The following is a 52,904-nucleotide window of genomic DNA, read 5'->3' on the forward strand; positions in this document are numbered from 1 at the left end:
TAGGGTTGTAAGACACGACTATAAATTTACCGGCATGAAATCCAGGAAGATATCCAGGCAATACCGCCATCACCGCGTCAAAAAACGATTTGGATAGAATTTGCGTCGAGTCTAAATCCGCGTCGAAAGGCGCTGTGAAATCATAGTGGGAGGGACCAGATCGGCCATCGTGATAGGGGAACGACTCGAAATCCTTAGCCACATCTAAGAACTTTGCTATATCACCCTTCAGTATCTTCCCTTTCTTGCGCCAGAGGGACATGCGAGGATACCTATACTCGACGGGAACCTTCTTCACCTAACCATCAGCCTGATTAACATCTTCTTCGCGGTGAACCTCCAAGACGTGGGGATCAGGGGAGTATGGAAGAATGTGTTCCCAAGACCACACAAGCATGAAAGAGGATAAAGGTCTCGATTTTATGCGTCGACCCTACCATATGAAGATCTTGGCAGAAAAAATCCAAATGACGATATAAACTACCTAGGAACATAGGATCAAGAGGAAAGGAGACCACGCGAGACAATAACACCGCCATGGGAATCAACTCGTTCTTTATTATATCCTGGGGACTATACTCAAACACGTCACGACATAGCCAAAGAAGAATGAAGGAGGCCAACTTTGCCCGAGGATTCGGCTCCTGGCGCTCCCGGGGAAGCACCTTTCCTTTTACAAGCCGCGGAGCCTAGAACCGAAGCCAAAGAGAAAATGACACGCGTTTATGATCCTTGGGGAACCATTCAGAGTCAGTTGCAACAACCGAAGGATTGGGACCATGAATCGACTCATAAGCGCGGAAAGAGATACTAAGGAGACGCTCCCTCGAGGGAGTCGGGGTTTTCTTTCTTTTCCTATCCCCAATAAGCTTAACTTTCCCTTTAGCGACACCCTAGGACTTTGTTTTGCTGGTGCTGATGGTCTTTCTCCTCGCGGTGACGACTTTCCGCGTTTGATCTTTTGCGGCCGATGTTTTGTCCTTCCGCACTAATTCAACACGAGAAACATCCTTGCAGTCTAGCAGATAAGCCCATAATGCCCGATCATCTAGGGTCAACGCTTCATAAATGGCCACCTCGTTGTAGGAATGGGTCCCATGGAGAGGCAGACCGGTAAGTGGGACGACATCTTCCAAAATCACGGTGGCTTTACCCCAGGATGTAAGGAGGGTATGGACGGGAGGTATCCAACGGCAGAAAAGTCGCGTTGTGTCGCGCTGGCATCTCTCTATTTCCCGATGGAGAGAAGAATCTATAGCATCATAAATTCTGGCCTTACGAAGCATGGTCGCGTGGTCGGGATTATCGCGGATATAAGTCACCTAGTGTGGCCATATCGCGGGAGTTTTCGATATAGAACGGGTGTCGATATCAAGATCATAATCACCACGATGGATGGCCATACGCGGAACCCCTTTGAACGGATAAGTAACTGTGTCAGCCGGCTCGGGGTACATGAGCCACACGGTGGCGTTTGGGTAAGGCAATACCGAAGGGTTCAGGAGACGGGGGACAAGATTATCGTCCAGGAGCATCACGCGTCTTCCCCCTCGGAACTCCTTTAATTTTGACCCGCGTTTTAGCACGGGAGTCCCGGTGAACTCTGCAAGTGTATAAGACTCACCGTCGGCAGGGGGAGGCAAGTGGAGCTCTAGCTCCCCCGAGTACTCGCTCTCTTACGAGCCATTGCTCATTATTTCCTCCGACTCGTCAGAATCATTATAAGAATTATCATTAGAAGAACTACTAGACAGTGAAAAGAAAAGAGGTAAACGGTGAAATAAGTTAAAGAAACAAGTAAATTGGAGGGCTCATATATAGAGAATCTGAAGACATAAAGGCGGCAGTTGCACAAACAGACACGATAATTGATGAGGAACTGAAGAGGTCGTGCTAGGAGGAGTTCAAACGTCACCCACGAACGCCAAGATGGAAAACGCCCAGATAATGACTATAAGGTTATCTCACGATTAACCTCATAGTCAGGAGACTAATGTTGATACATGAAAAATAATTCCCCTTAACTAGGCTGGAATGCCCCAAAGAAGGGAAAAGTCATACACAAAACATGGAGACTAAGGCCCAAATCCATCAAAGAAGTATTCATAAGATAGAAGAGGCAATAAAGGAATTAACAAGAAATAAGAAGGTTATATTAGAGAAGGGATGTCATTAGCAGTAATTAAGGAGGTTTAGAACACATAGAAAGATGTAAAAAGAAGGGGCTTTTGGAAAGTCTATATAAGAAAAGACAAGGTATAATGGAAAGACAACTCTCTCTCATACTATTCTAACAAAAGTGAGGTCATCTTGATATACTAGGACAGGTAGGACCTAACGAAAATTCTGGTATTAACAGTAATCATTTTTACATAAATATGAAACCCTGTAGATTAAACATCCATATTGATATTCTTTATATTTATGATTTTGGAGTAGGCGATCGTAAAAGAACAATGAGGTAATTAACTAGGTGTCCTTTACTATGATTCCTCTACGAGTTTTTTTGGTTCTCTTCTCATGTATGAGTACTTATTGTTAACTTTTAGTTCAGATCAAAATCAAATTCAAACTTAAGCAGTAAACCCCGGAATTAAACATTAGTTCTGATTAGATATATAGCCTTAAACGATATGATTTTATTTGTGGATCAAGTACAAAAATTTTAGTGGGTGCAGTAGCCAACCGATGAATTTTTGCTTTCCATTGCCGAAAAATAGAGTGTGTGCTGACCGGAGGGTAAAGGGAATAAAAACGAGTACGTGATATAGGATTTGTATTACTAATACTACATATTTACCTGTAACTCAGGATTGTATACTTATGATATACCACAGGCCTGAAGATACATTCCCGGAAGAGAAGGACCAATCCTAATTGAATTGTTTTAGTGTTTCTGTCTAATTGCTGGTGTTCAATTAGGCATATGTGATTAGATACGTAAATACTAGCCCAATTTTAGTTGGAAAGAACGAAAGAAATACACGTGACCGTCACTATGTTTGACGGTTTAAATGTTTATTCATCGTATTTTCTAACTGGTAAGATTACTTACATCTTATCCAATCTTTTATTAGTGATCAATTTTAAATGTGAACTTATGGTTTTCTCCAGGTCTGTTGAATGGGCATGTGATCACTTGATGGGGATGTCTAATTGCTGGTTGCTGTTGTTACCATGGATATGTCAAGCTATCAAAAATTTGTTGCTTACACTTTTAAAAGTTGCGGAGATTAATGAAATAGTTACTTCTGCTATTTTTACCGACTTTCTCAAGCTACTGTTCTGGAAAATATGACAGGAGACGATCCAAACTTGGTCAAGAATGTCAGCAAGTTTTTGGTTTTCTGCATGAATCTGTTGTTGTTTTTCTGTTCATATGATTGACGATTCTCATAATGGAGATGTAGTATGCTGACTGGACATGTGTATGCATGGAATTTTATGCTTGCGCCATGCTTAATTTTACTTGCTCTTCGCTTCCTTTTTGTTGGCCAGGTTCAAAGGTTGTAGTTGGTAGACAAACAAAAAAGCAATCAGAGAAATGCGACATAAATTCTTTAGTACGATGAAATGTGTAACTTGAAAATCCAAATATGTAAAGTAGCCGGATACTCGATGTATTTTGTTGAGTCTATTCTATTTGTTCGAAGGATTTTACATGTAAGTATCCACTTTACACCGATTTAACCATGGAATTCATATATGGCATGCATGTTTCGAAGCCTGAATCAAGTTGTATATGGAGATTAGGTATAAACCATACAATTTGAAAATACCCTTTCTCTTGAGTTCCTCCATGTAGTTTTATAAATATTGATACTGTTGTAGACTGCACTACTGTAAATTGAGATAATCTTCAAAGTTGAGTATACATAGGAACCATGCTTCAATAATAGTTAATATATATGGTCCTTTTTGATGTTTGATTAAATTTTCGATCTCCATACTTGATTAGTTCATTTTCGTGAAAAAAGTTCAGATCTAGATGAATAATCACGTTTTTTGTTTATTTCGTTATGAGATTTGCCTATACTAGTTTCTTTTTGTTAGTTTTAGATTTTTTTCAGTTTGTTTTTCTTTATGAACCATCAGTACTGGTAGTTTTTGATGAAAATAGTTCAGATCATGCTTGTTTGTTGTTACAAATTGTTTGGATCAAAAATACATATATGGAATACTGATAAAAATTGCTTTAATTTTGTTATATTTATAGTTTTTTTTTTTAAAACTTTTTTTTGCTTGATCTAGAAGTACATATATGCAATACTTAGATATAACTGTTTTGATTTTGTTGTATTCGTAGATTTATAAGTTTTTTTGACATGTAGCTTATTTTTAGTTATGAATCATAGGTAGGTATATGGAATACTGAAAAGAACTTCCTTAATTTGATTATCTTTTTGTTTTTCGCTTCAAAATCATGCTTGTTTGTAGATTCAGATGTTATTATCCAGAAGTACATATGTCACATACTGATATGAAGTGCTCTTTGTTGTGTTTGATTCATTATTTTGTCACCTTTTTTAGTCTTACCTTTCAGTACGTATGTGAAATACTGTAATATGTCTTTCGATTCTCTTATTTTTCATAGATCCGTCGCCTATTCTTGTCATGCAGTTGATTTGTAGTTCATGAATCTTCAGTACGTATGTCACATACTGATAGGATGTGCTCTTTGTTGTGTTTGATTCAGAATTTTGTCACCTTTCTTAGTCTTACCCTTCAGTAGGTATGTGAAATATGTCTTTCGATTCTCTTATTTTTCATAGATCCGTCACCTATTCTTGTCATGCAGTTGATTTGTAGTTCATGAATCTTCATTACATATGTCACATACTGATAGAAAGTGCTATTTGTGGTGTTTGATTCAGTACGTATGTGAAATACCGAAATAGATGCTAGTTTTGTTGTTGTGTTTTAATATTGTCATATTCTCGTCACATTTACAGGTTCAATATGTCCAACGGATACATACTCTATATGTAAGCAGTGCGGCAGATATATACTCAGATTTGTAAGTAGTGTAGCATATATGTACTCAGATTTGTAAGCAATGTAGCAGACATGTACTCAAATTTGTAAGCAGTATGGCAGATATCAAATTTGTAAATAGTGTAGCTGATATGTACTCAAATTTGTGGTCCTTTATATGTTTTAATTAAATTTGGACCTCCAGATAAAATAAAATCCGGATTTGGTAGAAGTATGTTGTTTCACACGTATTTAAACAGTATGGTATATTAGTCATTTCCATGAAGAGTAAAATCCGGTTGGACCCTCCTAAAAATAACCTTATGGGATTAGGACCAAACAAGAAATTTCCCTTTAATTAATGGTCCCCAATCTGAGCCCGTGCAAAGCACGGGCCCACAACTAGTGTAGAGAATTTACAGTTGTATAATCCTTGATCTGTTTACATTGGAAGGATATGAATAAAATATTTGATTTGCTTGCATTAGGTATTGAGTCAATGTTCATGTTCAGGGGCGGATCTATGTTGTGACTAGGCAAAAAGAAAAAGCTTCCATTTTGTAGTGCAATTGTATTTGGTTATAAAAAACCAAGCCTAAACAACATGTTTAAACCAGCCCAAATCAAATCAATTGGTTTTCAAGCCACCCAACGTTCATTTTCTAGTCCCGCCACTGCTCATGTTGGTAATCAGAAATTTGGGTCATATGTGATTATTTGGATGAATAGATTATGCCATAAAAGTGTCCGACCAAATGTCTATTAGAATTTTTACAGTATGTACATATAGAGATAATGCAGTAGTTGAGTCAGTTTTTTACTGTACTTGTCCAAACACATTACTAACGGTAAATCTGTCAGTTTGAGCCACTAGTTCCTGTGATTTTAGTATTGTACTGCTGTTAGTTAGTTCATGTGACATTTTTGTCGACAACACCTTTGATATGAAACAAAGATTCTACTCTAGTTGTTCAAACACATTACTAACGGAAGAAGAGTTGTTCATGTCATTTGCTGTCAAATACACTAAAACTACTACTTCAAGAAGGATTTTGTTTTTTTTCTTTTGCTGGCCAAAAGCTTTAAGGGAAGTTCAACTTATGAGATCCAGGCAGTCAGGTCACCTTTTCTAGTAAAAACAGGATTGAGAAAGATCCAAATGAATCAGCTATACAAGTACTCTATGATTCAGGATTGATTGAAGATATACAATTCTATCTTGGTCGCACTCTGCATGTTGTGTAGATAAGAAGTTACATGTGTCAGCAATACATTACCACAATGCTTGGAGTTTTATATGAATTGAGAAATGAGAATATGGTCCCGTTACTTTCAATCTATATGTATGTTGTTTTCAGGTAAAACTTGATGAAATAGAGATAAAGTTCGATTGATGATGGTTACAAAATGGACATTTTGAGTTCACTACCGCAAACTTCACCATCAGTCCTACTAACATGGTGGAATATCAAGTCATCTTTCTTTTTCAATTACTAATTGCACTACATGCCTCGTCGAGTCCCCCAACCTCTATTTACAGGGGGACGGATTTGTGAAAGGCTCCAAGGGCCATAACGTTGGCACGGTCACGGACGGGGTGTGTTTAGTACGACCACCGCAGGTCACGGGTTGGACATAATTTTCAAGAAACCTTAAATTGGAAAAACAACAAAACGAGGAGTTTGAAAGGCAGCAGGACTCAGGTGGTAAGAAAAGAAAATACATAAGAATAGCGACAGTATCGCATCGGGCAAACATAGAAAACAGTGAGAAAAGTAAAAAAAAAAACTGACCACGAAACACGCGTGTAAAGGGCGAGATATTCTGACACGTGTGTCCTAACTGATTTCTGTACGTGGCCTCCCTTCACTTGAGGCATCTTTCTTTTAACTGATATCAATGAAATTGAATGAATCATCATTCATTATATTTCTCTGAAACCATGACTCTGTGATCCATCATCATCTCTATCATATCACCCACATTACTCACTTACCTTAAAAACTACCTCTCTCTGAAACAAAAAAAAAAAAACTCACCAAAATTCTTTCGTAATGGCTGGGAACCAGTGGATTAATGGGTACTTGGAAGCGATTTTAGATAGCGGAGCTGGGATTGATGATGCGAAACCAGCAGCGCCATTAGGAGGACACTTTAATCCGACTAAATATTTCGTTGAAGAAGTTGTTACTGGTGTGGATGAAACTGATCTACATAGGACTTGGATTAAAGTTGTTGCTACTCGTAATGCTCGTGAACGTAGTTCTAGGCTTGAGAATATGTGTTGGAGAATTTGGCATCTAGCCCGCAAAAAGAAACAGGTACTATATAATAATCATAATCATAATCAAAATCAATTTTTTTTCATTGATTTGAATTGATAGTAACGAAGATTGTGAATGCAAGTCCATAATTGTTTTTTGATTTATTATCGATTTAGTATTGCAGTAGTAATTGCAAAAAGCAAATTAAAAATTAGGTTGATATTGGGCAATTTTGATTCAAATTAATGATCGAGTGTTGTATGACAAAGAAGTGATCTAGGAAATCAAATATAATTGTTGGGCTATTTTAGGCTATTTTGTTAATGAATCTGGATTGACACTATGAATTTGGAATTTTTGGTTATTGTAGAGTGTTGTTTTTCTGCTTTTCGGATTCGAACGTTTATTTTGATATAATGCTGGAACATATGTAACCATCATGTATCTGCTTGGGATTTTGAAAATTCGGGTTTAAAAGTTAATGATTTGTTTTGTTTATGAATTGGATAGTTGGAGTTGGAAGATGTTCAAAGATCGACGCACAGGAGATGGGAACGGGAGCAAGGTCGGAGGGATGCGACAGAAGATATGTCTGAAGATCTGTCTGAGGGTGAAAGAGGGGATACAATTGGAGATATGGTGTCTACTCCAAGGAAGAAATTCCAGAGAAATTTATCCAATTTAGAAGTATGGTCTGATGATAATAAAGGAAAGAAACTTTATATTGTTCTTATCAGGTACTTTCTTTTACTGCAGCTTTGTTTGGTTCAACTTTTAGAAACCAAGTCTCGGACTCCTAGTTTAACTCATCATAATCTGTATGCAACTAATATCAACTTCTGCATCTTATGTTTCTGACCAGTTTGCATGGTTTGGTCCGAGGAGAACAAATGGAGCTCGGACGAGATTCTGATACTGGTGGCCAGGTAACTAAATATTCAGATAACACTTTGTGAATCTCGGGAGTCTTTTGTGTGCGCTTATGGTTTAACTTTCTTGCTTAAATGGGTGAACTTTCAGGTTAAGTATGTGGTAGAACTTGCTCGTGCTCTTGCTATGATGCCTGGTGTGTACAGGGTAGACCTGTTTACGCGTCAAATTTCCTCACCTGAGGTTGATTGGAGTTATGGAGAGCCAACAGAGATGTTAGCTTCCGGAGTGGATGATTCAGGAGATGAAGTTGGAGAAAGCAGTGGCGCATATATTGTAAGAATACCCTTTGGACCAAGGGATAAATACCTCAGCAAGGAGTTGTTGTGGCCTCATATTCAAGAGTTTGTAGATGGAGCGGTAGCTCACGTTCTTAATATGTCTAGGGTACTGGGTGAACAGATAGGTGAAGGCCAACCTATTTGGCCATATGTTATTCATGGACATTATGCAGATGCAGGGGATAGTGCAGCACTCCTTTCCGGTGCTTTGAATGTCCCCATGGTTCTAACTGGGCACTCACTTGGGAGGAACAAGTTGGAACAACTTCTTAAGCAAGGACGACAATCTAAAGAGGATATTAACTCTACATACAAAATAATGAGGCGAATAGAAGCAGAGGAATTGTCGCTTGATGCTGCTGAGCTAGTTATAACAAGTACAAAACAAGAAATTGATGAACAGTGGGGATTGTATGATGGGTTTGATGTGAAGCTTGAGAAAGTTCTGAGGGCGCGTGCAAGACGTGGAGTTAATTGCCATGGTCGATTCATGCCAAGGATGGTTGTAAGTAGCAAACTTTTATCTCATTCAGAGTTGTTTGAGTGGTAGTTTAAGGTAGAATAGTAATATAATTTACAATTCTGCTACAAAAAACCAGTTAGTTTAGTCTCTCTTCTCCTACAATTCTGCAGCTTCACCGAGTATCCTATTGTTTTTTATTTTGAGAAACAAGTATCTGATTTTTTCCAGGTTATTCCTCCTGGTATGGACTTCAGCAGCGTTGAGGTTCAAGAAGATCCTCCTGAAGCTGAAGGTGATCTGACATCGCTTATTGGGGGTGAAGGGTCTTCTCCAAGGGCTCTGCCACCCATATGGGCTGAAGTAAGCAAAAGTGTTCCCATTATATGTGTTAAATGCTGTTTCGACCAAATTAACATGTGATGCAATTGAGTAATTTGCATACTGATCTCTACTCACCTCTTTGTCCACATTAGCTTCGATGTTATTATATAGTCGGGCTATGGTATATGTAACCTACTTCATGTGTTCCATAAATCTCGTTGTTTTAATATTTTCTCTTGAAACAAAACTCGCACTGTAGGTAATGCGTTTCCTGACAAATCCTCACAAGCCGATGATCTTGGCCTTGTCAAGACCAGATCCCAAGAAGAATCTTACCACTCTGTTGAAGGCCTTTGGTGAATGTCGCCCATTGAGAGAGCTAGCTAATCTTGTAAGCATTTGAACACTTTGCCTAACAAACTACTTCGTTTACTATGAAATCCTCATAATCAGTCGATTTTTCTTGTTTTTAGACGCTTATAATGGGAAACAGAGATGATATAGAAGAAATGTCCTCGGGAAATGCAAGTGTGCTTACAACAGTATTAAAATTGATTGACAAGTACGATCTCTATGGGCTTGTCGCCTATCCAAAGCATCACAGACAATCTGATGTTCCAGATATCTATCGTCTGGCTGCAAAAACAAGGGTGGGTTTAAATTGGAAAATATCTGAATAGATTCAACTATGTTCAGTTTGTTCCTTTTGGTTTTTAAGAGGGTAAAAAACGATATTTGTCATTTCTGACCAGCAAGGTGGTTGTTTGTATGGCAGGGAGTTTTTATAAATCCAGCTCTCGTGGAGCCTTTTGGTCTTACTTTAATTGAGGTTAGTTTAAGTTAAATTATGGCCTCCATCTTCTTATTTTGTTAAACAGTAAAATCGCTAAATCTGTTGGTGCTGAACACTTTAGGCTGCAGCTCATGGGTTGCCGATGGTGGCTACTAAAAATGGTGGTCCAGTTGACATTCATCAGGTAAAACGCCATGTGCTTTTCTGTTATTAAGAACTTACATCTTACTGTTGACCAGTGGAATTATGACTCGGTGTGCAAACAACGGTTACTAACCTAAATTCCTTTTCTTCTGTAATTTTGTCTTTTCAGGCATTGAACAATGGATTACTTGTGGACCCACATGATCAACAAGCAATTGCAGATGCACTACTAAAACTAGTAGCAGAGAAGACTTTATGGCATGAATGTAGGAAGAACGGGTGGAAGAATATACATCTCTTTTCATGGCCGGAGCATTGCCGCACATACTTGACAAGAGTAGCAGCTTGTAGAATGAGGCACCCACAGTGGCAAACCGACACTCCAGTGGATGATAATGTTGCACAAGAATCTCTTGGAGACTCACTTAGGGATGTCCAAGATATGTCCCTTCGGCTCTCAGTTGACGGAGAGAAAACTTCTCTTAACGGGTCATTGGAATATGATCCAGCTGAGTTAGAGAAATTTAAAGCTCAAGGCGGTCCTGAGCTTCAAGAACAAGTGAAGAATGTTTTAAGTAAGATTCCGAAACAGGCGCCACAAGCTGATGAAGGAAAGAAACAGCCTGAGAATGTGCCGAACAAATACCCTGTACTCAGAAGACGACGCAAGTTGATAATTATCGCCCTAGATTGCTACAATAAGGACGGATCCCCTGAGAACAAGATGCTTCCAACAGTACAAGAGATATTCAAGGCCGTCCGATCAGATGCTCAAACTGGGAGGTTCTCGGGATTTGCACTCTCGACTGCCATGCCGTTGTCCGAAACACTGGATTTCTTGAAATCTGGGAAGATCCAAGTAACTGAATTTGATGTTTTGGTGTGTAGTAGTGGAAGTGAAGTCTATTATCCTGGTACTTACACTACAGATGATGGAAAGCTCTATCCAGACCCAGATTACACGTCTCATATTGATTACCGTTGGGGTTGTGATGGTCTGAAAAGGACTATCTGGAAACTTATGAACATACAGGAAGGTCGTGGTGAACATGAGAAGTCCTCTTCAAGTCCCATTGAGGAAGATAAGAAATCGAGCAACGACCACTGTGTCTCATACTTGATCAAAGATCCTACTAGGGTATGTATGAAATATACGCATTTTGTGGGCCATTTTTCAATTAGAAACCTAGAAGCATGACAATGTTTTAGAATATACATCTTGCATTTTTGTCTAAAAATAGTTGGTCTCAAACTAAATGTGGTCCAAGTTTTAGAGTAAAGTATGCTTTGATTCTTGGGTATGATAACCAACTCTTACTGTTTTAGGCAAAGAAAGTGGATGAGATGAGACAGAAGCTCCGGATGAGAGGTCTCCGATGTCATCTGATGTACTGCAGGAACTCGACAAGAATGCAAGCCATCCCTCTCCTTGCATCCCGATCACAGGCGCTCAGGTATGATACCTTTAGCACATATTCGTTGATTGGCACATGATGCTAGAATGTGATACAGAACAACACACTAATGATAAAAAGGAAAAAGATCTATGTGCATCTGAAAACCTTGAATGTTCTTCTTAATTTTATTTAGAAAACTTGTGTATGGCATATAATGGATAAATAGAATAAATACTAGGGACTTCGGTAGTTAAAACTAATAGCGAAGACAACCCAATATTTTTGTCTGGATAAATTAGTTAAAGTTCTCATATAATTTATTTTGGTGTGAAGATACCTCTTTGTTCGGTGGGGATTGAACGTTGCAAACATGTATGTGGTTCTTGGTGAGACCGGTGACACAGATTATGAAGAACTAATATCCGGGACCCATAAAACTATTATAATGAAAGGGGTGGTAGGGAAAGGATCTGAAGAGTTACTGAGAACAGTTGGAAGTTACATGAAAGATGATATTGTCCCAGGCGAAAGCCCACTTGTGGCACACACAAATGCTGAAGCAAAAGCTGATGAAATCTCAAAAGCTTTAAAGCAGGTTTCAAAAGCTGTTGGTGGTAGAATGTAAGAAAAAGATATATTCTCAGTATAGACGTCAAGGCAAGTATAGTGTAATTTTTATTCTTATTTTTCTTTTTTCACTCTGTTTTTTCATTTTCTTTTGATGAACTATTGGAGAGTCTAAATTTTGTTAGTTCTTCGAGCATTTTCTGCCAAAAATGGTAGTCAAATTCTGATTGTCTCTGTAATCCGAATGCTTTTGTTGTTAAATAATATATCAACATTAAAACATTCAATGTGATGTGCCACAATATTATATCCGGGTTCTGACCCAATGCCTACCATCATAGGACTAACACTGTACTCTGGTGCGGGAAACAGTAAATGGTAGGCCAGTAGGGTCAATTTTTTTTTGTTTTTTTTAAAGCATATGGCCTGAGTTTTCTATTCTTTATTCGTCTGCAATTATTGTAGGCTTTAGAAAATAGAAATATCTTCTCTACAGTCGAACAATGTTTTCTTCTTCCAATCTTTGATTTTTTTCAGATTTACAAACTTTGGAGTTTTGAATCTTATCAATAGATTTTGGTCATAGATGTAAGAACTTAATGGTGTCCTCTCTGCGGTAGATTCGTTCATTTCCATAAGCAAGGGAAAGTATAATTAGTTGAATCAATTGAAGGAAAAAAAGAAAGAAATTTTCAGAAATGGCTGAAGCAATTCTTGTTAGTGGTGCAACTGAAATATTGAAAGGGTTGACTGCTGTTATTGCTAATGAGATTATGTTGGTTTGGGGTGTAGACGACGAATTCAAGAAGCTTAAAGATACACTGGAGATGATTTCTGCTGTAACTACTGATGCTGAGAATCGCCAAGTAAGTGACCAATCTGTGAGGCTTTGGCTGAGAAGGCTCAAGGGTGCTGCTTATGATGCTGATGATGTACTAGATGAGTTCACCTATGAAGCTATGCGCAGAGATGACATCTACATTTTTCTGGTCAAGGTAAAGGGTCTTTTTACATGTTCTAATCGATTAGGTTTTCGTGTGAAAATGGCTCATAGTATTAAAGAAATTAATCAAAGGTTTGATGGTATTGCCACTGATAAGGTTAGATATATGTTACGAGCTGATGGTAGTACATCTAGTCATGCCAATAGGAGACGGAATCGGATTACGCAATCGTGTGGAAGTGATGCAGGAGTGTTTGGAAGGGAAAGTGATAAATCATTCATAGTAGATTTACTGATCAATAGTACACCAATAAACAATTACAATCAACCTGAAACAATTTCGGTCGTACCAATAGTGGGAATGGGGGGACTGGGTAAAACAAGACTAGCCGAGTTAGTCTACAATGATGAGTCTGTGCAGGAACACTTTGATCTCAAAATGTGGGTTTATGTATCTGATGATTTGGATACGGACAAGGTTCTAAGAGATATAATGGAATCCATTGATGGTAATAAGTATGACAGTGTATCAAATGTTGATGTGCTGGTATGTCATGTCCGTGCAAAGTTGAAAGACAAGAAGTTTTTGCTAGTGCTGGATGACTTGTGGAGTGATGAAATGGAAAAATGGGATAAACTAAAGAGTTGGTTGGTGGATGGTGCCGAAGGAAGTAAGGTTTTGGTCACTACACGTAAAATTCATGTTGCACGGGTCGTCCAAGGGGTCCTTCCACCATACCATTTGAAACAGTTATCAGCAGATGATTGCTGGTCTATCATCAGGGAAAAAGCATTTTCTCCTGGCGGGGCGTTGGAGAATTCAAGAATGGTAGCGGTGGGTGAGGAAATTGCAAAAAAGTGTTCTGGCTTACCCCTTGCAGCAAAAATGTTAGGAAATATAATGCGCTCGAAGAAGCAAGAGCACGAGTGGGCTGCAATTAAGGAGAGCGATGTTTTGGACAAACCAGAGTTTCGAGACCCAATCTTACCGACAATAAAATTGAGTTACGACGATTTGCCATCAATGTCAAAGCAGTGTTTTTCATATTGTTCTATATTTCCCAAGGGTTGGGAGATTGATCGAGAAGCTCTGATCCAAATATGGATGGCAGAAGGCTTCCTTCTATCATCTCGTGAAGAAACTGCAATGGAAGATGTTGGAGACGAATATTTTACTAATTTGTTGTGTCATTCATTACTCCAGAATGAAGAGAAGGATGAGTTCGGTGAGATTAAGAATTGTAAGATGCATGATCTGGTACATTCTCTTGCTCGAACTGTTGTTGATAGCGAAGAATGCTCAATTATGAAGGCTGATCAGGTTGTAGATATTTCTGAAGTTCGGCGTTTGCATTTAGTTTTTGATGATGGAAATGGAAGAATGTTTCCAGAAGCTGGGAATAATGCAACTAAATTGCGCACATTCATTGCCATTGAAGTAGGAGACTGTGGAAGAATTGAAAGTGTGTTCAGTAACATTAATTTGCGCATAATATACTTGACTGGCTCATCGATTCAGAAGTTACCAGCTTCACTTTCAAAGTTGAGACATTTGAGGTATCTAAACCTCTCGAGATGTCGTAATATTGATGCTCTGCAAGACGGGTTTTTCAACAAGCTCTATAATTTGCAGACATTTGTATTACAGAGTTGCACTTCTCTTTCGAGACTTCCTGATGACTTTGGATCGATGAAAAAGTTAAGGCATCTTGATGTTTCATATACAGGAATAAAGGCCTTGCCAAAGTCAGTTACTACTCTCTCCAACATGCGAACATTGAATATCTCTTATTGCGAAAATTTTGAACGGCTACCAAAAGACATTGCTGGTTGGGTAGCTCTAAGGAGTCTTGATATTTCACACACAAAGGTTAGTACCTTACCTGACTCTATCACTGGTCTCAAAAAATTGGCGAATTTGAGATTGAAATCATGTCCGAATCTTAAAGCATTACCGAAAGAAATTGAAAAGATGGGATGTCTAAAAGGGATTGACATCTCTGAAACAAATATCGAAGACTTGCCTGTGTTTCCTAGTTGTCAAATTGTGCACTAAAAGGCCTAGGTTACATGGAAACTTAGAAAAAGGAGAGTTCACTGTTTTCTATAATTCTTAGGTATTGCTTTCATTTTCTTTCTTTGCTTTCAAAACTCTATATCATCTTATTGAATCTTGTTATCTGGTAACTCCGTTGCTGAAACTTGAAATCTTGATTCCGAAAGGGTTCATGTAAAGGAAATTCAGGATGTGTACTTCTAACTCCATTGTATTCAAAGATTCTCAATTCTTACTATATCTGTATGTTCCTTACAGTTTTAACATCTCAAGGGGTGTATGCTATGAATTGCTCGAGTGTTGTACTTTAACTTAACAACAAATAACAAATTATTTGCCAGATTTGTCAATATGATTTTAATCTTTCTCCTGCTAGTAAGCCCAATATGGAAGTGTTACATTCACCGAGTATCTGTAGAGACTGGCTCAGAATTGAGGCTTTCACTAACCAAGCCTTTTGATGACTTGACTCTGGTTGGCCTGACTCTAACTCTGATCATGTTAAGAAAGACTACAGGTTGGTTCCCCATTCTTGCAACAAAGTGGAGGTACTGCATTTCCGTCTGGAGCCAAACTCAATTAGATTGCTACCCTTGGCCTTAATTTTTCCAATTCCTAAACACATTCATGTTGCAGAACTCCTTGGCCTTTAGATTTTTATTTTCTCATGGTGCATGAGATCATGATACTGATATACGCGCAATGGGTACATCTTTATAGACCATCTTGCTAAATGCTTGTATTCTGCAGCTTTTGTGCACTAACTCATCCCTGACAGACGCAGTACAGATCAGAGCATTTGTTTTGATGAACTATGGGAGAGTCCAAATTTTGTTACGTCTCTCCCAGCATTTTCTGGCAAAAATGATGGTCTAAATTCTGATTGTTTGTCAAATTCTGGTTCTGGAATTTGATCCATGTACACAACAGCAACCGTAGGGTCTAACTTTTTTTTTTGGGTGAAATACTGATGTACCCCTGTTTTTTTGGGCGCCTACAGATGTACCCCGTTTTTTTCACATTTACAAATGTATTCCTGTTTTGACCGTTTTTTTGAAAAAACGGCTAACGGAAAGTTAACCTCCATGTCAACAGTTAAATCTTCCAACTCACTTGCCAACTCGTCTATTCTTCCACGTAAGTTGTGTACACGTGGCTGGTCCCTTAACGATCAACAGTGCTTCAAAGAGAACTGTAATTCCAAACTCAAATTGAACTTGTGTAAGTCTCAACCTGTGGAGAAGACAATCAATCCTTACTATTTTCAAAATTGTTCACTTAACAATCAACAGTGCTCCAAAGAGAATTGTAATTCCAAACTCAAATTGAACTTGTGTAAGATGCAATAGTTATAGAAACAATAGTATATGAAGTATGCAAGGAATTCAAGAAAAATCTGCAAATGTAACTGCAATAGTAATAAAAGACTATCTATTTCGGTAACTCTACACTGTCTTAACATAACATTCCAGAAATTGTCTTAACATTCAAATATAAAATAGAGTCATCATAAACACAACTCAACATAAAATAGGTACATCTAAAGCTTCATATACTTCTTTGCTCTCTTCTTTCCTTTTGGGTTTGGAGCTGTAAAGGTTATGTTGTTGCTAACAGATCCAACATGGGTGTTGTGCTGACTGAAACTGGGCTGAGAACAAGATTCATCACCTGCCTTTCTCATGACACCTTTGGATTTTGCAGAAGATGTTGCAGCTGGTTAGGAAGATTGAGCAACGCTTGTTTGCGTCTTAGATCTGCTAGCACAAGGTTGAGAATTTGCAGCAGATGCACCTCCAGAATTTGCAGCAGCTTTAGCTTTGTACTTTCTCTTTGGTGGAGCTTCAACTGTTGTCTGCTTTGTGCCATCAACACATGTTCTAGGCTTGAATCCCTTAGGATTTCCTCCAACTGGACCACCAACACAAGTTGATGAGTAGTGACCTTCATTTTTACACCTACTACATTTTCTAGCCTTCTTCTGACCTCTTGGTTCATCATATGACAATATCCTCTTCTTCCTTGGCCGGCCTGGCTTTCTAATGTCTACTGGTGGCTTCATCATTTCTGGTTTTTCTGGCTGCAAAGAAGTAAGAAGAAGAAGAAGAAGAAGATAAGAGTTAGAAAACTTGTGGAGGCTGTTATACTAGTACAATGAAACCCTAAAGGAATCTACTTTATTACCCTGATTTATTGCACAACAAACAATAAAGACAAAACATATAATATTTTAAACAAAAAATATTTAAAATTAAATGTACCTCTATCCAGTCAGCTAGACCCTCTAATGGATTGAATTCAGGAGCATATGTCTTCTTGTAGTAGTCCACTGTGTAGTAAGGGCTACAGTACCTACAATATATAACAAAACAAAATGGCTTTGGTTAAACAATGTCCAGGAAAAAATGTAATACAAACCAAAATGTACAAAGGGGTTCAAGTTTAGGAAACTAACTCAGCCCAGTTAGGTCTCATTGGAGCCAAAGCACATACAACATGCTGGCATGGAAATCCCCTTAACTCCCATTGCAAGCAGCTACAAATTTTCTTCTCAAGATCCACAATAAAAACTGCTTCATGCACACTAATCACTTCATAGACTTTGTACTTCACAGCTGGAACCAACTTAAAATTAGGATTCAAAGCTATCATCTTTTCTATCAACTTCATTGCTTTAGGAACTATGTCACCATCTCTCCATTTTGCAGACTCATTTCTTCTCTTATACCAAGTATTCATCACCAGATCTCCATACATCAGGCCTAACTTGCAGATGGGCTTATCCCTCATCTTCTTTGCCATATTGTTGAAGGACTCAGAAAAGTTATTATTAAGGTGCTCACATTTGCTGTCTTTTTCGAAATGGGACCTGGACCAGGTTTGTGGTTTTTCTTCTTTCAAGAGATACCAAGAAGCATCAGCATTCTCAGCCTTCATCTTGGCCATATGTTCCTAACACAAAAGCAATGCTTATGGTTACATAACTTAAGAATTTTGAGGAAATATACTTAAACAAGTGAAATGTGCTTATGCATTACCTCAAAATGCTTTTTCTTGTAACATTTAGCTGCATTCCAAAGATGATTCTGCAAACTAAAACTCTTGTAGGTCTTCTTGAAGTTTGCAAGCAAGTGCCTGTCACATGTAAATTCAAATACATTATAGGATTATTACAAGTGATCTAGAAAGAAAAAAAGGAATAGTAATCTGAAATCATACACATTATACCTAAAACAATATCTGTGTTCATCTAAAGGAAAGTGATAGTCAACACCCTCCAAGATTCCCTTTTGCTTGTCTGAGATGAAACAGATACGCACACCATCTTTATCTACCAGAGGCTTCAAATTTCCAAGGAAAATATTCCAATTTTCTATGGTTTCATTCCTACACACCATTATACCTAGCATAACTAAGCCATTCTGACCATCCAGACCTGATTGCATATAAAAAGTGAATTACAATCCAAAATGACATATAAATTGAATTACAAGAATGTATAAGTGAAGAAAAAGAAGAATTTACCTGTTGCACATAGCATCACACCACCAAACTTTCCATTCAAGTGACAAGCATCCAAGCCAATGACCCTTCTACAGCCAGCCTTCCACCCCTTTATTGCAGGAGCAAATGATATGGTTAAAGAAAGGAACGTATTGTCTAGAGTGCCATATGAGAAAGAACAATGGCTTCCTGGGTTTTTCCTCTGCATACAACATAGTAGAATTAATAACTAACAAGAATGACAAAATGAATATTATTTGCAAAAACAACTAACAAGAAAAAATAATGTCAGAGATAAGAGTAACATTACCTTAACCATTTCACAAAAGTTAGGAACTTGTTGGTAACTCTTCTCATAACTCCCATATAGCTTCTCCAACACCATAACCCTTGCCCTCCATGCAGTATGGTATGCAATGGTGACCTTTGTGTCCCTTTTAAATTGTGCTGCTAAGTCATATGGACAAGGTATTTCTGCATCACAACCTGACTCCTTTCTTTTTTCCATGTACCAATCAGCTACATAAGGAGGAGTTGCACTTCTGTTGTACCCATCTCCACGACCTTGGTGGTTGTGTTCTATATTATACCCTCTGAGTGTAAAGGTGTCTCCTTCACCTTTTCGCTTGATGCCATAAATAAAGAACTTACATTCCGTCTTCTCACAATTAACACATACTGCTCTTTGTTGCTTATTATCACATTTATTCCATACAAATTCATGTCCATTCATTACACAGAAATGCCTAACATGTTTCTTAAATTCATTTTTATTTACATATTTGGTACCAACTACAAGTTTAGTAGGATTAAATTCCTCACCTATCTCCTCTTGGAACAATTCTTCCTCTTCTTCTTGCCTAAAGTGCTCTGCATATTCTTTCTCGAACTCTGCTGTGGGACAGGGCTCATTAGCTTGAGGTCCATTAAACTGGTGAGGTGCATTACATTCAGGCCCACCTGGTTTAGCTTGTTCTTGTCCACCTAACAAACAAACAAACAAATTGTGTTTGTCAGTACCTTCATCTTAACTTGTTTTGAAAATACAATAACTAACAATAATGAACTGAAACAAATTAAACAAGCATATTATTACCTTCATCTTCTCCATCAGAACTCACTATATCCCCATAATGATCCTCTGAAACAACATACAAAACAACCATACAAAATTCATTTTTAAGATACTTGAGATACTATAACAAACACAAAACAAAAACAAAACAAACAATCAAATACCCAAGAAAAGAGAACATTACCTTCATTGTCATTATCAACCTCCACCTCACCAAAGTTAGGATCATCAAAATTATCTGCCAAGCCACCATCCGCAGCCTTCATAAAAAATTCCTCATAGTCCTTTGCATGTTGTTCTTCATTATCATACCCACAGTTGAAGTTTTCTAAATCCTGCTCAGGGTGACACTCATCAGGTTCTTCATTTGGAAGTTGTAAAACATACTGATCATCCTCAACAACGCTTGCTGCCTGTGTTGCTTCAAACCAAAAGTCAGGATTAAATGTTTCAAACTGTTTTTCAGGTATGTTATCAGCTACACTAGACTGTGTTTGTTGTGTAAATTGAGGAACATATACTTCTTCTTTATCTAAGTCAATGAATAACTTCTTGTTCGCTGCCTGACTTTGGTTCTTCTTCTTAGATAGTCTAGGACTTGTTCTTGTAGGAATTTGCTTGGTTTTGCTCACTGGTTTCTTTGGTGTTGAAGACTTTGTTGGTGTCAAATACTTGTGTGGAATAGCTACCTCTGTTAACCCTTCAGAATACTCATGTGGAATGATAACTTGCATATGCAGTGTAGTCCAATTCTCATGTACTTCTGCATTATCCCAAAACCTCCAAAATTCTTCTTCAATAAGTAATGAATCTGGTAAACAGGGGTCACTATACCATACTAAATCCACTTCCTCATTAGGCTGCAATCTAAGTAGGGGCTTGATCTTTTCTTTCAATTGAAGGAGACCCATATCTGCTCTAGCCAACCCTTTGAATTCAAAACTCATCACAGTGTTCATAACCTTCACCTTTAAGTCTCTCTTAGGAAACTTATCTTCAACTTCAGGTCTGCACCAAATGAATACATAGTATTATCTCAAACATACATATACAAGGATCATTTACTTCAAACTAACCTCACAAATCAACCAATTAGAGACATATAGTCCTAACATGACCAATACAGGTAGCTACTCTCATCTTATTTCCATTCTCATGTTGTTTTCCCCCCACTGTTTTCCTTATTTGAATGCATGTCTCTCGTTCTTTTAAGCTTAATTTCGTAAATTAATGGAAACCCACTGATATTTTTTGATGATAAATCATTTGTTGTCTTTGGTTTTTTGACGATTTACAGCATTTGAAGAGGAAAAATCAAAGGCCTCTTTTTGAAGCTTTACTGAAAATCAAAGAAGGTAAACCACCACTTATCATCTCTTTACTCGATTCTACCCAATGGGTCTTAAAGACTGTAATTTTTTGATTTGTTGTTGCAGAATTGAAACTTAAACTTCCAACCACAATATCAATTGAAACTTAAACTTCAAAAAAACAGAAACCCTAAAATCTATTCAAAAAACTTTAATCAATCCACACAATCGAAACCCAATCATCAATTACTGCAGAAACAAAACCCATATCCTTAAGAACTGAAAACCCTAAAATCAAACATTTACAGCAACCCAAAATCAAACAAACAAACCCAAAATCGAAAAAAAACAGAAACCCTAAAATCTATTCAAAAAACTTTAATCAATCCACACAATCGAAACCCAATCATCAATTACTGCAGAAACAAAACCCATATCCTTAAGAACTGAAAACCCTAAAATCAAACATTTACAGCAACCCAAAATCAAACAAACAAACCCAAAATCGAAAAAAAAACAGAAACCCTAGAAAAAAGTTTAATCAATCGAACACACAGAAGAACCCAATGATGTTTTTCACTTACCTTTCTTCTCCTTCTCCTTCTTTCTCTGGTTTCTTCTTCTCCTTCTTCTTTCCGCGTCTTAACTTCACCATATTTACTTACTCGTTTACAAACAGAGAGTGGAAAATCGACGTTTCTATCTGAAAAAGAGAGAGGAACAGAGAAGGGGGAAGAGCAACAGAGAGGAAAAAAGGGAAGAAGAAGAAAGGGTTTACGAGATTATGACGCTTCTCTCTTATTTTCCCCCATCTTCATCTAAAAATCTTCCATCGAATACCGTTAATTTTCATAGAGATGTGCTGAAATTCAGATCTATGGTCATCACACATCCACGTGTTGCGTTTCTGGTCCAGCAAGCCCACACGTGTTGGCGGAGAAAACAAAGTAACTACATGTGTTGGCGGAAAAACCATAGTTACATAGTTGATACCATCAGATATCTTAGGGATCCCCTTGACCTAGATGTGTGTCCGAGATCTGTGACACGTAATACTTAATTATAAACAAACATGTGGCCTCATTTTCACAAATACGTGGCATCATTTTCTCATCTCGGTCAAGATAAATTGACATATGACCGAGAAATTGACTTTTTAAACGTTTTTGGATGGAAAACATCCAACAGAGGCATATTTGTAAATGGGAAAAAAACGGGGGTACATAGTTAAGTCGGTTGTAAATATAGGGGTACATCTGTTTACAATCCTTTTTTTTTTGAAGAATGGGGCCTGAGTATTCTATTCTTTATTCATCTACAATTATTGTAGGCAGTAGCGACTAGTTGTTTAGAGCAACCGCAGTGGTGCGAGTATAACCAAAGATCAAAGAGGAAAAAAAAGACCAAATTTTGGGTTTAGTCTGGTGTGTGACGCTACGGTGGAAAGACTAAATTTGGTCAGACGTACATTATACGTTCGCCTGGTGTGGGGCGTAGACTATACCAACGCCTGATTGGGGAGATTCTAAAAAAAACAAAAAAAAAAAACTAGGAATTACTGGTTAATCCTAAACTTGAGTATCCGTTTAATGACTAGTCCACCCATAAAATTGATTTAACCGCTAGTCCAAATTCATGATTTTGGACTAAAAATATTAATCCCTGATCCATTACACGTGCGAATAATATAAACCGCATTTTCTAAAAGGCAGAACTACCCCTCCTTGGGATAATAACATATCAGATTATGTTTATCGTCTCTCAATATTGAAGAGGGTCTCTGGGTATGAGATCAGAAGAAATTGCCTCAGGAGAAACATGGAAATCTCATCGGCATCACCATCATCATTGAAAAAGCTAATCCTTCCTCTTATCTCTCTAATATTGGTATGAAACATCTAGGTGTATCCTTGTTTCAATGAAAAACAGTTCTGGAAATTTCATATTAGGGTTTATAATTTTCGACTCATTTATTTTATTCGAAATTAGAGTGGAGATTTGTGATCAGTTTAACTTTCTCATCGTTTTAATGTAAAATTTGATCAATATCTGGTGTTCGATTATATTTTATTTTCAGATTTGGGGATTTTTGGGAGGAGGAATTGAATGGGTTAGTGAAAAGATGGAAATCAAATGATTTTGTGTTTTAGCACCGTTTGAATTGGCCGCACGTATGGAGATTTTGGATTCAAGATGCTAAGAATATGATACTTTCTTTGCCCGTAAGTAGTTTGATTCCTAATATCTCATCAAACGATGGTTTATACTCAAATTTTGATTTTGCTTAGATGCTTTAATTTACACATCAAAGGTTCAAAATGTGAAAATGAAATTATGCCTTTTTTTTACGTAGGTTTGATATGATGGTGTATATTATTCAACAGTATGATGTATTGAAATTAATATGTATGTTTTGCATCTGAGTGGTTACCACATATGTGTTTGTTTTTGTGATGAAAAGCAATTATAATTTGGTTCTTTTGTTGTTTTTGCAGGTTGTTCTTTTGTTGTTTTTGAAATATGGTTGTGCCATTCGTCGGATAGAAAGTTACATATACACACTCTAGAAAATTGAAAGTGGTTGTTTGTGTCGGTGAAACTATTCAACAACGAGAGGTGGGCATACTACCTGTGACTGTTGTGGCTGAGCAAAAAAAAAATCCATTGCATGTAATTTCCTACCCACTAATGCTAGCTACTACTTAAATTCTTGAAGTCCAACTCTAAAATGTCTTTGATTTATGGTGTACTTCAATTGTAAAATGTCTTTGATTTATGGTGTACTTCAACTGTATGTGGTTTTCAAATGTGATATCTACAAAGTTTTCACGCGGTACATATCAATTATATATATAATAGGCTTTCACCCAGTACATATCAGTATGTATTGTGTTTTGACTTTGTACATATCAGTATGTACTGGGTTCTTTCTCTTTATATAACAATATGTATTGGGTTCTTACTTTCTACATAACAATATGTACTACTTCAAAGAAAATCCGAGGGCCAGCAAGAGGTACAACTTGGGGAAGTTGACATATGATAGGAAGAAGATCTATTTAGTGCCCTCAACTCAGCAGGAAACCAACTTTTGGTATTTCGGGTAGTCTTTCAGCAACATTAGTGTGCCCTCAACTTAGTTAATTTGTATGTCCCATAAATATGTACCGAGTAATATCAACTATCTTTGCTCAGTACATATCAATATCTACCAGAAATAGTGTACTTACTTAATACTATAGCTGCTAATGTTTCATGTTTTTTTTTATATTTTCAGAGATTGGATATGTTTCCGTGATTCTTACTGTAGAGCATTCCTCGCGAAGATTCCAGTTCTGTATGGTCTTACTTACTGTCATAGGTCCAATGCCATTGAGTACTTGGGTAACCAAAGAGTATTACAAGTTTGTCGCAAGGGTATTAAGTTACTTGGTCTGACCAGTATCCGGTAAGATAACACTTTAAATTTCCATCCCTCAAAGCTCGGAGGAATAGGGAATGATATTCTTATCATTCTTTGCAGAAACTGTGATTAATTCTACACATGACAATAAAAATATACTAGGTTTCATTGAGTACATATAGACATATACTAGATTTTCATTCAGTACATATTGATATCTACTAGGTTTTCACTCAGTATATATAGGTATCGACTAGGTTTTCAGTCACTACATATTGATATCTACTACTTCTCCCTCATTACATATTTATATCTACTAAGTTTTATTCAGTACATTACAGTATATTTAGCACATGTGTATACATATTGCGGTTTTCTGTTTTGATTTTAAATTTTTCTGGGGTTTAAATTGATTGCAGACACCATTAAATAATCACCCAATGGAAAGTAACAAATAAGCAGACAGTATTCTTTAGGTTACCTAGTTAATTTAGTTAGATATTGTTTTGTCTCTGCATCTGAATGTTTTAAATATATCCAATTGGGGGTGGCAGGAATGGTGGTGTTTGTAAGAACAAAGAATTTCGCGACCTGTGGCCATAACATGCGAAATGGTTGTGGAAGCCGTTTCGTCGTCAGATGCCCGTGGAACTCCTGTTATGTTTCAGAGAAATACACGATCTATTTGTAACATTGGAAGACTCACAGAGTCTGTGGCTATAAAGATCAACTACAAAAGTTGGAAAATTTGCAGGCATCAAGCCTGAAAGACGGGAGGATTATCTCATCACACATCAATTTGAAGCGTCTGATACCCAATACATATCGATATGTACTGGGTTATCACCGTCACATATCAATACGTACTAAAGACGGCTAAGTTATATTTTTGGCAGAATTTTCTTTTGCGTGCCAGGCTTTACACTACAAGAAGATATCTACTACCAGTAGATAAGGATTTATATTTTTTCATAGTATTTTTATATTAAGTTAATGCATATGATTAGTATGTAGCAGAATTATAAGTACCGGGGAAAATTGGTATTTTTTACATAACCTTTTGTAATAAAAAAGTTCTGAGTAAAAGTTGCAGTTTTTCGGCATTTTGCGTTGAGAATAATACGCAAAATAAACCTACAACAACATCCATGAACATCATGTATCCATAGTTTACCTACAAAAACATCCACGAACATCATGGCTCCATTTTTGTGCATTAAGTACATGGGCATCTAAGTTAAGAGCCTGAACTTGCCTTTCCAGAAAACAGAGTGCCAAGGAAGTATTGCACCACATTTTGCTGCTAAACAAGGGATAAAGCTTTGTCTTACATCCTCGCATAAAGCAACTCATCCCCGTATAGATTAATCCTCCGAACTGCCCTCGAACTTACTGAAATATCAAAGACAGAAAATGAGGAAGACGGAGAAGAGAACCCATCTTGCACTTCAAAAGAACATAAAGGTATATCAAAAAAATAATGGTTTACTAGAAAATACTGGATCACCCGTGTCAAAAAGCTTATCATAGAAATGTCACAACATTGTACTTAAGAAAAAAGTTTGTAAAAATTAGATTTAATGAATAAGGAGAATTGTTGTTTCCAAAACTTAAAAGCAAGTTACTGTTAGCAGGCTCCATCCCTTGTTGACTTGGCTTTAAACTCAATTTGATTCGTATGGTAGGATCAATTTGTATACAATACATATTGACATTTACTTCATAACCATATCACTTTTCCCCTAAACACATACAGAAATATACTGCAGGATCATACCCAAACATAAACTAGGGATTATTCATATGTACATATTCAAGCATAAACTAGGGGTTCATACAGTATATAATGATATGTACTGGATCAACGAATCACCTTTTACCTAAAACACAGCTATAGAATCACATTCAAGTACAAACCAGGGGTTTACATATTGACATGTAGTGCATAACAAACCACTTTTTCCCTACTTACATACGCATATGTACTGCAGGGTCATATTCAAACAAACTAGGGTTTTATATACAATATATATTGATTTATATTGCGTTAGTGGATCACTTTTTTCTTATGTACATAGCGATAGGTATTGCATGATCTATTCAAGCATAAAGTATGGGTTCGTACAACACGTAATGATATGTACATATGATCATATTCGAGCATAAATTAGCGGTTTGTATACAATACATATTGACATGTACTGCTTAACAAATCACTTTTTCCCTACATATACATATAGATATGTATGGCAGAATCATAACCAAACATAAATTAGGGATTTGTATGCAGTACATATTGACATGTCCTCAGAATAGAAAAATAGAAATGTAAAATGAATGACTTAAAACTGAAGAATCAGAGAAGGATTTGTTTTGAACAATTTACTTGTAATTCTTCCGATAAGAAGCAACTCCCAGTTGAATCTGGTAGAGACTTCAACTGCATCATCAAATAATCTTCATTAACTACAACAAGTATTAAACAGTTATGAGCCAAAACACAATAATCCAGTGGAAGTTTAACTAAATTTGTTCAAAACAAATCACATTCAAGTACAAACCAGGGGTTTACATATTGACATGTAGTGCATAACAAACCACTTTTTCCCTACTTACATACGCATATGTACTGCAGGGTCATATTCAAACAAACTGGGGTTTTATATACAATATATATTGATTTGTATTGCGTTAGTGAATCACTTTTTTCTTATGTACATAGCGATAGGTATTGCAGGATCTATTCAAGCATAAAGTATGGGTTCGTACAATACGTAATTATATGTACATATGATCATATTCGAGCATAAATTAGCGGTTTGTATACAATACATATTGACATGTACTGCTTAATAGATCACTTTTTCCCTACATATACATATAGATATGTATGGCAGAATCATAATCAAACATAAATTAGGGATTTATATGCAGTACATATTGACATGTCCTCAGAACAGAAAAATAGAAATGTAAAATGAATGACTTAAAACTGAAGAATCAGAGAAGGATTTGTTTTGAACAATTTACTTGTAATTCTTCCGATAAGAAGCAACTCCCAGTTGAATCTGGTAGAGACTTCAACTGCATCATCAAATAATCTTCATTAACTACAACAAGTATTAAACAGTTATGAGCCAAAACACAATAATCCAGTGGAAGTTTAACTAATTTGAAAAAATTAGTTAAACTGTTGTCGAAACACAATCATGCAGCAAGTATTCAAATTTTAACTAAGTTATCAAAAATCCCCAATATTGCATCACTGAAACCCTAGATTTGACAAAAGTTGAAACATAAAAGCATAAAAACAGTGATATCGATCAATCACCTGGAAAACCCTTAAATATTATTGCGTACCTTAATCATATATGAATCGATAGGAAAAATATTAATGGCTAACGACCTAGATTTGAAAAACAATGAAATATAAAAGCATAAAAACGGTGAGATCGATCAATCACGTCGGAAACCCTAAAATCTTACTTTGTACCTTAATCAGATATGAATCGATAGGGAAAATATTAATAGCAGATGATGTTTTAGGTTAGAGAGAAAGAAAGTTAAGGGAGAAGAAAAACAATACAGGAGAACTCACAATACAGAGACGAAAAAGATATCGTATTTTTGGTTCACACGTTTTTGGATGATGGGTATGCTAGTCATTTCCATGTTTTTGGACCAAGGGTTAAAAATATTCTCCCACTGGACTACAGATTAACCCGGATCGGGTTTAGTGGACCAAACAACAAATTCCTCAAAAAAAAATGAAAGAAGTGGGGCGGAGATATAAAGCCTGCCCCACTAAAGTTGTTTTGAAAACAAAGAATGGGGCAGGGGTATAATGCCCACCCCATATAAAATTAAAAAAAAAAAATGGGGCGTAGACTTTGCGTACGCCCCATGTGGAGCGTAGACTATACGTCCGCCTGATGTGGGGCGTGGAATATACGTCCGCCTGATGTGGGACGTAGACTATACCAACGACTGATGTGGAGCGTAGACTATACCAACGCTCGACTATATTTGGGTTTAGTCTTGGTCCCAGACCAAATATACTCTGGGTTTTAGTCGTTGATCAAAATTTGATCAATAGTACGTTCCACTATGTCTGTTCAAAAGATCAAATATTTGGGTTTAATCGCCCACTGTGGACGCTTTTAGAAAATACAAATATCTGCTCTGCAATTCTTCATTTTTTTTTCCAGATTTACAAACTTCGGAGTTTGAATTCTATCAATATATTGTGGTAACAAATCTAAGAATTCATGGTCGATTCATTCATTTCCGTGGCCACGGCAAAGTACAATTTGTCAGTTAATTAGTTGAATCAATTGAAGAAAAAAAAGAAGACAGAAAATTTCAGAAATGGCTGAAGCAATTCTTGTTGGTGGTGCAACTGAAATACTGAAAGCCTTGACTGCTGTTATTGCTGATGAGATTATGTTGGTTTGGGGTGTAGATGATGAATTCAAGAGGCTTAAAGGTACATTGGAGATGATCTCTGCTGTGACTACTGATGCTGAGAATCGCCAAGTAAATGACGAAGCTGTGAGACTTTGGCTGAGAAGGCTCAAGAGTGCTGCTTATGATGCTGATGATGTACTGGATGAGTTCACCTATGAAGCTATGCGCCGAGAAGTCATCTACATTTTTCTGGTCAAGGTAAAAGGTCTCTTTACATGTTCTAATCGATTAGGTTTTCGTGTGAAAATGGCTCATAGTATTAAAAATGTCAACCAAAATTTTGATGATATTGCTATAGAGACGGCTAAATTTCAGTTACAAGCTAATGGCAGTTCATCTAGTCATGCCAATAGGAGGCCGGACCGGAGTTCCCTATCCTTCTCAGGTGATTCAGTTGTGGTTGGAAGGGATATTGATAGATCAAAGATTATAGATTTGTTGGTCAGTTCACCGGTAAACAAATATGAAGAGCGTGAAAAACTATCGGTCGTATCGATAGTAGGCATGGGTGGGTTAGGGAAAACAAGTCTAGCTAAATTAGTCTACAATGATGAGTCTGTGAGGGACCATTTTGATCTCAAAATATGGGTTCATGTGTCTGAGGATTTTGATTTGGACAAGGTTCTAAAAGATATCATTGAATCCATTGATGGTAATAAGTACGAAAGCGGATCAAATGTCGATGTGCTGGTACGTCATGTTGGTGACAGGTTGAGAGACAAGAAGTATTTACTAGTACTGGATGACCTGTGGAGTGAAGAAAATGATAGATGGGAGAGACTGAAAAGTTATTTGATGGGAGGTACACAAGGAAGTAAGGTTCTAGTCACTACACGTAAAATTCATGTTGCACGGGTTGTCGAAGGGATCCTTCCAGCATACCACTTGAAGCAATTATCAGCAGATGACTGCTGGTCTATCATCAAGGATAGAGCTTTTTCTCCTGGCGGGGCGACGGAAAATGCAAGAATGGTGCAGATAGGGAAGGATATTGCTAAAAAGTGTTCTGGTTTACCCCTTGCAGCAAAAATGTTAGGGAATACTATGCGCTCGAAGAAGGATGAGCACGAGTGGTCTGCAATTAGGGAAAGCGATTTTTCTGACAAAGAGTTTTGGAACTCGATCTTACGGATAATAAAATTGAGTTATGACGATTTGCCATCAATGTCTAAGCAGTGTTTCTCACATTGTTCTATATTTCCCAGGGGTCGGGAGATGGACCGAGAAGCTTTGATTCAGATATGGATGGCAGAAGGCTTCCTTCTATCATCTGGTGAAAGATCCATGGAAGATGTTGGAGACGAGTATTTTAACAATTTGTTGTCTCATTCATTACTCCAAAATGCAGAGAAGGATGAGTTCGACGGGATTAAGAAGTGTCAGATGCATGATCTTGTACATTTACTTGCAGTAGCTGTTGTTGACAAGGAAGAATGCTTAATTATGAAGGCTGATCAGGTTGTAGATATTTCTGAAGTTCGGCGTTTGCATTTAGTTTTTGATGATGGAAATGGAAGAATGTTTCCAGAAGCTGGGAATAATGCAACTAAATTGCGCACATTCATTGCCATTGAAGTAGGAGACTGTGGAAGAATTGAAAGTGTGTTCAGTAACATTAATTTGCGCATAATATACTTGACTGGCTCATCGATTCAGAAGTTACCAGCTTCACTTTCAAAGTTGAGACATTTGAGGTATCTAAACCTCTCGAGATGTCGTAATATTGATGTTCTGCAAGACGGGTTTTTCAACAAGCTCTATAATTTGCAGACATTTGTATTACAGAGTTGCACTTCTCTTTCGAGACTTCCTGATGACTTTGGATCGATGAAAAAGTTAAGGCATCTTGATCTTTCATATACAGGAATAAAGGCCTTGCCAAAGTCAGTTACTACTCTCTCCAACATGCGAACATTGAATATCTCTTATTGCGAAAATTTTGAACGGCTTCCAAAAGACATTGCTGGTTGGGTAGCTCTGCAGAGTCTTGATATTTCACATACAAAGGTGAGTACCGTACCTGACTCTATCACTGGTCTTAAAAATTTGGCGAAGTTGAAATTGACATCATGTGACATCTCTGCAACAATCGTTGATGGATTGGTTAAGTCTCTTACTTGCAAAATTGTGCGGTAAAAGGCCTTGACTTACATGGAAACTAATGCATTATTGCTTTCATTTTCTCAAGAGTTTTGTACTTCAACTTGATAATAAATATTTGCCAGAATTTTCAATATGCTTCTAATTTTTTACTGCATATTGGAGAGAGTCTAGTGACTGTTTGGTCCAGTTGACCATATTATTCCACATGGTCTTAGGAATAAATATTAGAGAGAGTCTAGTCCAGTTGACTCAGTCATGTGTCTGTTTGGTCCTATTTGGAAAAATATATTATAGTTTGGTCCTAAAAATTATGGTTTGGTCATAGGGTGATGTCATGGATGATGTAATTTTCATTCTGTGGTGGCAGAAATACCCTTATATTATTGTTTGGTCCTAGAAAATAATGATTTGGTCATATGATGGCCACATATATACCAAAATTACTAGAAAATATCTCGTTCTCAGATTTACTTTCTCTCTCATCTTCTTTTCTTTTACGGATCTACTTTTCTCTCTCTCTCTCTCTCTCTCTCTCTCTCTCTCTCTCTCTCTCTCTCTCTCTTTTCTTGATGATTTGATCAGATTTAATGTTGAAGACGATGACGAACCCGATATACTTGATGAAGACGACGACGATCTCATGTTGCTGTTGCTGCTTGTGTTGAAGATGAAGATGAACTCTGTTTTTTAGGGTTTTTCTGTTGTTGTCTTGATAAAGAAGAAGATGAAGACGATGATGTTGTTGTTTCTGTTGAAGCCGACAATGAAGATGATATTGAAGACGTCGATGAATATGATGTTGTTGAAATTGATGAAGAAGATGAAGATTTGAGTGTTTTTCGTCGTTTTTTGTTGCTGTTGTTGTTGAAGATGAATGCCGACGATGAATTTTGATGAAGTTCTTTGCTGTTGCTGTTGTTGTTGAAGATGAAGATGATGATGCTGATGTTTTTATATGGAGTTCATTCCAGAAATGAAGTCTGGTTTGTATATGTTTTATATGGACTTCATTCCTGGAATGAACTCTGGTTTGTATAGGTTTTTATACGGACTTCATTTCTGGAATAAAGTCCGTCTTTTTAGGTTTTTATATGGACTTCATTTCTGGAATGAACTCTGGTTTGTATAGATTTTATATGGACTTCATTTCTGGAATGAATTCCGGTTTGTATAGGTTTTCATATGGAGTTCATTTCTGGAATGAACTCTGTTTTTTTAGGTTTTTATATGGAGTTCATTTCTGGAATGAACTCTGTTTTTTTAGGTTTTTATATGGAGTTCATTTCTGAAATGAACTCTGTTTTTTTTAGGTTTTATATGGAGTTCATTTTCTGGAATGAACTCTGTTTTTTAGGTGATTTCTGAAGAAAAAAAAGTAGAAATTAACAGGAGTTCATTTTGAAGAATGAAATGCTACAAAAAAAAAAATTAACACGAAAAAGTATTTTTGTCCATTTAAATATTTTTAAATAATTATGGACCAAACAGTAAAGACGTTTGACCAAAGGACTAAACGGACATGGGCCCACCTAAAAAAGTACCAAACCATATTTTTCCCATTGTTTTTACATTCACCGAGTACCTGTAGAGATTGGCTTCCAAAATAAATAAATGTAGAAGAACATTCTAGAACTTGTTTCCATATCCAGGTCGGTTTCCAAGTCCCATGGGTTTCCAAATCCGAGTAAAGTAGAGCCTATAAAAGAGAGACTAAGAGCTCCCTTTTTCCTCACAACAACAACTTCTGATTGTGAAAGCAAAAAAAAATCTCGGTGATTAATATTCTGGTTCCAAGATGTTTGGAAGAGCACCTAAGAAAAGTAATAACACGCAGTACTATGAAGTCCTTGGAATAGCTAAGAATGCTTCTCCTGAAGATGTGAAGAAAGCTTACAGAAAAGCTGCGATTAAGAATCATCCTGATAAGGGTGGAGATCCAGAAAAGTTCAAGGAGGTGGCACAGGCTTATGAGGTTTTGAGTGACCAGGAGAAACGTGAAATTTATGATCAGTATGGTGAGGATGCAGTTAAGGAAGTAGGAGGAATGGGTGGAGGCGGTTGCGGTGGTTACGATTCCGATCCCTTTGAGATGTTCCAGAATTTCTTCGGGAGACAGAGTCGCGGACCAGGAGGAAAAAGGAAGGGAGAAGATGTTGCACATCCCCTGAAGGTATCTCTGGAGGATCTTTATGGTGGAACTACGAATAAATTGTCCCTCTCCCGCAATGTAATTTGCTCCAAGTGTAGTGGCAACAACACGAAATCTGGTGCTTCAACAAAGTGTTCTGGTTGCAAAGGTTCTGGTACGAAAGTATCACTGAGGTATATAGCTCCTGGAATGGCCCAGCAGGTGCAGCATGCATGTAATGAGTGTAAGGGTACAGGAGAAAAAGACATCAGCCCGAAGGACCGCTGCCCTCAATGCAAAGGTAAGAAGGTTGTCCCGGAGAAGAAGGTGCTGGAAGTGCATGTTGAGAAGGGAATGCGGAATGGACAGAAAATCAAATTCCCTGGAAAGTCTGATGAAGCTCCAGACACTGTCACATGGGATATAGTCTTTGTGGTGACTCATAAGGATCATCCCAAGTTTAAGAGACAGGGTGATGATTTAGTTGTGGAGCAAAAATTGTCCCTGACTGAAACCCTCTGCGGATTTCAGTTTGCACTGACCCACCTTGATGGTAGGCAGCTCCTCATCAAGACTAACACTGGGGAAGTCATCAAGCCTGATTCAGCCAAGGCAATAAATGATGAAGGGATGCCCATGTATGAGAGATCATTCATGAAGGGTAAGTTGTATGTCAAATTCAATGTGGATTTCCCCGATTCATTGACAACGGAACGGTGCAAAGCACTGGAAGCTGTCCTACCTCCAAGGAAATCGCCACAACTGAATGACTCTGAAATTGATGAGTGTGAGGAGATTACTCTTCATGATGTGACCTTTGAGGAAACAGAGAGAAAACAACCTCAAGATCAACCTCAAGCTCGAGCTGGAGAGGCATATGATGAAGATGATGATATGCATGGTGGTGGTCATCCAGGGGTCGGGTGCGCACAGCAGTAGAGCGGAAGTACGATTCTAGTACTCCCTCCGTTCCATTTTAGATGAGTGTTTAGGGTTATTTTTTTGTTCCAAATTACTTGATAGTTTTCATATTTTTCCCACAAAACTACCATCAATACCCTCGCATTTTGTCTTGAAATCATAAGTTTATTTTTAAACACACTAATAACAATTAATGTTTGAAGACTTTTCTCAAGGACATAAATAGAAAATTTTAATATCTCTCTTCATTTTTAATCTGCGTGAAAACTTCAAAAACTTCATCTAAAGTGAAACAGAGGGAGTATTCAGGTTAGTATGTTTGAAACTACAATTTTCAACTATTTGAATTATCAGGAGTTCTTTTTTCGTTTCTTTAATTTTTTGTCTTTCAAAATTTCATTCTTACTCCTCTTTGTAAACAAAGAACATTTGACCACACGAAGTTGCATACGCATAGCTACGGTCACACAGATACCCATTAGACAATCGATTTAACTTCAACGAGAACCTTTGACTGCAACAGCCCACACAACTCCTTCAGCAACCTTCAACTGTTTTTAGCTTCTTGTATCGATTTTCTAAGGACCCATACTCCAGTGCTTTTTAAATTGTACACCCTACCAAAGTAAATTTTCTGATATATATTGTACATGCATCATGTTGATTAAGCAAAATAAAGGATAAACTAATAAGTGACTAGTAAAGACGCTTGCGCGATGCGCTAGCCGTTTAGGTCACAGAACTGGTAAACTGCAAGGCACCTGCAATTCAGGATGAAACACAATTTCACTTTGTTCACCTGTTTCATAACGACCAGATCTTCCAATCAAGTATTTCAACCGCTAATTTTTTAACCAAAAATATCATCACATTTAATGAGGTATAACACTTGTACAACGCGAAAGCGCCAACATTGCCTTCCCTTCCCCTGCCTCTCTTCCTTGGTTCCACGAATGTTAGCAATTTCCTTGTGGAGGAAGTGAACACCTTCAAGATACTTGCATTTCTTAAATTATAAATTCATACCAAAATCTGCATCCAGCAAACAACATATTATCTCCGTTCTTTTTTAATAGGCCAGTTTGTATAAATAAAAGTTTCAAAAAAATAGGTCAGTTTCCTAATTGGGAAAGTCAAATGTTATTTTATTTTTTGGGACCATTTTTCTCTTAACTTCTTTTGATGACAAGTGTCATGTGGACCACTTCCCTTTACTTCTTTTGCTAACAAGTGTCATGGGGACCATTTCACTTCACTTCTTTTATTGACAAGTGTCATGAGGACCACTTTCAATGATTAGTTCTCTTAATTTCCTTAAATTTCGCTAAAAACAAAACTGGCCTATTAAAAAAGAACGGAGGGAGTACTTAAGATGAATTGAAAACATAACAATATCGAGTTAGGGCTCCGTGAACCTAACCCTCCATTTATAATACTATGTTCTATAATTACCAAAAAAAGAAAAGCCAAAACAAAGCTAGTAGAGAAATTGGATTGATAACAATACAGACGTCACAAATGCACCAACCCATCCACGATGGCAGAACTCCACAATTTGTTGCATTATTATAATTTGTCAGAAATTCAACAAGGCTCCTGTTCAATGAGGTGTTGATCCAAAATTCTACCAAAGCATTGAAACTTAACACTAACTCGGTATTTCAGTCCCATCCAAAACATTGAAACTTAAGATTAAGACTAAGAGTAAGAGTATCTCGGTCACATATTGCCACATGTATTCAAAAGCCAATAATCATCTAAGGTGTTGTTATTGAAGCACGCCTCCTACCACTATTACCACCACTGATGTTGTTGTTATTGTTTTTCTGCTACTAATGGTACTATCATATCCCTAATAACCAATTTAATCAGAAACCTATATATGTAGGAGATCGGGGTTGGACGTGGCGACTTGTACCTTATCACCTTGCATTGCTGCAGATTAGTTCATTTGCTGCACAAAAGCATTAACCTTCTTCTCTATTAGTTGAATACATAAAAGTATGTGCAATATAAATACGAAAAATACAGTCGCCTAACCACTACTTATTTCTGCTTTATCTCCATCTTTATTTCCCTGTCTACGTCTAGGTATCGACATATGATAAGCATTCCTCTGTTAGTAGTGCTTGTTTTTTCTCTTTGGTCATTGAATCTCGTTTTACTCACTAAGTTAAGATCATTCTGTAATTGAACATCTCTATGACTTTTCTGTTCATTCTCACCGTCCATATTGAAGTCGAGTATAGCTCAATCATTCGATGACTTCGAAGATTTGTACGTTGTTGTTCATTATCTTCTTGTCTTTTTCTGTACGAAGTTGAGCTATAATGATAAGTCTAGGACTCTAACGAACCCCACTCTCCATTTTCTTTGTGTTTCAGTAATGAGCTAAAACGTAGCATCCAAAATTCTTGAGTTCCTGCGAGGTATTTCCACAAACAGTTGGAGTCCAGAAATCAGATAGAATACTGATTCAATACCAAAAAATAGCATAATGAGAATGGATTATTATGTTATAGATTATAGATATGACGATTTAAAACGCAATGCAGTATTGATTAATATCCAAATTGATTTAAACAACAAAATCATGATGGTCAAATGTGTTAGGGTAACGACCCTAAACTAAACTCGTCATAAGTCCATGGATAGAACTCAACTCGAAAATCGGTTGATTAGATGAGGGATCCCATTGACTTATAAACCACCTAATTAAGCCCCATCTACCAATGTGGGACTAAGGTCCCAACATCCCACCACGCTTCCAGACCCAATGTCCTCGTTGGCCCACTCTATCGACACTGACTCGGCGGTAGCCTTTTTCTTTATGGCGGCTCCTCTCGACTACCAGTATTCAGTGCGGTGACAACTACGCCCAATCATAGGTGCCCCTACACTGTAATCCAGCCTATAGATCACCCCTCCGTGGAGCGGGCATGAGTCGTGGTGGTTGGCTCTGATACCAAATGTTAGGGTACCGACCCTAAACTTTTCATAAACCCATGAGTAGATTTCAACTCGAAAACCGGTTGACTAGACGAGGGAACCCATTGATTTATAAATTACCAATTAAACCCCATCTAACCAATATGGGACTAGGATCCCAACAGGTTTTCTCAAGTAGTAGAGAATAAAGGAAGGATAAAAAATTATTGGAGACTCTTATTATCACCTCTTTCAGAACTGGAGTTTGGGTTTCGATTAATTTCGACGGAGAGAAACATGAACGAAGAGGAGGAGAAGATGGGGACTAACACTGAAAAAAATAAAAAGAAATATAATCGCAAAAATGAGTTCGGTGGGGTTCGACCGCAAATCCTTTAGTTGTCTATTTTACAGACTTACCTTCCGAGTTTAGGATTATTACATTTCATACTTCCGCATGTTATAATTATGAGGGATAATTTAGACATTCCGCCATGCTACACCAAGACTACTGAAAAGGGAGTCTTTTCTTTATTATACTCCCTCCGTCCTCATTATAAATGCGGAGAAGTAAAATTCTTTAGTCCCTGTGAATAGGCATAAAATCAATTCCAATGTGGTTTCTTCCATGTTTATCCTTATTAAAGAACATGATATTAACAAACTTAGTTAATGCCTTTAATAATTCCCAAGAATAATTACACTTTGCAACGGATAAAAACTTTTAATAAATTGATATTTTCCATATTTCCTAGATAAATATATTGGAATTGATGAGGGTAAATCAGGAAATATAAGAAAAATTTATAATTGCCAAAAACTTTCTTATTCTAAGAAAATTTCACTTTTCCGCCTATATATAAATAAGATAACAATTTTCTTGAGACGAAATTGCTTATAGCACGATGAGTTAAGATGATAGAACCATGTAATCAATTTCCCATATACGAGTTTAATTAGATTGGTCAGCAGTTCATTAGTTTGACCTTGGCTTCTAAGAATCATGAAATACCACCGAAAGTAACAAAAGTTTTTTTGGAACCGCCTCACATTCAATGCAAGAATAGTGACAGTTCCATAAGGAAAAAAAAAACACAAACCAATTCCAAGATGGTTTTTGTTAACTTGTATACCTGTATACATGTTAACGTTTAATAAAAAATTATTTTATTTCTTTGGAAATTGTATTTTTTTTGTCTTATTTTATTAGAAATTGGTTTTTCTTGCACTAAAAACAATAATTTTTGTTCCCAATGCAAAGAATTACTGTTTTCAATGCAATAAAACAAAAAAATCTTATTTCCAATATAAGAAATTGTTGTTTTAGTGAACCTTAACATGTATACGGGTATACAAGTTAACAAGATCTAAGATGTAAATTTGAAGACTATAAGCTGTCGTTTTCCGATCGGCTTCCTCTTAAAGACCCCTCATCATCTCTAAAAAGCAAAAGTTTAGAATTTTACAAACCCCTTGGTAATATTCACTGTTCCAACTTCCAAGAGCAACTCAAGGGGTAGAAAAGAAGCATTGGTATTTGGTAGGTATTATCCACTTATACGCGCGCTTCCAATATATATACTGCATTGTTCTGTCACTTCTGTGTATACTGACCCAAGCGTTTTCAAGCTTTGTAAGGCATGTCAAAGGTAATATCGCGGGGTGTGCAAGCTCAAACAGTTGTTATTATGAGTTGCACACGAAAAAATAAAAAGAAGTAGGAGAAATGTCAAAGTGATCATATGGAATAACAGTAAGTTAAACCCCAACATACTTCTTCACATGCTGATGCCACCGCAGTGCTTCAATGAAGTCTTAAGATGATGATATTAAGAATTTGAGTTTAAAATTCGTAATTATCAAAAAAAAAATTAAAAAAAAAACTCTTAACATAATAAACCAGTTTTTTGGCTTACCAACCTAAGTGTAATCGGAGAATTTTGGGGTACTATATGCCCTTATGTAGCAGTCTTTTATTAGCTTAATAAATTTCATGCTTCAAAAAAAAAAAAAAAACAGTAACAAAAACACAAAATTGGTTAAAAAGATCAAAATCAACAATTCCTGGGTAAAACGGACATGTAAAATTTAATATTGTTTAAATGGACGAAAATGTAAAAATAACCAGGATGTAAACAGTTTCATCCTACCAATTTGCAAATATTTTTTCTTATTTTTAATTTATATCAGGATGCATCCGGTTTCATCCTCCCTCTATTTTAAGTTTAAGTCAGGATGAATCCAGTTTCATTCTTCCTATTTTTTTTGTCCATTTCACCCATACTAATTTTTACTCGTCCATTTGAACCATGTTTTAAAAATATTTGAACAAATAACCCATTAACAAAAACAGCCGGGATGTCTGTTAGCTTGCTCAAATAAAAAAAAAGGAAAACATTACGTTTTCGCGGGCCCATTTTATTTCATAAGCAATTGGTTGGTCCAGAAGCCCCGGATCCATAAAGACAACAACTCAGAAATTAGCAGGGGCATAAAGACAACAATTTTTTTTTATGGCTTTTATACCATGAAAGGTTGATGACGACGGACAAGCTTATTAGAAGGGGCATGGATGTGGATAGGGTGTGTCGGTTTTGTGAAGAGGAAGGTGAAACAAGTACCCATCTTTTGCATGATTGTTGGAGAACAAAGAGAATTTGGGATTATTTTGCCGAAGGATGCAGCTTCAATTGGAATTACGATAGTAATATTTCCGCAACTATAAAAAATTGGAGACATAATTGGGGTGATGAAAGACTTGACCGTATATGGATCAACTTACCGGTTGCAATATGGTGGTGCATTTGGAAAGAAAGGAATTCTAGAATCTTCAATCATAAAAAGAGAAACTTGGAAAGTATAATTCGAGATATTAAGATGCAAGCTTATTTTTGGCTGGAGACACACACTAAAATGTTGGAGTTGACGGTTAACATGGTGGTAGCTTTATGGGATTCATATTTCTATTGACCGGTTTGAGGTGGATTTGAGATGTTCGGTGTTTAATTTTTGTTTTTCTCCTTTGGCTTTATGTTATTTGTTCTTTTTTTTGGGTGATCGATTCCCAACCCGATTTTCTTTTTTGTGTCGGTTGTATTTATTGGGTTGAGGTATCCCTTTAAGTACCTTTTTTTCAATGAAACCTTTCCTATTGACCGATTAAAGAAAACAACAACTCAGAAATTAGCACTAGTAATCCGTAAGCTTGTTGAAAGTGTATTTTGAAAGATGATTATTAAGGGGAAAACCACTTTTACTAAGAGGAAAGCCGATTCCGGTGTGGAAATAAAAAAGGTATTCTTCCAATGAATAATTATTTTAGAATCTTGTGACTAAATCGATATTCCCTTTCCTCGGCCAAAAAGGAAAGTCTGAACCTCCATGGCTTAGGGGGATATTGAGATAACACAAAGTACATGTAACTAATTCATGAAAAGGCTGTCTCTGTTTCTATATATTAAGCAAATTTGACCACAGTAATCATTTCTAAAACTGCTTAGAGTTGTGCTTAGCACTTTGGTGTCTGTATTTCCCATCAATCTTACAGTAAACGAACTAATACGCACGTGGAACATTGTATCCATATAATATTTTGCATTCATATGGCTTCAGTGCAAATTTGCAAAGTAGCATTTTAGTCTCCAGATACAATCTACCAAACGACAAGAAACACTTCAGTACAGAGTTCAGAGAGGAAAAAGACTAATCAAAATCTAAGCCAGGAAATGAACTTTAGAGTTTAGAGAAAGAATTAAAGAACAAAGTTTAAAAGTGAGAATGTACGAAGAAATAAAACTTGGTCAGGAGAAGTAAGAATGAGGCACTACCCAACTATACTAAAAGTGAAATGCGACACCTTACAATGTGCTGTGTATGAATGGGATTTCCAACTTCCAAAGAATAAAGCACCTCAAAACTATATGGAAAAAAATCAAAACAAAAACTAATCATTGACAAGAGAAGTATTTTTCTAAATCCACCCCAAACTAGGCTTTTCCTCTAGTAAAAGTGATTTTCCTTCTATTAATTATCTTTTGAAAAAGATCAATGTTCTTCTCAAAAGAAAAAGGAAGTTTATCTCTCCTATTTATCTTCTTCTCAAAACTTTAAAAAAAAAATTGCTTCAAGAAAAAAAAAAACCTAAAAAAAAACCTCACTATGATTAAAGAACGCGTGATTGGGGATATTAAAACTAATTAGGGGATAGAGGAGAAGGAAAAAAACTGGATCCAAATAACAAATCAGGGTCACCCCTTATCTAAGTATTTTACCTAATTCCTAATCTATCCCTCACTAATCAGGATTAGTGATTAATTATAATTAGGAAAAATCTTAAGTATTTGTTAAAAGATAAGTGTGTATTTTTATTTGTATTTGGGTGAGTGAGGTGAGAATAGAAGGAGGGAAAAATATTTGAGAGAGAACTTTTTTTGGTGAAAATGGAAGATGATTGTGAATAGAGAATTGCTGCTAAGTGGTTGAAAATTTGATTTTTTTTTGTTTGAATCCATCATTTTTGCAGCTGAAAAAGCTCGGTGCCGGCATAGAAGTGGTATGAATACAATGCCGGAAGCAGCCGTACCGGCATGGTATTCATACCACGTCCATCCCGGGGACTTGATATCTGGCATGGTATTCAATCAAAAACTATGCCGGTACAAAACTATCCAGGGGGTCCGGGGGGCGTAGCCCCTTCCGGTTGTGTTCGACCTATTCCGTTTTGAGATTTTCCTGGTTTTGATCAGTCCACTGCCGGCATTGATAGGATGTTCTCGAGCATGCCGACACCATTTTCCGGCATAATATGTTGCTTAAATTTCTTTGCCGGTACACGATGTAAAGTATCCAGTAAATGAAAAAAAAATCCACTTGACTACTGGCATTGATAGATTTCTATCGGGCATGCCGACATTTAGTTACGGCATTGAATGTTATTTACTAAGCATGCCGACACCATTTTCCGGCATGGTCTTCATCATTTCCTGCATGGTCTTCATCACTTCCGGAGATGTAAAAAAAATAATCCGACATGGTCTTCATCACTACCGGCATGGTCTTCATCACTACCGGCATGGTCTTCATATATACCGGCATGTCTTCATCACTTCCGGCATGTCTTCATCACTACCGGCATGGTCTTCATCACTTCCGAATGTAAAAATAAATAAATCGTTTTCAAAGTGAGGAGCCGACAGAGAAGGAGAAGAGAATTTGAAAGGGAATGGGGAAAATTTAGAATTTGAAAGGGACTAGGGAATATTTAGGTTTCAAAGCCCTAACCCTAAAAGAGATTAATAAGAAGTGAAGATGGAAATGGGGGATATGATTTTGTTTTTTGGTTTTTATTTTGAGGGTATTTTAGTATTTTCTCCCCCCCAAAACACCTCTTAGCAGACACTATTGGTTGGGGGAAGTAATTTATATCCCCCAATTAGTTTCAATATCCCTCAATCACGCGTTCTAAACTAATTGGGGGATATAAATTACTTCCCCCAACCAATAGTGTTTGTTAAAGATGTTTTTTGGAGGAATAAATACTAAAATACCCTTCTCTCAAATTAAATATCTAAAAACTTAAAGTCAAAAAACAAAATCATATCCCCATTTTCATCTTCACTTCTTATTAATCTCTTTTAGGATTAGGGCTTTGGAACCTAAATATTCTCCATTCCCTTTCAAATTCTAAATTTTCCCCACTCCCTTTCAAATTCTCTTCTCCTTCTCTGCCGGCTCCTCACTTTGAAAACGATTTTTTTTTTTTACATTCGGAAGTGATGAAGACTATGCCAGAAGTGATGAAGACCATGCCGGTAGTGATGAAGACCATGCCGGAAGTGATGAAGACTATGCCGAAAATAATTTTTTTTACATCGCCGGAAGTGATGAAGACCATGCCGGAATTGATGAAGACCATGCTGGAAAATGGTGCCGTCATGCTTGGTAACTAATATTCAATGCCGTAACTAAATTCCGACATGCTCCATATAAATCTATCAATGTCGGTAGTCAAGTGAAAAAAATCAATTTTCTGGATACTTTACATCATGTGCTGGCAAAGAAATTTAAAAACATACTATGCTGTTAACAGTACCGGCATGCTCGAGAATTAACTTACTGTGCCGGCAGTGGACTGACTAAAACCAGAAAAAAAATCAAAACCAGAAAAAATTTCTATCTGTCAGGTCTAACTGTGCCGACGCTGCCCCTAGACCCCCGCAACCTGACCTGGCAGGTCGAACACAGCCGGGAGGGGCTACGCCCCCTGGACCCCCACGGATAGTAGAAAACATTTATGAAACTTTTCAACAAATGCCGGTATGGTTTTTTCGGTTGAATACAATGTCGGCTTGCCTTTCAAAATGGGGGATATTGTTAGCCGGCATGGAGGTAGTATGAATACAATGCCAGAAATGTTGTTTCCGGCATTGTATTCATACTACGTCCATGCCAGCACCGAGTTATTTCAGCTGCAACAATGGTGGATTCAAAGAAAAAAAAATCAAATTTTCAACACATTGTCACATTTACCTGAGTATTGGGAGTGCTTGTACAATCATCCTCTATTTTTACCAAAAAAAAGTTCCCTCTCAATTTTTTCCCCTCCTTCTACTCTCACCTCACTCACCCAAATACAAATAAAAATACACACTAATCATTTATCAAATAATCTTATGAATTTACTAATTATAATTAAGCACTAAGCATGATTAATGAGGGGTAGATTAGGTATTAGGTAAAATACTTAGATAAGCGGTGGTCCTGATTTGATATTTAAATCCAGTTTTTGTCCTTTTTCTCTATCCCTCAATTAGTTTTAGTATCCCCCAATCGCGCGTTCTTATTAAAGCTTATTGCTCAGTTCTAGTCTATTTTGGACAGGTCTGAGCAAATTTCTTTTCATTTTTTTCTTGTTTTCTTAGTTAGCTAGTAGTTTGGGTTAGATTTGTTTGAATTTAGTTTCAATCTCTGTTGTTGTAGGAGATTTTGTTGGTGTTCTTATGGTTGTTTTACCCTTTTTATTTATGTTTTCTCGCTTATTGAGATTCTCTATGCGCTCTCATGGCGATTCTTTATAATCTCAATGGAGATTTTAGGTGGAAGTTCAAATGTGGTGATCAAGATTCAAGATTTTGGGAATATTACGTTCATATTTTTATGAGAAAATTTATTTTCCAAGAAGAAAGCTCTATCAAAATGGTTGGGTTATAATCCCAAGACCATTCTTTCGATCTTGGGATTGCTTAGCGGAAAATATGATAAATGGCTTGCCTTGGATGTTAAACATTAAGACCCAACTTAGGTGTTAAGGTCAAACTTGTTTCCTTACTTCCAAACATTATTAGCACAGTGAATTTTTCTTCCATCCTAACCAAGGTCACATGTCTTCTTTTCATCTTCATTTTCACATGTGATAGCCTTACGCTTTGACCCATTTCTTAGCCACTTGTTTTCTTCATCGACTCCGTCAATCCCAGTGACGGAGCCAAGGCGCTGTGCCGGCGGGGTCAAAGCAAACTAAGGGATATAATTTATATCATATTATCTTTTTTGCCCCCACAAAAGCCTAAATTTAACTAGAAACCCTCTCATATTTACACTAAGATCTGAAAAAAAGAGGGGTCCGAGGACCCCATTTGTCTCTTCATAGCTCCGTCGCTGGTCAATCCACTGATATTTTTGTCTTTACTTTTTCTCAAAGATTTCGTGTTTCATGGTGTACCATTCCACTCTGCGCAATGCCAACCATACTCTCTCCTACAAATACAAACAAACACAAATTATCAATATTTACAACAAAACATATTATTCACACCCCGAGACGCAAAATGCATAATTTGACTTAAAATAGGATAGTAAAGCACTTGAGATGTGACAAAAGAACACAAAATAATCTATAAAAATATGCATTATTAGGCACCAATCAGCTATAGAACTGGCTTGTCTCAATAAGGACCTAAAGGACCATTTACAACCAAAATCACTCTTTATTATAACCATCATATCCTTTACATATTTTGCAATTCATGCTTCAACTTATCATCCCTTGTTTTATGAGTGCTTGCAAGTTTCGTACTAACGGGTGTTTAGACACTTTGGAGAATTTGCAGACATTGTCCTTACCATCAATATATATGCCTTGAGATGCGACTAGGAGAAAATGATAAACAAGATCATAGAATGACTCAAGATTCATAAACATATCTTTCTCAATAGTTATATCAATCAACTTCTGAAGAATAAATAAGGGAATTTGATTCTCCATTAGAAGGAGATCCATATATATGACTGCCTCGATTTATAACTCCTCACAACGAGTTTGAAGTACCTTAAGAAGTCAATCACAAACTATGAATAAATTGCGGTCATCTCAATAATTCCTTGATTTTTAGAAGAATAAGAGCTTCACAGTACGCACGAATACCAGATTCCATCTTTTTAACAACATAGACAAACTCTTTCAAGATGAAATGACAAGAAAACTTGCCAAAAGATAACATTTTGTTGTTCAGAAATAAATGTTGAGAAAAAGTAAAGTTGTTTAGAAAAAAAATATGTAAATAACATCACCATAAAAAATTTTATGTTTGTATATCTGCATAAAAAAGAAACTTTTATGACTAAACTTTTCTTTGCTTTTGTTTCGGAGAGAAAAAGTTAGACCATAGTTTTCTTTATTTTATCGGCATTTCTTTTATATTGTAGTTGGTGTAAGAAGAGACCTCTTAATATTTTATTTTCTATTATTATCGGGTAGAAACTCCAAGTACTATAAGAGAGAATAAAATTAATCTTGGTTCTTCCATATTTCAAGGGTAAACAAACTTAACGTGAAGCTAGTATTTTCTATTTTACGGTATTTGTTACAACTTTACATTCTTATACACTTATAAGTTTCGATATACATTAGTTGGTATCAAGAGCTTAAGTTTGATTTTTCTAGTGGTGAAGATATTAATTTTTGGTAGAGAATACTTCGTTTTTATCAAGTAATTTATGTTGTTAATTTTCTATGTAGTATTTTCAAATTAGGTATTTCACTGTCATTAAGATTACTTTATACTCCAGAAAGAAAACATAATATAGGTGTGTCGATAGGGCAAAAAGATTTGCTGGTTTTTACTGAATTGAGGAGACGACCGTACGGAGGAGGTTCCTTGAACCGAGCAAACTGCTTAACCTCACACAGATGCACTGCAAAGGGAGTGCTTGAATTCGAGAGATCGATCTGTAGGACACTGGCCTAAACCAAGACAATAGTCGTTCCAGAGTCAATTCGGTCACAAGAGAGGATGGGTCGATCTGTAGGAGGAAAGCTGAGAAATGTGTGAGATCAATGGTGATCGAAGATTGTAGGTGTGTTGTGTATTATGCGTGAAGAAATAAGATAAGTTATGATTGATTGAATTTTTCCCTGTTGAGAGTAATTGCTCAGACGTCGAGTTATTAATCTCTTGTTGTCTGTTTGACGAAAGATTATCTGTTCGACCAAAGAGAGTCTGTTGTTTCAATCATGATTCAAATACTTATTTATAATGAAAGAATTGTAGACACCTTGATCCCATGAAGTGTGACAGTTGTTGGAGTCAAAGAGTGGGTAAGTGGAAATCATGTTAAAACCAGTTTCTCATCATGCGGAGACTTGGTTGATTTTCTACCCACTACTTTGCTAACTCCTCTAACTGCTTGCACGACTTGCTCACATTCCCATCGTGTATGAACACGTGTTGTAGACCGCCAGACCAAAATCCTAGTTGATATCCCCCATGTGACACGATTGATGTCTCGTGATTTTAGTTAGTCAGTTGCTGACTTGATGAGACAATGAGTCTTTGTATTGCTGAGTTGAACATGATTTGCGAATGTTCTAGGACTCATGAGTTGAACGTGTCTGTTCAGATAGAGGTATAATTGTCGAATGAATGTTGATATTTAAGGTGAGCAAATTTTACTGAATTGTTGAATATTGATAGTTGAATCAATATTCCTTAGTCTGAGCAAATATTGCTCATCTGAGTAAATGTTGCTCGTTTTATGAACAAAATAAAATATTAATTTAAAATACCGGCAACTGAACCGAGTATGATAATTAAAATGTTGATTTTGGGATCAACGTAAAATTATTAGTGTTTGAATCCGATCATAATTATGTTTTGCAAAGCTTTGGATTCGAAACCCTAATTTTGATTAATTGTTGATTAATTGCTGATTTATTGAAAATCAACCACGGAGTGAGGGAGGGACCAGCTACATGGGATGATGAGTCGACCATATAACGCCCAGATGCTCAAGTGAGCAAAATACCAAAGTCTCTTGAAGACCAGTTGGTGAAAGGATGATTAAATGCTGGTTTAATCCTTCATTAAAATAATGTTCCTCTGAACCTTAGGTGATAAAAACCTAATAACTTATGAAGAGATGAAGGACCGACCAAGGGGTCATGAAACCGGCCTTGGTTGGTCATGGTACCAACTGACGATCGTTTTATGAAATTCTAAGTTGTTTGGAAGAGTTTGAACCTAATGTGAACAAATTAGGTCAAATGATGAAAATGTGTGGGAGCGGCCTCTTGCAAGCCAAAGAGACAACCTTGGTCGGTCAAGGTAATATGCTCATGTCACCAAAGTGTTCGTGTCTCAGTTCTGAGAGTTTTGACATTTTCTGATGTGCATTTGAGCAACATTTGAGAAAATATGAAGAATTCAGGGTTTTGCTGAAACTGAGGAATTTCCATGAGACGATGGAAATAATAAATAAAATAAGGGATTACAAGGTGTGGGACCGGCCACGGCTAGCGAGCCTGGTCCCGTGACACCTTTCCCAATTTTATGTAATTTCCTTGATGTGAAGGAAATACCAGGAAATTGAGGAGTTTCATAAGGTTAAGGAATTTCCATGAGATGATGGAAATACTAATAATAAAATAAGGAATCATGAAGTATGGGACCAGTTACGGCCAAGGCATAGCCGGCCGGCAATAAGCCCGGTCCCATGGAACTTTTCCTAATTTTATATTATTTTCATGATTTTAGGGCAATATCATGAAATCAAGGAGTTTGTTGAAACCAAGGAGTTTCCTTGAAGTGAAGGAGTTTCCATGAGATGAAGGAAACAAATGATAATAATAATAATAATAATAATAAGGTGGATTTGTTACATGTGGTGTTCTTTATTCAAAAAGGTGTTGGTGTCCAGCTTGTTGCTAGGTTACCCGCCTTCCCCTGTAATACTGATTTTGATTCATAATAAAAGCCTTCGTGACCCCTTTTATAATAATAATAATAATAATAATAATAATAATAAAAATAAAATAAAGGCGTGCGGGACCATCCACGACTAGGGCATGGTCGTCCAGCTAGGGCCCGGTTCCATGAGCCTTCCCTAATTTTATATCTTTTCCTTGATGTGAAGGAAATATCATGAAATCAAGGAATTTCATGGGATGAAGGAAATAATAATAAAATAATAAGGAATGCAAGGTGTGGGACCGGCCACAACTAGGGCATGACCGGCCGACTAGTAGGCTTGGTCCCGCGACACCTTTCCTAAATTTTTATTATTTCTTTGATACGGAGGAAACACCATGAAACTGAGGAGTTTCCTTAAAATGAAGGATATTTGTTCAAATGAACGGATTTTCATGAGATCAAGGAAAATAACAAAAATATGATAAAATATAGAATTGGGCGTGGGACTGGCCACAACATGACCGGCCGTCCGGTGGGTTCAGTCCCCTAGCGCCCTAGCTAATATTTTATTATTTATTATTTTCTTCCTATTTTGCATAGGTTCATCGTTCCTTCGTATTTAGGAATGCTCGTTCGTGCATTCAAGCGCTCGTTAGTGCATTATTGTTGAATACACTTGCACCATTTTGTTCGGGGCTTACACTATAGCGGCTCAGATGCCCATACGTTGAATATTTATTACTAACCCATGGAATTATGCTGGGAAGAACCATGAATTGAAGTAATGAAATATTCTGAAAAACGTACAATATTTCTGAGTATTCAGTTAATGAATTTAATGATTAAAAATAATTAATTGACGGCTCTATACTAGCAGGCATGCTGTCTAGGAGCATTAATTATTGAGTGATATGAGCTAGTTGAAGCATCATATTTATTATGTATATTATAGTCAGGGAAAACACGTTGTTGCATCCTGAAGACGTTATCGCTCTATACTAGCAGGCAAACTGTCTAGGAGCCATCCAATCATAATGATTCTATACACATGTCTTTTATATAGTCAGGGAAAACATTGTTACATCCTGAGGATGTTATTGCTCTATATTAGCAGACAAGAAGTCTAGGAGCTGTCAAATCGTTCGATTCTATATAGAAGTAATTACTGAAATTGCTCAGTATGCATGAGATATGCCGTTGCCTCAGTTTAGAGACTGCACATCTACATATGCTATGAGAGACAGTATTCTCAGTCAGAGGTTCTTGCGGCATGATCTTTCATGCTTCGATGAGAGACGTGAGCATCAATATTCATATGATTGCTAGGTCAGGAGTATGTACAATTATGGTTTTACGATTTTAGACTTTGTCGAAAATCCACCATCTACATTAAGTCCCCTGCTTAGTGAGGGACGGTGATGTTCCTCATTCAGCACTGGATGGTGATTTTCTAGTTACAGACGAAATAAGTAATTGAACTTAGTCGTAAGATGGAATGTTACCGGATTTTTCGATTGTACGAACGAACCATGGCTTGAACGAAGATTCCAGTAGCATGATAAAGCATCGTCTGACGAGCGTAAATTGGTTTAGCACCGCTATTTTTTTGTTAATTTCTTTTTCAGAACTTGATAACTTGTTCATGAGTTTTTCATGTTAAAATTATATATACATATGCATGTATAGACGTGAGTTTTATAAAAACACTTGTTTTAGGAACGGACGTTCGTTCGATCGTTAGTTTAAGAAACTAGCAATAATCCCTAATGTATGAGAGATTTTATTTTTTATTTTTTTAAATATGTGACGTGCGTCTGTTAGTAAAAAAATTGTCTATGAGCTTTCATGAAAAAATTTACTTTCGATATGCAAGCGTTCACAAATTTTTGAAAATATACTCTCGAGGGAGTAAAAATATATATAGACGTGAGTTTCACGCTAAAACATATTTTTTGTAAAATCAATGTTTTGATTTTAAACAACTATTGAAAGTAGACAATTATACATGGTGAAATAGTGTCTGTATGTGAGTTTTCACAATTGTAGAGTGGACGTCTGTCCAATTTTTGAAAAACCAGTGGATGTTAAAATTCACGTGGGTTGTTCACGGTTTTATGAAAATCAAGTTATGATTTTGAATAATGAATTTTGCTCGTCTTTGCAGGTTTGAAGGAACGAGCAAGTTTTCAAAATTCTGACGTTATAATCACTACAGCTAGTGAAATTGTAAATAAGTAAGAGTTGGATTGTTACCATTTTTGTTGCGTGTTTGTTATTGGTATATCCATGACTCCATGTATTTCGCCTCAGATAATGGTGACTTCCAGTTACAACCACCCTTCTAGTTCTTCCGGGGATGGATCCAGAAATATCAAGTCAAAGATGAAGACTTCTGCAGATGTTCATGCCGAGGTGAATCAACCTTTCAGAGACGCTGGAAAGCTGATACATTGTATGTCTCGCGATCGTCTGAGAATCAATCATCTGGGAGTCGTCCGTGCTAAGATATATGCTTTCTTGGTATTAGCAGATGTGGAGAGAAAGAAGGGACGTGATAAAATATCACAGAAGAAAAGAGCTGAAGATGAAAATCTCATATCTCATCAGCAAAAGCACTGTCGACTTCAGCAAGTGAGACTATCAGCTGAAGATGAAGTGCGGCCTTACGTTGATGATGTAGCTCCTGACGTGGATGAATGAAGAATTTAGTCATAATTTGTCTCAGAAAATTCAGAAGTTAGGTCTTCATTGAAAATGTTGTAGAATATTCGTCTAATGTCGGAATTTTGTGATCTACCCATGTTTTTTCATCCTCAAAAAATTTACAAGCTTTATCAAAGAAGCTTTTCGGATTTTAAGCACGTTTAAGGTCCGAAATCAACGAAACAGTAAACTTCCAGGAGGTTTTCAGAAAATTTTCAGCTGTCATATAGTCCAAAGTTTTGGCCACATCTTTTTGCTCGTTTCTCCAATTGTTGTGAATTTTGGATATATTGTAGAAGACATCCATACGAAGTGAATGGTATACGACCCATCCCTATATTCTTCACAAAATCTTCCCAGCTCGCTGCTTTGTGCGGGACAGTGTAAAATCATCTCAAACGAGCTTGTTGTAAAACGCTCTTGTTGTGTCTTTAGACCATTCGCTTGTGTCTTGAACGTTTGGTGAAGGATTTTAATATCATTGATTCATTTGAGATCAGGACCCCCGATTGATACATGAGCATGGTGCTTGCAATGTCATCTTGTTTCTGTCAGTTGTAGAAACATCACTTCTGAAACCCTGGTCACGGGACCATAATTGAGGTTGCTCTCAAGAGGGGGTGATGTAATAACCATGGTCGCATGTCTCGGTGGTATCATTCCTTTCATGATGAATGATCAGCACATGAGAGTCTGGTGCCACATGTCTTGGGCTGTGAAACTAATAGCCATGATCAGTGGACCGTCAGTCCCCAGTATTTTGTCAAATCTCTCCTTTTCGTTTTCCCTTCTTCTGGCAAGACCTATTGTTTGAGGTTGAAAACGATTTCTGCTGATTTTAGTAATTTCGGGTGTGTGGGTGAGAAACGAGTTTAAACCCTAAACAATGTACTGCAAGGGAGTACTTTATATTCGAGAGATCAATCTGTACAAATCCGGCCTAAACCAAGAAATGGTGGTTCCATACTTGCTTCGGTCAGAAAGTGAAGGAGAAGGGTTGGTCTTGGGGAGGGAAGCGAAGAGAGTGTTGAGACCAGAATAGTTGATTCTGGAAGAGTAGTTGTTTCACGACTTGTATCAGAAAGTGGGAAGCTAACAGCTGGAAAGCTAGCAAATATTTTCTGAGTGTTGTATCCTCCTGACCTGAACTTGTTGTTCGGTGGAAATAGGTAATGCCTATTTATACCAGTCGAAGTGAAACGTACTCTGGTCTCATTAAGAAATGGGAGACGGGTGAGTAAATGGGAGGAGGTGGTAACCGGTAACGCCTGGAATTGATGTTCCATAAAATAAAGCGTTTCACCATTACTCCCTGTATTTACTAACCGCTTCATCCTTATGACACTATCTTATAACGGGCATAGTGTACGCCGCACGCTGTAAACCGCCAAACCAATACCCAATGAACATCCCCCATTTTGTGACATGTGTTGATGTCTCGAGCGTTTTCGTGGGAAACATGTATCATGTTGTTGTTATATGGCAAGTTGAGCTTGGGAGACTTGCCGACTCCGTGGTGACCTTCGACGGTCGAGATTTTGCATCTTAAAAGGAAAGGTAGTCGTTGATTATTGTAACCCTTCATTTGGTATCCAGTGGAATGAAAGCATGATCAGTATGGATTTAATATGGCCTAGTTTAGGCGCGGCCAAAAGTTAGGGTTTTGGCTTTGTTTAGGCGCGACCAAACTAGAGCCAAAGGTTGCCATGCGTTAGCTGGTAACCTTGGACGGCTAAAATCTGCATCTTAGATGAAAAGTGGCCGTTGAATGTTGCAGGCCTTCGTTTGGGTAGCCGCATAGGGAAGGCCGACATGGTATGGCGCGGCAAGGTGGATGGAATGCCATTGGCACATGTGGCATGGCCGGCATGCCTTGGTGCGGTTTGGCGTGGCCAAAATTAGGGTTTTGACGTTGGGCCAAAGGTTACCATGCGTTGGTTGGAGACCTTGGACGGCTAAGATTTACATCTAAGATGGAAGGGTGGCCGTTGATTGTTGCACGCCTTCGTTTTAGCAGCCGTGAAGGGGAAGGCTGGCATGGCA

General features: G+C 37.1%; 4 protein-coding genes and 1 long non-coding RNA gene across 5 annotated transcripts; 4 read left to right on the forward strand and 1 right to left on the reverse strand.

Moving 5' to 3' along the window:
- Positions 1-6,880: 6,880 nt before the first annotated feature.
- Positions 6,881-12,423, forward strand: LOC113282998 (probable sucrose-phosphate synthase 3). Its single transcript, XM_026532128.1, has 12 exons — positions 6,881-7,295; positions 7,749-7,975; positions 8,101-8,164; positions 8,259-8,954; positions 9,141-9,272; positions 9,493-9,624; positions 9,707-9,883; positions 10,009-10,062; positions 10,148-10,210; positions 10,340-11,308; positions 11,497-11,624; positions 11,901-12,423. The coding sequence occupies exons 1-12, from the start codon at positions 7,029-7,031 to the stop codon at positions 12,190-12,192; spliced, it is 3,201 nt and encodes a 1,066-aa protein (XP_026387913.1). The 5' UTR covers positions 6,881-7,028; the 3' UTR covers positions 12,193-12,423.
- A 172-nt stretch (positions 12,424-12,595) lies between these two features.
- On the forward strand, positions 12,596-15,397 carry LOC113283000 (putative disease resistance protein RGA3). Its single transcript, XM_026532130.1, has one exon. The coding sequence runs from the start codon at positions 12,833-12,835 to the stop codon at positions 15,131-15,133; it is 2,301 nt and encodes a 766-aa protein (XP_026387915.1). The 5' UTR covers positions 12,596-12,832; the 3' UTR covers positions 15,134-15,397.
- A 4,181-nt stretch (positions 15,398-19,578) lies between these two features.
- LOC113283002 lies at positions 19,579-19,971 on the reverse strand. The gene is made up of 3 exons (XR_003327287.1): positions 19,897-19,971; positions 19,734-19,778; positions 19,579-19,621 (listed from the first exon to the last, which is right to left on the reverse strand). It is a non-coding gene; the product is annotated as an uncharacterized LOC113283002 (long non-coding RNA).
- Positions 19,972-28,793: 8,822 nt separating this feature from the next.
- Positions 28,794-30,835, forward strand: LOC113279761 (putative disease resistance protein RGA3). Its single transcript, XM_026528430.1, has 2 exons — positions 28,794-30,586; positions 30,757-30,835. The coding sequence occupies exons 1-2, from the start codon at positions 28,794-28,796 to the stop codon at positions 30,833-30,835; spliced, it is 1,872 nt and encodes a 623-aa protein (XP_026384215.1).
- Positions 30,836-32,790: 1,955 nt separating this feature from the next.
- LOC113283001 (dnaJ protein homolog) lies at positions 32,791-34,062 on the forward strand. Its single transcript, XM_026532131.1, has one exon. The coding sequence runs from the start codon at positions 32,791-32,793 to the stop codon at positions 34,060-34,062; it is 1,272 nt and encodes a 423-aa protein (XP_026387916.1).
- Positions 34,063-52,904: the final 18,842 nt, after the last annotated feature.

Source organism: Papaver somniferum, chromosome 5 (assembly GCF_003573695.1).
Source record: "Papaver somniferum cultivar HN1 chromosome 5, ASM357369v1, whole genome shotgun sequence".
In the NCBI taxonomy this organism is placed as follows: Eukaryota; Viridiplantae; Streptophyta; class Magnoliopsida; order Ranunculales; family Papaveraceae; genus Papaver; species Papaver somniferum.

What these genes read in the sequence shown, in the direction of transcription:
- LOC113282998 (XM_026532128.1), top strand. Translation starts at nt 7,029, where the DNA reads ATGGCTGGGAACCAGTGGATTAATGGGTACTTGGAAGCGATTTTAGAT. An exon ending in CTTTATATTGTTCTTATCAG is followed by an intron (nt 7,976 to 8,100) that starts GTACTTTCTTTT and finishes GTTTCTGACCAG; the next exon opens with TTTGCATGGTTTGGTCCGAG. An exon ending in TGATCAAAGATCCTACTAGG is followed by an intron (nt 11,309 to 11,496) that starts GTATGTATGAAA and finishes TTACTGTTTTAG; the next exon opens with GCAAAGAAAGTGGATGAGAT.
- LOC113283000 (XM_026532130.1), top strand. Translation starts at nt 12,833, where the DNA reads ATGGCTGAAGCAATTCTTGTTAGTGGTGCAACTGAAATATTGAAAGGG.
- LOC113279761 (XM_026528430.1), top strand. Translation starts at nt 28,794, where the DNA reads ATGGCTGAAGCAATTCTTGTTGGTGGTGCAACTGAAATACTGAAAGCC. An exon ending in TCAAAGTTGAGACATTTGAG is followed by an intron (nt 30,587 to 30,756) that starts GTATCTAAACCT and finishes TTTCATATACAG; the next exon opens with GAATAAAGGCCTTGCCAAAG.
- LOC113283001 (XM_026532131.1), top strand. Translation starts at nt 32,791, where the DNA reads ATGTTTGGAAGAGCACCTAAGAAAAGTAATAACACGCAGTACTATGAA.